This window comes from Xiphias gladius, chromosome 20 (genome assembly GCF_016859285.1).
Source record: "Xiphias gladius isolate SHS-SW01 ecotype Sanya breed wild chromosome 20, ASM1685928v1, whole genome shotgun sequence".
Taxonomy (NCBI): Eukaryota; Metazoa; Chordata; class Actinopteri; order Istiophoriformes; family Xiphiidae; genus Xiphias; species Xiphias gladius.
In genome coordinates this window covers 23,378,350-23,448,702 of record NC_053419.1, presented here as the reverse complement: position 1 = coordinate 23,448,702, position 70,353 = coordinate 23,378,350, and the positions used below count along the sequence as shown (strand labels likewise).

The 70,353-nt window shown below is 45.0% G+C and overlaps 3 protein-coding genes across 6 annotated transcripts in view; 1 reads left to right on the top strand and 2 right to left on the bottom strand.

The window, feature by feature from the left end:
* The window catches only part of zmiz2 (zinc finger, MIZ-type containing 2), a 32,762-nt gene extending 7,842 nt beyond the window's left edge, over positions 1-24,920 (bottom strand). The window contains exons 1-17 of one of the 2 annotated variants that reach the window (XM_040156863.1): positions 24,502-24,920; positions 19,758-19,858; positions 16,589-16,706; positions 12,668-12,870; positions 10,522-10,690; positions 8,044-8,262; positions 6,346-6,558; positions 5,645-5,728; positions 5,305-5,482; positions 5,072-5,213; positions 4,364-4,442; positions 4,059-4,190; positions 3,821-3,926; positions 2,351-2,508; positions 2,194-2,261; positions 2,029-2,097; positions 1,662-1,903 (exon numbers count right to left, since the gene is read on the bottom strand). In XM_040156863.1, the coding sequence (XP_040012797.1) occupies positions 1,662-1,903; positions 2,029-2,097; positions 2,194-2,261; positions 2,351-2,508; positions 3,821-3,926; positions 4,059-4,190; positions 4,364-4,442; positions 5,072-5,213; positions 5,305-5,482; positions 5,645-5,728; positions 6,346-6,558; positions 8,044-8,262; positions 10,522-10,690; positions 12,668-12,870; positions 16,589-16,706; positions 19,758-19,807 (2,230 nt within the window). In that variant the 5' untranslated portion in view covers positions 19,808-19,858; positions 24,502-24,920. Of the gene's footprint in view, positions 1-1,661; positions 1,904-2,028; positions 2,098-2,193; positions 2,262-2,350; positions 2,509-3,820; positions 3,927-4,058; positions 4,191-4,363; positions 4,443-5,071; positions 5,214-5,304; positions 5,483-5,644; positions 5,729-6,345; positions 6,559-8,043; positions 8,263-10,521; positions 10,691-12,667; positions 12,871-16,588; positions 16,707-19,757; positions 19,859-20,551; positions 20,801-24,501 lie in introns of those variants that run through there. The other variant, XM_040156864.1, reaches the window with a different exon arrangement.
* Positions 24,921-30,213: 5,293 nt separating this feature from the next.
* On the top strand, positions 30,214-39,093 carry pargl (poly (ADP-ribose) glycohydrolase, like). Its single transcript, XM_040158364.1, has 16 exons — positions 30,214-30,640; positions 31,779-32,083; positions 32,478-32,603; positions 33,080-33,169; positions 33,289-33,360; positions 33,461-33,547; positions 33,634-33,794; positions 33,900-33,979; positions 34,065-34,137; positions 34,758-34,833; positions 34,922-35,069; positions 36,116-36,194; positions 36,274-36,382; positions 36,559-36,655; positions 36,749-36,877; positions 36,963-39,093. Exons 2-16 carry the CDS (start codon positions 31,781-31,783, stop codon positions 37,079-37,081), a joined length of 1,749 nt encoding a protein of 582 aa, XP_040014298.1. The 5' UTR covers positions 30,214-30,640; positions 31,779-31,780; the 3' UTR covers positions 37,082-39,093.
* Positions 39,094-40,456: 1,363 nt separating this feature from the next.
* ogdhb (oxoglutarate dehydrogenase b) lies at positions 40,457-69,805 on the bottom strand. Of its 3 annotated transcripts, none has more exons than XM_040158359.1 (24): positions 69,696-69,805; positions 67,272-67,705; positions 62,777-62,965; positions 61,150-61,243; positions 57,919-57,963; positions 54,236-54,351; positions 53,754-53,908; positions 53,488-53,634; positions 53,307-53,397; positions 52,347-52,526; positions 52,121-52,249; positions 50,744-50,923; positions 49,943-50,095; positions 47,265-47,367; positions 46,701-46,829; positions 46,452-46,602; positions 46,227-46,354; positions 44,237-44,415; positions 44,010-44,081; positions 42,884-43,009; positions 42,716-42,788; positions 42,234-42,397; positions 40,705-40,859; positions 40,457-40,601 (listed from the first exon to the last, which is right to left on the bottom strand). In XM_040158359.1, the coding sequence occupies exons 2-24, from the start codon at positions 67,503-67,505 to the stop codon at positions 40,481-40,483; spliced, it is 3,114 nt and encodes a 1,037-aa protein (XP_040014293.1). In that variant the 5' UTR covers positions 67,506-67,705; positions 69,696-69,805; the 3' UTR covers positions 40,457-40,480. The 3 variants fall into 3 exon arrangements, with proteins under 3 accessions (XP_040014293.1, XP_040014294.1, XP_040014295.1); XM_040158360.1 differs by lacking the exon at positions 69,696-69,805 and adding an exon at positions 69,089-69,248; XM_040158361.1 differs by lacking the exon at positions 57,919-57,963.
* Positions 69,806-70,353: the final 548 nt, after the last annotated feature.

Sequence of the window (70,353 nt, the reverse complement as noted above, 5' to 3'; positions counted from 1 at the left end):
GGGGGGGGCACTTGCTACTCTTTGCATCATGCTGCTTGACATATTGTTCCGGGTCACCTCCCATCTAAGAGCAGAAAGAGTGATTGTGTACAATAAGTGCATATATATAGATCACGGATATTATATACAGCACCATTCAAAAGTACACGTGCTTTGCAGTAGCTTTATAAAGACCTTCTTTACATTAAAGCCCCTGGAAATATGGTTTTAAATCCAAAGTTTTCCTCTCTTACATTAAATACCCATAACGTAATAAAAAATAATTTGTAACACATTTCCTTTGGCATTTATAAGCATTAAAAAAACGGTTTATTCCACTATAATGTAGTTGTATGCAGATATAAGGGAAGTGTTTTTTTTTGTGTACAGTATTTGTTAACCATTATAACTTCTATAAAGACATATTTTATGTTATGAAATACAATCGTCCGCAGGAAGAGTTACAGCTGTTGACAAATACATCAATAAACACAATTATACCTGCTGGGGGTTTAGAGTAAAGTGTTACCCAATAGTTAAACGTTAACTTTCAAAAAACTGCATGCATGTTGTTTCATCTCATCTGAGCAGCGTGGAACCAAATACTGCTCAAAACTGTTCATGTTCCGTGGTACCGTGGGACCCAATCACTCGTAGTAAGAAGCTGACTGACTCTGTTTTTAGGGCATTAAAATGTCTAAACCGGTCTGTAGTCACACGTCGGGCCTCGTGCGGCGACCCCCTAGAACGAACACAAGTTGCACGCATGAGTGATGTAGGAGAACTTATTGCATTCTCATATTTAAAATGTATTCTGTTATACTGACAATGTTCACAAGTGGTCGAGACCTTGACTTTCGACTGTTCGAATCTCTTGTTATCAAGCCATTCCCTCTTTATTTTAGTCACAGCTCAGTAAAGACAGGCTGCGCGTTCACAGCTGCAGTAACATTATCTCGTGTCGGGTCCTATAACACAACACTGCTGCGTCGGTCATGTGTTTGTCTGCTCGCGTCCGACAACAACACGTAAATCCCTGTAGTGTGAAATTCTTCCTTCTACTCTTGTGTGACTTCATCACTAATGAATGACGCTTGCCCACAGATGGAGCGGAACGGGAAAGCCTAACACTAGTGTGATCAAATCTCGCAAGCAATTTATCACAGCTTTGAGTGGTTCAGCGTTTGGTGAAGCCGACTTTGAAAGACTCACATGAACAAATGTCAAGATGAAAAAATAAGTGAGATTTGGAATAAGAAAATGAAAATGTATTATAATGCTTTTTTTTTTCCTCTGAACTTAGGACAAACCGAAAAGAAAATACAATTTAAAGTGCGATTGTGTGCAGAATAAATAATATCTGACAATTGTTAGGAAGAGTTTAGCCTGAGGCGTCCATGCATTAAATAACATTTTCCGCATAAGTCACAGTGTGCAGACTTGTCAGTTGGTCGTACGGATCTGTTTTGAAGTTGGAGCAGCTGTGCATGACATTTCATACAAGTAGAGGAGAAACGAGGGTGTATCTTTATATTCAATTTCTAAACCTACATTAAAAACATTGGAATTCCTGCACCATACCGGTGCCATAAATAACCAGCAGTTCTAGGTTGTATGTGTTCACTCATAAAAAATAAAGACGCCACCACTAACTCATACGCCCGTGACAGTCTTGAATCTACCTGGCCTGTTGTAGTCGGGTGTGTTCCTGCCTCCTGCCGTCAGACTCTGGTAGGGAGTGGACGCCGGGCCCAGGGCGGCGATCATCTCCATAACGTTTGGCAGGACCATGTGACTCGGGCTGACTGTGCGGCAGCGTTTCAGGACCGGACCGTCAGGCTCCTCCTTTACGTGCAGATCTGGTTTGACGGGAACTGGCCTCCAGCCACACACCGGGTCTATGGTGATCTCCTCGTAGTCAGAACTGGAGGACAGAAGAGATAAGTGGGTTTTCTGGTTAGATAAAAATGTCACGGGACATCAAATGGAGAAAAATACAAACATCCCAAATGTGTTTCATTTACATGAAATTCACATATAAACACTTACTTCTGGATGTAGACAAGAATACCGAGCATGTACTGGTCCACCTCCAGCCCCTCTAGCAAAGCTGTTTTACTGTGAAAGAGAAGAACAAACTGCTGGTTCAATTTTATGCCCAGAGGAGTGGATTTGATTCTAAAGGTGCAATAAAATCTTTGTCAAAGCACGTACTTGCACACAGGACACCTCCAGGTCCCTCTTTCACAATTCAGTTGCAAGTAGGACTCCAGGTCAAAACACTACAAAATAACGACATCCACACGAGTCAACTGATTTGCATGTTTAGGTAGGTGCACGTGTCTGAGTTTCTGTGTGAGAGAGACCTCACCTGTATGTGTCGGCAGTCGTGACCTCTGGCTGGCAGCTGGATTCGTCTGAATGTGATCGGGCATTTGAGAGAAACTTTGATTGCGGTCTGCTCCACGCCATCCTCACCGTTCAGACCGGGGGTCCCGGGGATAGTGCCGCTGCTGAAGTTTCTCTTTACTGAAACAAAGAGACAAAAAGAAGGGAGCACAACTACCTCACTGATCTACGACAAAAACATTTCATCAAAGCCGTTTTTTCCATGTCGGTCAATATCGATCTATATCCCAATATATATTAAGTCAGATTTATGTTTAGCTTAAAGGCTCCCTCACGTTTAAAATACCCTCGAAACTGTCTGAGCTACAAACAGAAAATCTATAAATCTAATCTATGATTACACAAATCCTGCAGCGTGAGATGTTCACAGCCAGCATATCGCGCGTACATCTTGAGTCGATATGTTCATCAGTTTGAATTCCTCATTTTTGACTGTGTGTACTGGCGCCATGTATTTTACCATTAAAGAAGGACCACCGACTTGTGATGTGTCTATTCACTCTGGAAAGAAGGGGGGCTGCGGCTCGGATCACAGGGTGCGACGATTCAATCCCCGTCTCCTCCTGTCTATGTGTCGCAGTGTTCCTGGGCAAGACTCTGAACCCCAACTTGCTCCAAGCCAAGGCCAGCGCCTGGCATAGTAGCTCGCTGCCATTGGTGTGTGAGAGTGTGAGAGTGTGTGTGAGAGTGTGTGTGTGAGAGTGTGTGTGTGTGAGAGTGTGAGAGTTTGAGAGTGTGAGAGTTTGAGAGTGTGTGTGTGTGTGTGTGTGTGTGTGTATGAGAGGCAAAACAGTGCCCAAAAGTAGATACGGTTTGTTCTGGGGCGGTTTCTCTGAATGCCTGGCTATTTGGTCCAGGGAATGGGTCTAATTGAGGGTGTTTCAGACTGTAAGGTGATAAACTGAGTTTGTGATGTTTCTGTCCTTTTTGGTACAGGTTTTCCAGTATACATCTCAGACCAGGCTAGGGTAATTAAAATCTGACATGAGACAGACTTCAAGTAGGCAAAGTCTCTCCACGCCACCAACACCTTGTTTCCTTGTAAACAGCTCCTTCTGTAAAGGTGTTGTGACTGTTGAGCTGCCGCTTTCCTTGCCAGTAAATGAGGATTTCCCTGAATGAGCACTTGTCTCTCCCTGTTCGACTAACTGTCTGACTTTAATACAAAAGCATGTAGCGTGTTTGTCTAACTTAGCCAACCCCACTGTGCTGATTTTGGGAAACAGGCCACCTGTCCCTAAAGACTTCCTGGCTGGTGATGCAGTAGCTTTGTTTCTGTGATGCAGCTGGTTGAAATTCTGTTGCTCACTTTAACTCAGAGCATGTCCTTACTTCAGTATCACATCAGTGGCTCTAAACTACGAAGAAGTAGCTATCGTCAGGTGCCAAAATGTCCTGCTTTCAAATTCAAAGGTGCTGGATTTCAACTCACTCTTAGTGATGCAGTGCTCCGCCGGCAGCAGTCTCTTTTTCATCAAACCCTGCAGGACAGACCTGACGGACGGCCGGTGGACCAGCTGCAACACAAACAGGTGGGACTGGGGGAGAGAGACGGGGGGGAAAAGTGAAATGGCACTTGATCAGTTTAATGTAAGACATAAACGGTTTGCGTTGTTGCAACTGTATGCCCAAACCCCGAGACAGGAGGGCGTCATTTCAGGCCTACTTACACAACAGCAGGCTGTTACGGTGATCTGTACAGTGTTACGTCCCGGCTGACACACTTGCTTTAGGTACAGGGGCTTGTGGGAGGTCTTGTTGTCCCCTCTTTCAATGGACAAAGGGGTGGCATTGACACTGACCTGGTACAGAAGAAAAAAGGGACAGAATTATATGACGAAGTACAAGTAGATCCAGGTTGCAGGTTGGAAAAGCGGGCCATAGAAAGGTTAAATTAACTGTAAGTACCCTTTAAGAAACAGCATCGTCAGAGACTCACGCAGTAGCAACCGGAGAAAAAGGTGATGATGCTTACTTGTACGGAGGCGGGCCAGTTAGTGTTCATCTGTCTGTCCTCGTGGTGGTAACACTTGAACTGCAGCTCCAGATCAGGTCTGCAGGGGGAGACGCAACACAACTATCAGGGAGAGGCTGGGTGGGGTTATCAAACATTCCTCATTTGTTTTTCCTCATCTGGTGTTTTACATTACTCAGGAAGAGAAAGGCAGAGAGGTCTACCGCCCTGAAGCCACACTATGCTACAGATATGGCTATAAAAAGGTCACAGCTAAAGTCCGGCCGCTGCGTTGATGCCGCTCGCCTTTACTACGCAGCAGTAACCAAACATTCATCCTCTCTCCTGTATGTTACTCTCCCAAACCGGTGATTCACCAGAGAGTAAAAGACTAGTTTAGAGTGATGATGTTGGAGAAGAAATGATAAAGGCTGAGTGGAAACTTTTTTTCTCTCCAAGTTTTTATTATTAATACCAGGGTCAAAGTAGTTACTGAGAACTTATTACTCGATGTACGGAACATAAGTTCAACCTAAACATCCCAGGTTGACGCATAAACGCATATTTATTTATTTATTTAAACCATTCAGCCACATTAAAACCAGTGACTGGTTTTAATGTTGTGGCTGAATGGTGTAAATACAATGGTTAAATAACAAAACAAAAAAAGCACACGCGCGCACACGCACCAGCTCCGTATGTGTATGATTGTGAAGTCAGTCTTCCTACCTCAACATCAGCGTTTTATAGACCGAGTCTCGGAGCTGGAAGGCGTGGTTACTGACGGCCAGGTTGTGTTCCAGCCTGAACGGCTCTAACACGACACCGTCCCGGACTGGGAATGTCAGACGCAGGTCGTCACTGGGGTTACCTTGAATGGAAAACAGAGGTAGTATCTTCTGAGTGTACTTGGAACAACTTTCTTTAGTTAATAATGTGCCCACCGCAGGGTTGGGCCTCACCTGTAGAGGGCTGCTGGCTGCCGATGTTGGGTTTGGTGTCTGGCGGAAGGTAGGGGGGTTTCGTGTCCTGGCCTGGGGATTGGTAGGGAGGTATGGAGGTGCCAGGTGTCATTGGGGGGGTGGGATTCCCTCCCATCGGTGAGCTGGGATACCCGGGCATCACTCCGCCCCGACCTGGCTGATATACGGGGATGAGGACGAGTGTTTAAAATCTTCAACGTATCTCATTCATTGTTTACCAAGAAAATCCCATCATCATATAGTATATTTCTGAGTGTTCTTCCCAGACTGGATTCAGTCCTTTGATAAAGGGTCTGTGGTGGTTGCACACACGACTTACCCCGTTCACTGCAGCTTGTGTGAAGGCATTGTACCCTCCGGCTGCTCCTGATGGCAGGCTGCTCTGTCCATTGAAAGGCTCCGACTGGAGAACACAGAGAGCAAACATGACACTCAGCTAATGATCCGAATCAGTTCAACAGCGGTGCAGAAATTAGATCTGTGTGCCCATAATTCTTCAAAAACTTTCAGTAGAAACTGTTGATGACTTGATTTTGTCACGTTTTTCCAAATTCCTTTTCTTTTTTTTTTTCTTCGATCAATATGAAGTTTAATATCAGATATGATTAAGAAAATCCTCACGATTCAGAAGCTGGAACTAGAGCTTATCATATTTTATTTTATTACTATAAGTCTCCCACAGTTTATATCTTTGTCACAACTATACATTTCTGAACTGCTGTGTCCATGTAGTAACTTCGAAGTCCGTTGTTGGCCAACCAGTGACTGGATGTTCCCAGTGGTCGGTTCAAAATGAGAGGAGAGAATTTGCTGTTCCTCTATTAGATCATTCGAATCAATGGATTTTTTTTTTTTTTAGATTCGATGGATAAGACTCACTTACATTCCCCTGCTTTTCTTAACTTACTTAACTTATTTCTCTTTTTTCAATTTTTCAACGCTCAGATATCAATATTAGTATCAGCATCAAACATGCATTATTGATGGGGCTGTAATTTGTAAGGCAGTGGAACTGATTACTTTATAATACTGTGGAGGATTGGGCTGGCCTGCTCCGGGGGGGAACTGTGCTGGGTTGTGTGATCCAGACGTGTACTGTCCCATGAGAGGCATCCGGCTGGAGGGGTATGAGGGTGAGGGGGCACATCTCTGCTGTGGGACCGTGGGGTACTGCAGGGGCTGGTTAGGGTACCCTGACATCCCACCAGAGCCGTACTGCTGCACTGGAAAACCCTGGGGGAGAGAGTTTTTAAAAAAGAAAATAAAAACATACAAAGAAATAGTTACCGAGCTGTTCTGATATTTAAAAGTTTATTGAGAAATACAAACCACAGAGTTGAAGCTGAGGGAATAAATAAAAATGCAAGGATTACAGGCGGAAATGGCACGTTTTAAAATACCACAAACCACTGAGTGACTTCATCTCTTTCTCGACAAATACATATCGTCATTTCCTTTCTCTCTTACGGTGTGTCTGAAGGGAAGGCCACATCATCCTTCCATTGAACTCGTCTGCCCCACGCTCAGACACCAAAACAGGAGTTGATATCACGCTTCCGATGCAGAAAAATGAACGCATGTTGAGCAGAGCAAAGCAAACTGAGCAGAGCAGAGCAAACTGTAGCAGCGCTCGCCCAGACACAAACTGTCTGGGCGAGCGCGGCTACAGTTTGCAATCAGGCAGTGTAATGGGGTACTAAAAACGATAACTTCTTCATTCACAGAAACAGGAAACGCATGCTTGAATTCTTCCGTTATTTGGGCTTCAGCCAGAATCTTCATAGGAGACGGAACAAATATAGACTGGGACGAAGTGAAAATGTGACAGTACCTTGATGATATCATAAGGGGAAGCAAGTAACTATTTTCAGTGTCAAATAACCTGCCGACTATTTTCTTGATGAAAATAGTGACAGATTCCGTCAGTTTCCCGAAGCCCAAAGTGACATCTTCAAAACATATGTATTGCTCCATCAGCAGTCTAAAACTCAAACATTTTCAATTTACAATGACCTAAAATGCGAAAATAATGTGAAATGTGAAACAATGAATCAGTTATCAAAACAGTTATCCGTCTATTTTCTGTTGACTGAAGAATCCATAAATCAACAAACAACTACCTACTTATTTAATACCACCCCTTGTGTACTTGAGTACTAGAGGCTACAAACTGGTACAGCTTGTAGAGTATTTATGTAAAATCAGGAAGAACTAGACAAAACTAGAATATTTATAGAATTATAACTAATACATACACTCAGCTGTCACTTTATTAGGCACACCTGGCTAAAACTAATGTAATCAAGCAGAAGAGTCCTGCAGTAAATCCCCCCTTCATGAAGGTTATGATGTTCAGCTTTTTGTTGAAACTTAAAGGGTCATTCCAGAGGCTGCAGTTTGCGGTGCCGGTGTTTCTGTTATTCTGTTCACCCCACTAATGTCAATGATGATAGGCAAAATTACAGGCATTTATAGATTAGGATTTATCGCGGGACTGTTGTATTAGACTGCATTAGGCCTTAGGTAAATGTATCTAACAAACTGGCAGTTGATTCTATATATTTAATTTCATAAATATGAGCGGGGCCTTTGCTGTTGGGTTAAGGAAACCACACCAGTGAAGGGAATAATAATCAAGCATTAACATGTAACACTGAGTAGGACAAGAGCATTTTGATTGTGTGAGCAAACATCCATCAGGAAACCCTCCGCACTAACCTCTGAATGGAAAGGCCGTTTGAGCCCTTGCTGTCCGCCAGGATAGCCCCCGTGCTGGGCCATCTTCTGCGCCTGTGCAGGGTGAGAGGGATACAAGCCCCCAGTGGAGGGTGGAGGTCCGGGCCTGGAAGGGACCATCCCACCAGGGTTCATCACTGGAGGTCCTCGGGGACCCGAATGAGACAGGAACTGGGTGCTGTAAGAGGATGCTCCACCCATCTGGGAGGGAAAGGGAAGTACGACAGCAGGAGTAAAAACAAAACGTACTTGGTTTTTCACACCAGAGAAAGTTCACAGAGTACACGGGGGGGGGGTTGTAGTGACTGTAAGAAAAGGGGTTTACATCTAGTTTAGAGTTGGTTCATGCCAAGGAGGAAGCTGCAGAATGAGTATATATATGCATAATTGACTGCAAAAAACAAATATGCACATCGAGAGACATGGTGTTGTACAGACTGTATCTACTTTTCATTTGAGCTCTTTAATAAGAACCAACAGAGCCCAGTCTATAGAGTCAATAATTCGGCATGGGAGAGCACTGTCAAATTATGTGATGTCTCCGCATTTAATAAGAAACATGTGTCGCGTGTCTGTGTAAGCAGGAGAAAACCAGAGCCCTGGGACCAAACCTCACAACTCCAAACCAGGGACGGTGTGTGCAAAACTTCAAAGACATGGATTTAAAAACCGTTCTAAACTTTGACGTATGACTCAGTAGTATCTTGATAAAAAGTAGGACTAAGGAATTTTGTAATAAGAAAAAAAAAAGTTTAAGGGATTTTTCGGTGCCGACTGCAGTGACTCCTCAGTGTTGTAAAGTAAAGACTGCATCTCCTCATGGACTAAGGTTTCAATATATTGAGGCATGCATGAAGAACAGCTCAGATATTGCCCCTTTCAGTTATGGTGACAATATCGGTACATGCGATTCAGGATATCAATCATAAAAATTAGTTAAAGAATGATATATTGAATGATATGTCACCATTTTAAGTGATACTCTGCAGAGGTCCTGTAAAATGTTTGTATGGGAACAGATTACAAATTGAACTATTTCTGGTGTTGCGTGGTTTCCTAAAAATAAAACATTTCTTTAAAGAGTTTACTGGTGAGCATGATCAAGAACCACACTAACACGTATACATGTGACTCATACTGAATCCATCACGTCATAAAATTTTTCATGTTGTGTGCATTCATTGGAACAGGCTGTGTAACTTTTAATGAGCTCATCGGACATTTTCCAAAATATGGTAAGAGCTTAGTTGCTGCCTCTGATGGATTTAGGAGACCTCTGGAGCCCTCTTAAATAATTTGGGAGCTGAGAACAAGTCGGTTTATGCATGCTATTTATTCTTTGGAATTTGGCACATTCAGGACGAAGATTTTACTTAAAAAAATAAATTCATAAAAACAGCCCAGATGGAAACTGAAGTTGTGACTGGGAGGGTAAACGGAAGACACCCTGCATAGGAGCACTGGTCCCATTACGCTCAAAAAACTAATAAAAAAAAAAAAAAGTGCCACGATGTGGAAAACTTTCAGCCAAAAAAGACAAATAAAAGTACTCTGGACTGGTTAAAAGACAGATCCCTGGCTTCAGTATAGACAGACACACATTTACCTGGCAAACCTGCACACTCAAAACTCCGAAGCGGTTATTTATTTTGACCTGTAGATGTCAGCGGTTCGGCCAAATGCCTTCTCCAGAATAAAATCCGAAAGTCATCCGACTTGATATTCATTCGGTGTAGGACACGTGTTTCAAATCAGCCAATAGACTTGAAAGAGACAGAAACAGAGTCCAGACATGTCTAGAAAACGACAAGCGCAAACTAGAAAAACGCAGGATGAAAGAAAAAACAAAAAACAAAAAAACATCTTAGTGTTTGTATCCGAAGGGAGAGAAGGAATTCACAAAAAACAAATCTATATCTACACATACAATATTAAAATTCAGTATTTGAGGTCAAATAAAGAGTGGAATTAATTCTGAATATCTTCGGTCAATGTGTGAAAAATAATCAAAAACCACAAGGCAAACATTGCAAAAAGAGAACAACATTGGTACATAGAGAAATAGAAAAGCGTGGAGAAGAAAATACGATGGCGTGTCCTCGTCAACATCACATACAAGTAAAAAATGTCAACTGGGTCTGGAGCAACAGAGCTGGCAAGTTGTACACATGGGAATCCTCCAGTCTCCACCATCATTCCCATTCGATATGAACGCGGCACTAACCTGCACATCCATCTTCCGAGCCGATTGCCCTGACTTGAAACACCTGTTCCTCTCAGTATAAATGTCAGTTTACTGACTCATCGATCTTTATAAGTTGAAATAATTGATTACGTTGGAGTTACGCGTGTGCAGCTTTCCCAGTCTCTTTTTTTTTTTTTTTTTTTTAACGTCAGCCTCACCTCCCTCAAACAAGTGTGTGTTTTCCCTCTCTTTCCCCGTTTTCCAAACACATTTACCTGTCCATAGCTCAGCTCCTGGTTCTGTTTTTCCTGTATTGCGGCGACTGTTGCCGTGGCAGTGGCAGTTGCCGTGGCAGCGGCAGCGGCAACAGCGGCGGCAGCAGCCTGGGTAAAGTCTGAGGGAGGACGAACACCCAGACCGGCACCTCCACTGTTACCAGAGTAACTGCAGGGAGAGGGGAAGACGGGGACATGAGTGGGCAGTGAACTAAGTGAACCGAGCGTGTGAGGTTTCGTCACGAGCATGAGTCAGATCAGTGGGTGAGCGCAGCCACGCTGACACATGTCGATGCAGAAAAATCCCACACCAGCAGTACGCATCATTGCAGCACCTAACAAACACCACAGTGGCACATAAACATGCACAAGACTGTTCAATTATCATAGACCAGGGGTTTTCGTGTTTCATGTTTTTGCATGTTTCTGGCGAAACCCATGTTGTTTTAAAAGCACAGGTGACTCAAAATCGCGAAGATGAGTGTCAATTATGTTTGCGGTCTTTTCATCAGCTCTTAGAAAGTTGTTTTTTCAGTTTAATTTCATCATCTTCATTTCCAAGTTCAGAGGCTGTTCAACAGCCTGGCTGTGGGAACACTTCTCTAACCTGGGCGTCATCGCTTTTACAGATCTTTCACGATAAAGCTTCCAAGTGACAAAGCAGAGGGATATTTGTGGGAGTTTCAGCAGAACTGGATTCAAAAAACAAACTGCAAACTGTTTAGTTCGGGAGCAGGTTTGGGCAACGTGTTACAGCGGTGCCATTACATTACAGTCATTGCATGACAGTAACGCTCCTTTGGTTTGATATTTGGCGGTGAGCTTGCTTCGCCGTCTTACGGGGAGTTTGATGGAGGGTTGATATCAGTTCGGTCTCTGTGTTCAGTGGGCAGACTGGTCTGGGATATGCCTCCGTCAAAAGGGGAGAAACGCCACCGCAGGTAATTTCACAGTTGTCATGTTTCAATTCTGGCCGAACGTGGCGGACGTTTGGCTGTCAAACGTCCGCCACAGGTACGCGCACATTCAGGAGTCACATCCCTTTTAAGAGTTGGGGGTTGTCTAACCACACTTCTGAGGCCGGGACTTCTGGAGAACTATGTGCAGTCAGCGAGACTAGGCTAGCTGCTGGACGGTCACTAAATCCCTGCCAACCGCAGGGCTGCCTGCTTGTTTGTAAAGTAATCCAGCTACTTTGAATAAGTAATGTTTAATGAGTAATCGATTACAGTCACGTGCAGTATGTGATTGGCCATATATTTAATTATATTCCCCACAGTAACTGTGTTTACACTCTTTCATTGACCCTGTGTTATAGAACAACAGGGTGGGTTTCACTCACATCCTCATAGACCTGGAGTTACAACCAGGTAACTTTTCACAGCATTATTTAATCCTGATGCATAGCTTGCCCTAATATACAGTTTATATTATTTATTATATATATATATAAGTAGGTTTTGTGTGAGTCCTAGTTTCCCCGAATCTCTTCAATGGAGGTGGCGAGTGAAAAGTTAGCGTGACCCACATTTACGAATTTTCCTTTTAATAATTGTAACATCATTATCCAGCCTCTCTGTTGTCGTGGTAAATACACAGTGAAATACTGAGCTGGCTTTGTCTTCCTTGCAGTTGCGGAGTTGATTCGATGCATGTGGAGCGTATTCCATCAGCGTTCGGCGTAAACAAAATTTTCCATTTGTTTCTTTGTAGTGTTGAACTTGGTGAAGCTGCTCTGCGGTGTTTTCAGTTGTGGTCGCTGGGGGCTCATCGCAATCAAACAAACTGTTTATGGCTCTGGAAGTCTTCTGTTATTGTACTACACTGTGTGCAATGTTGGTGTGTTAAAAGAGCAACCTACGCCATGTGGCTTTGGTATTTCTATGGACCTCTTGATTTAATTTAACACCCATACCATCCTGACATCCGGACTTCTGTTTAAACTGGTGCTTTTTTTGTTGTTAGGCACAGGACACCACATGTGTTCCTACATACGGATACGGAAGAAACACGTATCTCAGTCAAGTCTCCTGTACCTTTATAACATGACAAGTTATATTTATTTGGAGTCACATTTAAAGCAAAATTTTGTGTTAAATTCGATCTCACCGCAGCTGCGATCTAGTGAACAGAAGTTCAAGTTTACCTCCCACCGTAGGCCGAGGACGGGTTGTAGGCAACGCTGGGACGTCCGTACATGACTGGATGGCCGTAGCCCTTGGATACAGCGTCTCCATACGACTGCTGGCCCATGAACTGGGAGCCCATACCAGCAGCCATCCCGGGGCTGCCGCCAGGCATCATGTGACTGCCAGAGCTCTCACCTGGACCCATGGGTGCACCGAACACCTACATACATGGAAAACAGGGGGGAGAGAGATGTTATCACAGTCATATGAAACATTAGGTGATGAATAAGTGAAATAAAGTCAACCAGAGAGAAGGTGGTGGGAGAGAAATGGAAACACAGAAAGACCACACTTAACAGTAACACTCGGTCCCAAGAGTCACACTGAAAGTTAGACTGGGACTAAAAATTTGAAGATGAAGTAAACGTTTAAATTCGAAAGAAACTAAACATTACTGTTTTATAAAAGTCAGGACCATAAAATGAAATGAACCATGGCGTCCTGTACTTGATCTCAATAGTTGAAATGTGTGAAATAAACACATTTAAAAGACTGACAGACTGATCTGGATGCAGTTACTTCACTTTTTATTCTTGATGACTGACACCTATTGATTTCAATCTTGTTTTTGTTTTTTTGTTGTTTTTTCTTTAGGGGTTCATAATTTCCGAAGTTTCCTGGAAATACCTATGTGATTTAGCACTAACTGCAAGGAAAACAGGGAAGTCCCTGAAAGAAAAGCTCCATTTAAACCCTTGCAGAAATCATTTCAGGGGTGCAACTAACAATTATTTTCATTATTGATTAATCTGCCGATTGCTTTCTCAATTAATGTGAATCAGTGAATCGATATAATTATCCACAGCCCAAGGTGATGTATTTAGACAGCTTGTATTACAAAAATAAATAAATAAATGAGCAAATCCTCACATTTCAGAATCTGGAGGCAGCAACAGTTTTGCACTTTGCTTGAAAAATGACTGCAATGAATCAACGATTAATAACACAAATGTTCATATAGTGGCAGAGAGAACCTGGCCTTTATTTGGGACAGGCTTACATTACAGACAGGCCATCATTTCTAATTTCCCCTGTTCCCCAGTTAATGCAAACTCAAAGCTTTCTCCATGCCTACCTGCTCTGCTCATAAATTCATATGATGTGCATTTCCGCAGCACTAATTCATCAGTACAGAAAGAGTCTCATCAGGCTTTCTACTGCTGGGCAATGTTAAACACTTCCTCCAGAATTTTCACATCACAAGTCTCGCAGCTTTCCTCCGCATGTTGTATTTTGACGCATAAAAAAACATGAGAAACTGTTGAGTTTTGTTGACGTTAGCTTAACGTCAATCAGGAGTACGGCAGAGCAGAAATGGCTGGAGTTAAATAACTAAATTAATTCACCATTTATTATCGGAACATAAATTGTCCATATGTGTTTAACTCTATGTTTACCTGTAGACAAGATTAACATTTTTGCATATTTAATTGACCTGCTGTCTCTCATTTTCCAAGCACAATACTTAGTACCAAATTACATAGTTCTTTTTTAAGAATGTCGTAGGAAATTACTGGAAAATATAGAATCGTAAAACAAAGCGTAACCTTTTTTCTAAGTGTGATTATTATATTTGAAGTACTCTTAAATGTGAATGGGTACAATAATCATTTAGGTGGTGCTTTGGCACTGCTGTTGGTCTGCTATCATGGTCTAGAGCATCTCTGTGTCATGTGTACCAGAACCACTTGGCCTCAATATCGGGGATTATCTATGCGTCACAATTTGTTGGATGTATTATTAATGTTTATTGGTGGAGAAATGTTAGATAATGTATGTTATTAAAGCCTAAATCTGGGGAAAAAAAACCAACCTATTACAGCAGTTGTAGCTGTGCTTCCTTGTTCACAACTCAGCATAACTTGCCTGAACTTGTTTTGTGCGAAATATCTCTCTCTTCTCTCACTTTGAAGTGGTCATGTTCTATATTTCTACACCTCTCTAGAGGCTCGCATATGTTGGTCCTTCACCCGGAAAAAGGCTCTGTAGCTCTCCTCAATCCCGAAAGAGACATTTCCCCCAGGATGAAAAAAGTCGATGAACTGCTTTTATTCCTACACTTACAGAGGCCAACTATGTCATTCACGCTTCACTCAAAGTTGTAAGAATTACACTTAAAAATAAGTAAAAATGTTTTTATGTAAATGAAGAACAAGACACGTTTGTCAAACAGCTCACTCCTACTTAGTGAAGTGTAGGAGTGACCTTTAAATGCAGCTCTCAAGTGTTTATTCACGACTTCGTAAGATCAGTCACATCAAGGCCCTGACAGAAACCAGCCATGCAGATTTAGCCTACGTCTGCCCCATTGATAACTTTGCTGACTTTTTAAAATAAAATTTCTTCATGCCTTCTTTCAAAATTCCCATATCTCCCACAGCATATAACACATGAGAAATTAATCAGCAACCAACAGTAAATTTGGGATTAAATAATTGGAGGCTGAGACAAAAAGAGAAAAGCTGGAGGCTGGAGGCTGGAGGCTGGAGGCTGGAGGCTGGAGGCTGGAGGCTGGAGGCTGGAGGCTCTGCTGGTAGAGGAGGCAGACAGACTCCTGGGAGAGAGTGTGATGATCCTGATTGTGATGAGGTTTTACCACTCTCAGCCACAAAGTACAAGTTATGATGACGTGTCGTTTTCTGACAGCTGTAGCATTAGACAGTGGGAAAATTCAAAGTCCAGAAAACAGCAACCTTTTTTATGTGCAGGCTTTATGTACATAGGCAAATAATAGGATTTCAGATCCTAAATTTCTTATTGTCCAATCATCCATTTGTATTTTAGGTTGTTGAATAAATGCTAGGTAACCACTTACATTGTTGAAAAAATAAACGTAATGAATAAATGTAAAAATTACTCAGTTTTTGTCAATATATTTAAATAAGCTCCATGTTTTTAAGCATTCACAAAACCTCTGGACACGAGAAGAGGTAGGAGTCATTTCCTGACTTTAGAAAGGTGACAAAATGTCTTAAAAGTAGGACCAGAAATGCCTCACTGAGAATTTTTGACCATATCGGATTGATTTCTTCTTAGCTTGATAAATTTGGGCCCGGAGCTCTCTTTGATTGAATTGTGAATTAAACCCACATAATACATTTTTTTTATTGGCCACTTAGGGCGAGCGGAAGTTATGAACACTACATTGATATATATTCAACTTTGAAGTTGATAACGTGAATTCGTTTGCAAACGGCTGCTTATTTACACATCCACCAGTTACAGTGGTGTTTTTCCACCTGATGACTTTAAGTCCAGTGCCCTGTCTCTTTTAGCTCCGTTTTTGGTCTCCACCAGCTTGTGAGGGAAACCTCTGGCTCTTTAGCTGCCAAACGCTCCACTGTGTTCACCAGCTGGTCTCTGACTGTGTCTGTCTGTCGTTTGCTGCCGAGCAGGTGGTGGACAGTGGCTTTTTACAGCTGTTTCTCTGAAAAACATGTGCCTGCTGCGGCCAAAAATGACGCTATGAGAGCGGTGAGAGTGAACCAGATCAGTAAAGCTGTGCTTCAGACAGACAAACAATGAGCTGAATCTCACTGTAAAGCTCTGTAAAGCCGAGGGGAGCTGCAGGTTCAGCTGATAATTCGCTGCAGGTTCATCACTACCAGAGATGCCTTTCACATTGTTTTCTAATGTTGTCATTTCATACATTGGTGTTATAAAAATCTCAGTTACAGCCACTTTAAGTAAACAAAAAAATCTGATTAAGAGAGTCACAGCTTGGATTTCAAGTCCACTTTGATGTGCCTTGATTTCTCACACTCTGAAATAAATACAAGCTTTTTATCTGCTGCTGCCGTTTCTGGTTTTGTATAGTAACAACAGACGAAACAGGAGGAGAAAAAAAAAAAGTCCCAGAGTACTGAATCATGTGTTACCTGGCTGTGTGTGGGATTGGTCACGCCCCACACTGTGGTTACTACAGAGAGAGATCCTGCGTGCTGATTGGTGCCTGGTTGCCAGGAGACTGGGTCATTTAGGAAGGGGCTGTCACTGCTGCGGGAGGATACAGAGCTGAGTTACTGGGATGGTCAGGAAGGTTACGGAGAGGTTTGTAGAGATTTCATTCATTCAGTCATCAGTAACCGTTCAATATCACAACATCACAGTGTTTTATTAAAAACAAAGTGAGTTCAACACCTTATTAGGTCTCAGTTGCACTGTTGAGACAGTGTCGAGTGCGAGGTTGTCAAGTCATCATCTACCTTGGCGAGCTAAAGATTAACCTGAGCATGGTTTATTAATCTGACGGTTAAGGTTAGCCTCTGTTTCCTCCTTTTAACCCATTTCCTCAACAGGAAACTACCTCCTTAGCATTACTGCCATACCACATTACCTTCAGGGTTACTGAAACTGAAACCCGTACCACCATAACTGAGTCTTTTTTTTTTATACATATATATTTCACTGTCTATTTTTCACATTTTTTGTAAAATAATCACAAGCTTAAGCTGACATTAATTGTAATAATAGAAGACTGAATTTAACTACTGGTTTATTCTCTCTCTTTCCCTCTTTCAACAATCAGCCCCATTTTTTCAGCCGCTGTTTGTCATGTAACACATGCAACACATCTCATGCTTTCATGGCTTTCTGGGGAGAAACGGAGCAGTCAACAAGCTTTGTAGCTGCACTCAATTAAAGGCTGTTTTGGCTCGAGTAAACCTAATCAAGATGCTTCCAAAGAGGCTGAACAGAGAACAGTCAACAGTCAATTATCTCAACAGTTTGTAATTAAGGATCTAGAGCTGACTGATTCGGTTTGATGGAATTCATTCATTGATTTTCATTTATTTTCTTTCTCTTGTTTATCTACAGATCAGTTTTCAGGGCACCCATCCCTGCACTTCTGAATTAACGGCATTTTTAATTTATAAAGAGCTGAGGTGTTTATGTGTGTTTACATTTCTGATCAAGCTTTTTTATTTGTCAAGTCAATGTGCAAACAGATGTGCGTTCTTTTAAAGGCTTAAAAAAAAACTGTAATGTAACAGGAAAAGGGAGGGAATTTTTTATTTTTGATGAATGATTAATTTAAAAACAAAAAAAACATTGCGATTTCCGTTTCAGAAAGATCCAAGTAAAGCATAAAGCCAACAACAACATAACACATGTAATGAATGACTATCAGAGCACACTACTACTGTAAATGGGAGAAGTTCAGATAATAATTTTCTCATTTTCTTTTCGGGAATAATCATTTTAAAAAATCTACTGTATAAGCCATTACCTTCATCTCTCTACAAGCTGTTTAGGCTCAAATAAAGTGTCTACAGATAACAAGAGCCTGTTTGTGTTGTGGAAATTGAAAATTAGCCGTCATCCAGCTTTGGCAGAGACGTTTTCATTTACCTGTATTTTATGTTGTTTTTTTCAGAATCATATAATCAGGATTTTATCAGCACCACGGCGCAGCACCGTAAGGATGCCCGCTGGTTCACTTTGTCGTCTAACTTTCTCTGTCATCATTCATTTTAAATGTCAATATAGCAGCTGTAGTGATTAACCTGTATTTATACGGATTTTTGTTTTATTTTCCTGACATATTACTTTTCAACGCCAACACTGTATTTCTACCTCGCGATCATCATCATCATGACAAAGGATAAAATAGTTGTAAAATCCTGTGTGTCAGTGTTACAAACCATTGTGCAGTGTTTTGGCATCCGATGAGCCTTTAGACACATAATCTGTCACTCAAACTGGACTTCCTGGATTTCATTTCATGTCTAACCGATACCTTAAGCACCAGGCCGCACACTAACGCAACCCCCTGCTTTGTTCTGAATTCGCTTTCCATCCGAAAAACAACTTAGGCTCAGCGAAACCCCGTAACACAAAGAGAGAGCCGGACTAAGTTGAACTTGTGCGACACGACCATCCTGGGCCTCATCACGGACAACGATGAGATGGTCTTTACAGAGGAAGTGAAGACACTAGCCAGCTGGTGCCAGGACAACAACCTCTCCCTCAACGTCACTAAAACTAAAGAGATTATCGTGGAGTACGGGAGGCAGCAGGGAGGGTGGACTCCTCCCTATCCACATTGGTGATGCTGAGGTTGAAAGCAGCTACAAGTTCCTCGGTGTGCACATCACCTAGGACCTCTCCTCGTCACTACACACGGACACCGTGGTCGAGAGAGCTCGGCAGCGGCTCCGTTTCCTGAGGAGACTGAGGAAGTCTGGCACGAAACGCCAGCATCCTCACCAACTTCTACAGGTGCACCATCGAGAACTTGCCGACGGGAACTGTGCAAACTGCTCTGCCCACAGCCGCAAATCACTACGGGGAGCGGTGGAGCCGGCACATCACATGGCCGGCCAACAGACTCCCGGCCGTCCAGCATAAGGCCCACGCCATCATCCAGGACCACAGCCACCCAGCACTCCTATACTCCTTGTTACCGTCTGGCAGACGATCCGGGAGCGTGGTCGCACGTAACACCAGACTAAAGGACAGTTTTTACCACTGGGCCTCTCAGGCTTCAACTCATACTCCACATCACATATTTGCTTATCAATCTGCCTGCGCTGTTCACTGCACTGCTTACGTAAAAATGCACCACGACTGCTGCAGTGTAACCAGGACCGCTATATACCCAGTGTGCGATACTGCTGTACACTCACTACTTTTACTTTTATACACAAGTCCTCTTTTTCATGTGTATACTGTATATTGTCCTTTTATTTGTCATTTTTTAATTTGATCTCGTCCTATCTTATATATTTTATTTCATACAACCAGGGCTCTTACTGCTGAGCTGACCTGTTTTCTCGTCCAACACGTTTCACCGTACCGCCGCCTCTGTGTTAACCTACATATGACGACCAGGGCTGAGCTTGTTTTGTGAAACAGGCCCCTGGGGTTCACAACAAAACCCTAATAACAAACCACTGAGCAGGGCAGGTGAGGTGTCACGAGGTTCAACTGAGGACACCGTTGTGATGGGTAAAGTCACAGTAAGGGGACTAGGGAACGCATTATGTCAACGAGTGTCCACACAAAGACAGAAATACAAGTGTGTGTGTGTGTGTGTGTGTGTACCTTTGTGGAGTGGGAGGCAGGGAGGGTTTCATGGAGTTGAGGGGGTTCATCGGATGAACGTGGGGAACATTAGAGAGCCCCCGCTGTCCTCAAGTGGCAGCCTAAGACAGAGAAGGACACACACATAAAAAGACAGTTACTCAAAGCTCATTTGCTGCACAGCAACAATTTATCATCATCACTGTAGCCCACACTGTGTGCACAAAGACATAGTGTCCTCCCACTCAGAGCCACTCGCTTTAATCTGTGTGCCTCTGTGTGTGTGTGTGTGTGTGTGTGTGTGTGTGCGTCTATGGACTGTGCACATCAAAATGTTAGCCTATCACTGACTGCTGTAGCTCTGATACCTCTCATAAGGCGGGGGAGGGGTGCTGGGAGCTAAATTTAGCTTGCTGATTTCAAAAGGAATTTAAGCATTCCTCATCACCACTCCATTGCTGCTCTCCTCCTACCTCCCACTAATGATTTTCTTTATCTGATGGTTACCAACTGACATGCTAATTTTCCAACATCAGAGCCTTGCCTCAACATCCCCTCCCCCTCATTTCTTCTCTCCAGTTCCCTTTTTGCACTTCGCAGATTTGGGTCAGACACCCCACATCTCGTATAGAACGAGGGGAGGGGGGGGTCCAGATCACATGACTGCAATACCTGTATTCCCTCCTATCAAATGCATCGTCAGCCTCCAAACAGCACCTTGTAACTTCCATCACAGCTGAGCAGTTTCACCACACCGGGGGGGGGGGGGCATGTAAAATGTCTGTCTCTATCAGATGTTGCAGGGCAGTCTGTACCTGCAGAGGAACGATTGAGACACACTGTTCTGTCATAGTGTCTTCGCCTCTTTTGACCTCAGCTTTGAGACCCGTTCTTCACCCACAACTCTTCATCGCTCCCGTGCTGCCTGCTCTTTTCTCGTCCTTTTCCCTCTAATCTCTCAGCCGCCGCCGCCATCAAACCGACAGCCGAAACACCGCGAACACTCGATCAACCTTCGACTGAACCTCTGCTCCCACAGCAACTTTTTTTTTTTTTTTTTAGGAAATGATTTCAGCTTTAGAAAGCAGATGGAACAGAAAACAGAAAAGATGTTGCTCAAGTTAGTTTAAAAAGATGGTGCGGTGTTTAAACTGTCACCCACATTTAATTCTAATCTCCCTTTTCAATAAATACCAGGACTGCAACTAGCGCATATTTTCATTGTCGTTTAATCTGCCAATTATATTCTCAATTATTTGTTTGGTCAATAGACCATCAGAAAACAGCTCAATTTAATCATTTACAATGATGTAGAACCAAAATAAGCAGCAATTTCTCTTATCTGACAACCAGGAATCATCAAATGTTCTGCAATTTTCTCTGAAAACTTACATAAACAGCTACTTTTCTGTCAAGCAGCTGATCAATTATTGACTAATCACTGCGGCTCTAGATAATACTATAAAAACAATTGTGCACATTATATGTACCAACTGTTTTACACTTTGAAAAGGCTGCAGTCAGAATATTGATATATTCAGCAGGGATGCATCTAACGATTATTTTCGTTATCGAATAATCTTCCCATGTTTTTTTTTTTAAATGAAAAAAGGGTTTTGTGGCAAAACATAGTTTATATTTCTCAAGTAAGGCATCAAAAAAAGTAAAATTTTTGTATATATATAGATATACTGAAACTCAGGATTATATCAAGAAATTCCCAACCCTACCGAGCAGTAGTCACCATTAGTATTACAACTGGAGCTAGTTTAAATGTTCATGCTCTCATGCAGTCGTCATTTAAGACAGTTATAGTGTAAGTTACACGGTGGCAGCATCAACCTTTTCATCACCATCACTTTGCCTGTACTGCTGTGGTGCAGTCGTGTAAAACAATCTTTACGACCTAATACTTCTACGTGATCATGACACACGCAAAAGTTGCATTTCATAATTAAAAAAAACAAAACAAAACACACAGTTATTAACGCTAATCCAAACATACTGGATATCATATACTGTAATCTCTTTATGTTACTTTAAAGCAGCTGATTACATCTGGAGCCAAAAAGCAATACAATCAAATTCAATTAAAGTGATCATCAATTAAATTGAAGATTAATAGCTATCAATGCTCAATGTATGACTTGGTTGACGGGAGGAAAGGTTGGTCCCTCTGCTATTTCAAATCGAATAAAAACCAAACAAACAGCCCTTTGGATCATTTATTAACTGCCGGTCTTTCTCTTGACCTGAGCCGTCACATGAATGAATCGAGGTTCTTACTTCAGTGCCTCTTTTCGTTTTTGACAGCCGCTCATCAATACTCGAGAGCTCATGCTTTAATCCTTTAGGGCATAATTCACAGCGCGGCTGACATGATTAGTCAAATCAACTGATTAAATGATCTGACAGAAAATCAATCAGCAAAGATTTTGATAGTTGATTAACCTAAACGATTAATCAACTATCAAAAATGGCAAACCTTCACCACTTGCAGCTTGTCCAGTGTGAGGATCTGCTGCTTTGCTCTGTTTTATAATCACTGTAACTTCAATATCTGTAAACTGTCGATCAAGCGAACAAAACAAGACATTCGATTTTTCATAATCAATCGATCATTTTTTAATTAAAAAAAAAACCCTTTTGCTGGTTCAAGCCTCTTAAATCTGAGTCTTTGCTGCTTTTCTTTGTCTAATCAAAGAGTGACATGAACATCTATGGTTTCTAGACATCACCTAATTTGTGACATTTTATTGGCCAAAGTATCAGTCAATTAATCATGTAAACAATTGGCAGGCCAATCAATATTGGAAACAATTGTTTGTCGCAGCCCTAATATTTGTACTGGACATCAAATGATTAGTTAATTATTCGATTAGTTGAATTTTTAAGCAAAAATGCCAATAAAATTCACCAATTCCAGCTTCTCAAATGTGAATATTTGCTGTTTTTCCAAACTAAGCTTATTTTTTTCCAAAATAAGCGGTAGATTAAGCGATAATGAAAATAATCATTAGCTACAGCCTTAATATTTAGTATTTAATATGGCAGCCCACACATTACTGAAAAGAGCTTGGCCTGTAAACTTATTTGACAGAAAACTGACACAAAAAAACCACTTCTCTTGTTTCAGAAAGAACACACCTCTCGACATTGACGACTATGAATGGAAATTGTTAGTTAAGTGCTTGACTGCTATCCTCTACTCATAATACTGTCTGGAAATCTGAATTATGTATACCAGCGAAGAAAGGCCGCTGCCTGATAACTTACAACGCGCAAGTTTAACGGGTGACCTGCAGTGAACCTGTCTTCAATGCAGCACTAATTAAGAGTCTCAATGGGATCTGAGAGATTACAAATTAATAGGCTCATACAGAAGAAGAGCAGCAGCCGTCGCGAGGCAAATGTCAGCTCACAACAATGAAAGACAGGATTACTATTACACCAGGGAATTAAAGACCGTCTTCACGCTAACTACGCAAACACAAACAGAGCACAGCGAGTGCACAGGTCACCAAGTGTGTCCAAAAACTGTAACAAGCCATCAGGGCCAACATACTGTACTAAAAACGCCCTCTTTTACATCACTTTATTGTTTGTGCAGCATGTGTAGAGTAGAGCGGCGATGATTAGTCACATGACAGAAAATGAATTGGCAGTTATTTTGATGATCAGTGTATCGTTTCAGCCATTTTTCTAGCAAAAATACCCGGCGTTTATTACTCCCAGCTTGACAGTAAATCGGTCATTCCTGGGTTTGGTTCTTTTGGGTGGATAAAAAGAAAACTATTCAAAGACGTAAACTTGGGCTTCAGCTATTTGTCAAGCAAAAAGGCCAAATACTCCCCGACTTCAGATTCTCAGATGTGGGGATTTGCTTCTTCCCTTTGTCATTTGTGACAGTAAATTAAAAATCTTTGGCTTTTGAGCAACTGGTTCGGACAAAGCAAGCAAACTGAAGACTTCACAGTCGGCTCCGATTGACTGCGAAGGACAGTTCACAATTTTTAAACTTTTTACAGGCCAAGCGATTAATTAAGAAGATAATCGGCAGATTAATGGACAATGAAAAGAGCTGTTAGCTGCGGCCCAAGTGAGTTTAAAGTATATAAAATACAAGGTGCACAGAACACATCCTAGAGCCAAAACATACTACAAGAGAAAAAAAACACACATCTGGAGGCTTTAAACACCTGCAGCCTAAACACAAACCCTCCACTTCTGCCTCTTTTAATGTAAACGTTGACCCGCACTGACTCAGCCTGGCTTCATGCCAGGACAACATGTTACTGCACCCATGATATACTCAGGAAGTCATGGCCAAGAGGGGAAAAACACTGGCACTGGCAGCCTCACCTCAGAAACACAGTGCAACACAACGGCAGCAGCCCATGCATGGTAAAATAACTGCTGAGAGGCATGCAGCCTGCCAAGGCAGCTCGTGTAAAAGCAGGCTCTGTTTCCCTGACAGGGTCCCTACCACGATGTGATTATTGACCCGCTGATGGATGATCTGGTCTACGGGAAATAAACACGCAGGACTGGGCTCTACCTGCGCCTCTCTCCTCCTGCAAACAACACAAACAAAAACCAAAACAAAACAATGCTGCTCACATTTGCAGCAGATCAGAACAAAGCGTTTCAGCAGTGTGCTCGCTTTCTGTAGAGGAGTACAGCCTCTCTCTCCTGTGTGTGTGTGTGTGTGTGTGTGTGTGTGTGTCACTAAATATGCGAATAGCAGACGTTTTGTTTCACCTACCTGGCTCAGCTGCTCGATAAACGCAGATACGTCGAGGCTAAGGTTCACGGTTGGGAGCAGGAATAATCAGGAAACGGTGATTTTACTCCAGTTTAGGCGAGGTTTTGGTGCGTCGGTGTCTTGGCGTGACGGCGTGAAGTTTGTATTATCTGTCGCTGTCTTGTCGGAGCCTGGTTGTAGGAAACAGAGCCGCGGAGGGTCTTTTAACACGCTGCTGCTGCTGCGCCGCTGGCACCGTTAGCCGCTGAAGGCTACTTTAGCACACGTTAAGTTTGTGTTAACGTTAGCTCGGCTGACGTTACATCAACTGAGCGGCCGGTTATCTACGCGGCGACGGAGGCAGCTGAGACACAGAGCCGACCGGTGTGGCTCGACAGCGACCGCGGTCGTTGTCAAACGGCTTACCTCTTCCTCTCCGCGCCGCCAGACGACGGAGCCGCCTTTGACCGTGGACAGTTGAGTTAGCTAGGCGACATTAGCCGGCTAGTGTCGCAGTCGGGCTAGCGGGCGGGCGGGCAGGCGCTGCTTGGCGCCCGCGTTGTCGAGCGTAGTTGGGCTGTTAATATTATCCTCTAGCTTGTTTTCACATCCCGGGCGTCGGAGGAGTCAGTCCACTGTTCGACACTGTCGATTCAGAGGCTCGTTTGTTGCAAACTTCGCTGCGGTGTCACGCATAAACAGCAAATAATAAAATAAAATAAAAAGAAACAAACTGCTGGGGTTGACCTACAGTCCAGGCGAGTTAATTACAGTCGGCTCGTTGCAGTCTGCGCTTGGACAGGCCGTAACCCGGCGCCTCGCTATACCTCCCTCGCTGCACAGTGACCCGCTATAATATATTCATGAGATCACAGGGCGAACGTCTCGCACCGAGAAAGGCATTTTCCAGTCCCTCCTCCTCCTCCTCCTCCTCCCGCTGCTAGTCAGGTGGCTGGGCGACTGCAGACCAGAGCAGCGTTTCAGGGAAGGAAGAGGGGGGCGGAGGAGGAGAGGGGGGGGCAGAGGAGGAGGGAGAGAGAGAGAGAGAGATAGAGAGGGAGGGGGGGCAAAGGAGGAGAGAGAGGAGTAGGAGGGAGAGAGAGATAAAGAGGGAGGGGGGGAGACAGAGGAGGAGAGAGAGGGGTGGGGGGGCAGAGGAGGAGAGAGAGGGGGGGGGCAGAGGAGAAGAGGGGGGGGGCAGAGGAGGAGAGAGGGGGAGACAGAGGAGGAGAGGGGGGGAGAGGAGAGAGAGAGAGGGGGGGCAGAGGAGAGAGAGGGGTGGGGGGGCAGAGGAGGAGAGAGAGGGGTGGGGGGGCAGAGGAGAAGAGAGGGGGGGGCAGAGAAGAGAGCGAGGGGGGGCAGAGGAGGAGGGGGGAGAGGGAGAGACAGAGGGGGGGGGATAAAGAGGGAGAGGGGGAGACAGGGGGAGAGAGGGGGGGCAGGGGGGGCACAGAGGAGGAGAGAGGGGGGGCAGGGGGGACACAGAGGAGGAGGGGGGGCAGGAGGAGAGAGAGGGAGGGGGGGGGCAGAGGAGGAGAGAGGGGGGAGACAGAGGGGGGTGGGGGGGGGTAATCGACAATGACATCACCTGTAAATGGTCAAGTGTGTGTGGTCAATGCCTCGTGCAACTCGGTGTGTGACCTCCACTCACGGCAAATCATGCACCTGCAGCAGCGACTGTGCAAACGGTTCCTCCATCGTCTGCTCGATGCAAATGTCTCCCTCTCTCTTTTTTTTTCCTTCCTCCTTTTTGTGAATTTCACATCACGAAGCTCAGCAACCCAACATTCCGCTTCTGTCGGTTCAGTTCCGCTTCTATCACGGATTTTGCTTTTCACACCTGGAATTTATCGATTTCATTTTTTTTGACGCGGACCGTCACGACTTCCGAGTCTGAACACAGGGGCCGCGTTGCCTGTAAGTGCCTCGGCATTTATCAGTAAAAGAAAAAGAGAATTTCCAGAAAAGAACTCAGGGGGCAGAACTTCACTGTGCTGCGGTCTAAAAAGAAGAAGAACGTCTAAAAATATCTGAGAACCCGAGGTGATCTGCAGGACGAGCGGGTGAACGTTTCCAAAGAGCTGAAACAAAAAGTGTTTGCAAGCTGTGAAATCTCTTTATTGCTATTGGCTTTTTTCTATTTTCAAGTACATGAAATAAAAAGGAACATGCGATGAAAGTTGTATTTACTTTTCTTCATGTCAGAGATGGGGGGGGGGGCAGTGTCTGTGTCACTTGAGGCCCGGACTCATTAGAGGCGTCTGCGGCGTCTTGCCGGAGGGCAGTGCGGCGTGGAAAATAAAAAGTCCAACCAGCCGGTGTTTCTCAGACCTCTGTTGCCCTGGAAACAGGTGCCGAGATTTCCCATTTCTTCATTTTTCTCTACGCTAACCATATCACCCCCCCACCCCCACCCAACTCCACACGCTGCTACTGCTGCTGCCGCCTTTGCTTCCTCCTCCCCCCGCCTCCCCCACCACGACCTGCCGCATAGTACAGACACACACACACACACACACACGCACAACTCCAGTGTACCGCAGTCATTTCACAATGTCACGGGACAGAGGCACTGACTCCTCCACTACATAACTACACACACACACACACACGCGCGCTCCCGAGAGGGTGCACGCGGCTGAGGCGCGGACCCCGCGAGGCTGAACCGGCCGCGGGCGCCGTAAGAGTCTGCCCCCCCCCCCCGGGGCAGACGGGGAGGGTCGAGGAGACAAAAGAGGCAGCGACTGGAGGCCAGTGGGTGCGGGCGTAGGTTCGAGGATGGGCTCCATCTCGGCGGCCTCGTTTTGACGGGGGCGAGGTTAAAGACGGGGACGGGGAAGGCGCCGTCTCGCCGCCCCGTCTCTAGGAAACCGTCCTCCCGTCGAGCTGGCGGCGCTCGGGGGGCTGTTAGGCAGAGTTCAGGCAGAGGGTCCGCCGGACTGCGCACGCACCTACTTCCACACTGCGGCCGTTATTTATTTTTTTTAAAATATTTTTTAAATGCGCTGAAAAGCGCCGAAGTGACGGGGCGCGCGCGTCGCTCCGCTGTGTCACGCACGCACGGAAACACGGGTCACAGCCGCACGCGGGGGAAGGCACGTTCGCGCCGGGCCGGGCCGGGCCGGTCTCCTCACTCGCAGGCCTTTTTAAGTCATCCTTTTGTTTCTGCGGTGTTGTGTGTGCATTCCTTTGCGGTGACTTCTCTCTGGCGGGAGGCGGGACATTCCAGGGAAAGGGCTGACCCAGAATAAACACGCGCAGGCAGACGCGGGGCGACCGAGGCGGCGAGGTCCCTCCGCCCTCCCGCCGCCTCAGCACGCCCGCGGCGGCCGGACGACTGTCATCACGAGGGCGCGGGACGGCGCTCGCCCTCCGGCTGCTGCGCCGCTCCGCCGTCACGTCCTCAAAGCACGCGGAGTCCCCCCCCTCACGCACACGCACACACACACACACACACACACACACACACACTGTACCACGCTCGTTTAACAGCTCTCTTTACTTTATCCAAATTTGAATATTCCGGGTTTAGGCTGAACTCGTCCGACGCCTCGGGGGGAGAGTCAGTTAACCGACAGCGGAGTCGGTTGTTACCATCAGCGCCACCTCGGTCCAGCTCCGCCGTGAAATAGCCGCTTACACGTCAGTGCGTCAGCAATAATCAAACGATGTATCGATATTGACACATGAGGATACGACACAGGCAGGCGCCATTTTTCTGCACGTCGTGTTCGTGTGACTGATAATGCTCATGTGATCTCACTCAACAAGCATTTTGAAAGCAGCCTATTTTATTTATTTTACTGGTAAAGTGGTGTTTTTATATTTTAATTTATTTTAAATCCGTTCCCTGCCTGGACCTCACCGGGGTCACGGCGGATCGGTCGCACCGGCACCGACCACCGGTCCGCCGGGCTGCAGTGTCCCTTCAGCAGCGCACTGGTTGTGGTTTGTCAAGCGGCCACAGCTGAGACAGGCTCCAGTTGCACGGTAGACCGGAACACAGGGGGCGTCACACGAACTTCCTGACGGACCGCCGAGGGTAGGGGGACGGGCCGAGGTGTGAGAGACGGTCTAAGAAGTTGCTCCCGCGCACAAAACTCTCTGCGCCGGCGGGCAGGCGATCCCCGCACCGGGTTCGGTGGCGGACGACAGACCTGGACCCCCTTAGAGCCTCGTCTTAAGTCAGAGTTCCCGCACAACCGCGTACACATGCCCCGGTCCCTGCACGCAAACTCGTGACCACTGTAGCTATTCCACGGATTCAACGTCCCCCGTGCAACAGTCGGGAAGAGGCCCTGGTGTATCGGGGGTGTGTCCGCTGTGTCGTGCAGTGAGGTACTTCGGCTGGCCCGTCAAGAGGGGACCCGCTGGCACTTTAGTGCGCCAGCGATGACGCCCCAGGGCCGCGGGGGGGGGTTGGCCTTCTGCACTCCGAGCGCCGTTGCTGTTTCATGCGCAGCGCACATTGTTTGTCGTTTGCCCAACTTTGCTTCAGTGAGCTTCTGGGTTCGGGGCTTGTGTTTTTACAGTGTGGCCTGGCTACTTTTACGTCGGCCGAGGGACCTGACCCCACCCCTCCCTCCGCCAGGGTCACCTGGGGGGTATTTTTACGCCCGTTTCACCGGCCGAGAGCAGCCTGTCGCGGGTAGCACGGACTCCGGTCATCCCTCTGCCCTTCGACCTCAGATGTTCACCTTTTTTTGCATCCTACTCCCGCGGCCCTCCGGGGCCACGGACCCCAGAGGGCTCCCGCTTCCGCTCCGATCTCGGCAGGAAACTACACGCGAGCGAAGCTCCGTGTGGGCGCGTCGATCCCAACACCTGGGACAGCTGGGCGCGAGCCGTGCTACTCTGCTTTCGGCCGCGAAGCCCCAGAAAGGCTCCGGCACGCGCTGCTGGGGAGTAACTAGATACATTTACGCGAGTACTCTACTCTCTGCCCGAGCGTCCCCGCGTTTGGCGTCACACCGCCGCACTACACGCCGGCGCGATGGCGCCTTCCCCCTGACTCATCTCCCTCCTCGGAGTCGAGTGTCGCCTCCCTCGGGGACGCGCTGGAGTCGGAGTGTGAAGTAACGCGGGAAGGCCCAGGTCAGGGACCGGCACCCTCGGAGCTGCGGTTCGGGTACGGCACTGGAGTTTTTAGCGACACGGCATCTCCGGTGGTGACTTGGAGGAGAGCAGGCGAAGGGAAACCGGTCGTGGCCGGTTCACTGCTGCCACCTTGTGCCCACGAGGAAGCGTGTCTGGTCTTTATGACACAGTGGTTAAAAAAAGAAAAAGAAATAATAATAATAGTAATAATAATAATCCTGATACTGATAATGATCTTGACGCGTGGATGAAGTGACCTGAAAGCGGCTTCCCGTCTGAATCCGTGGCTGCCGGTTTGTGCCGTGTTCCTTTGCCGGATCCAGGCAGATCTGGCCTGTACTGGCGGTCCTGACTCTGTGTCGCCGCCGCCGCCGCCTGCAGCTCACTTTCGTTTTCGCCTCAAAGTGAAAGTAAACTTTGGTCCGCGTGTTTGGGTGCGTGCGTGCGTGCGTGTGTGCGTGTGTGTGTGTGTGTCTGTGTGTGTGCGTGTGTGTGTGTTTCGCTGCGTTTTCACCCTTGAAACCCGGGACCGACTTTAACTGACTTTAAACCGGGAAACGCAGCCGGCGCAGTCCCTGGCGAAAAGGTGAGTCCGTCGTACTCACGGTGGTTTTTATTAGCGTGCTGCGCAACCACGGGAGCTTCGCCGGCGGCGGACGTTTAGGCCACAGGCCGATCTCTCGGAGTTTCACGCGGGTAGTTCTGGTGGTTCCCGGCTCGTCCCGCCGCCGGTCTAAAGACTGGAAGCTGGCGAACCGAGATCCTTCGGTAAAACCACGGCGGGTCGACACTCTGCTGCGCCGAAGTCCTGCTCCCGAATCCAGCCTGTTTTCGCATTCACCTGCCGACAGGGGACGTGGGCTGGGTGGGGGTGTGGGGGTGGGGGGGTCCTCTCCGCTCAGCCTGAATCCCAGTTCAACACCTGGACGTACCTGCAGGATTCACGAGGTCACAGCCCGTGCGAAACTTCCACCCCGTGATGTGGAAACCAGCGGAAATGGCCCTGGTCCCAACCAGCGGGTGTGGACCTCCCAGTGCGCCAGGAGACATCTTGTGTCCGGCAGTGAGACTTTCAAAATGAACGGTTACTGGCGTCGCTCATAGATTCTGTTTACTTCGCTGGGGGGGAAGGATCAGACGTAGGTTTCAAGAATCATGTCCAAGCAGAATATTTTAACGGGGGTTAAGACTTGTCTGGAACCGGACCAGGAGTATTCACTACGGTCAAAGGCCCCTTTCAGGGTCCTCCAGGTCCTGAAAGCTGATTCCTTTTCCATCTTCTATTTCATCTTTAGTGCATTAGCTATTATCTTGTGCAACAAGATAAAATAATCACGTTTTTTACATATTAAATATCTTTGATGTGGATTGTTATTATTATTATTATCGATGCGTCAGAATGGAAGCTGCAGACCCAGGGGGCCCACAGGTGTCTAAACTTACTTTGCCTGGTTAGACCCCGTTTCCGTGGGGCCCCCCTGTTGATTCCCGGAGCTGCTGTGGAGTTTGTCGACCCCCTGCACGAGCCGCAGCAGAGCCCTGCACGGCCCGTGGGGTGGGTTCATCCGGAGACAGAGACAGACTGGAGTTCGGTAAAGCCTTGGAAGTGAAATTGATTTTCACTGGAGAGAAAACAGGACTCGGAGGGACTCAAGCAAAACTAACTCCGTACTTCGAGGGGGATTTTTGCAGCGATCCTACGACCCCCTCAGATTTATCTTGGATTGGGAGCCACCGGTTCATGGCATGGCTCCAGGTCCGTCCACCACTTTGGTCCAGACTGAAATATGCCGTTAAATTTTGTACAAACATTCTTGGATCCCAGAGGAAGAATCGCTCTGACCTTAGTAACCCTTTGACTTTTGCTCTAGTGCCACCATGAGGTTGACATTTCTTTCTCTTTTTTTTTTTTTTAGTGAAATTTTTGACAAGTGAAGGATGGAAGCGCTGTACACTGGCTGTGGCCTCTCAGTCTTGTTTGTGTTTCTTATCCAGTCATAGTAATATTCCTGGTCACGGGTTTTGCAGTCTGTAAGGTCTGTGGCCTCCAGCAATCCGTATCTGGTTTTCTACGGGAAAACCGGTCCGTCCGGTCCATCCTTCTCCTCCAAGGCGTCACGCAGAATCTGTTTTTAATTTGCTCACGGTGACATGCTTGGTTCGCCTTTCACTCACCCTCGTGTCCTGCCCCCCCCCCCCAGACATGGCCAGGCGGTACGAGCACAGCAACAACAGCTCCCAGATGAGAGAAGTCCTCCAGCAAGGCCAGATCTCTGAAGGGGGCCACAGGGAGAGAGATCACAGCAGCAAAGACCGCTCGAGTCAGGCCAGCTGCTGCTCCTCCTCCTCCTCGCCCTCCTCCTCCTCCTCCTCCTCTGCACAGGGGGGTGCAGGGGACAGGAGAGCTGGACCAGGAGGGAGGGGTGGGCAGAGGGCGCAGGGCACTTCATCATGCAGTCGGTCGGTTCAACTGAACTTCAGCAGGACGCACACCGTCCTCATAGATGTAAGAATCCTCTTCACCTTCTCTCTGTCTCCACTGGCGGGAAGTAATGACGTACATTTAATCAAGTACCGTTCTTCACTTTTAGTTAATTGTGCTCTGCTTTTTTTTTACTCTTATCTGGTGACCCCTTTGAAGGGGCCCGACCCCGAGGTTGGGAACCAGTGGACTGAACCATCTACCTGTCTGTGACGTAGCTAAAAGCAGCTCCACCTGGAGCAGCTCCAGCAGTAAAACGCTGGAGACAGTTTACTTTTATACTTTAAATACATTTTGATGATAATACTTTCACCTAAGTAGTTTTACTCGCAGCGGAGTATTTTTACATTCTTCTACTGCACATCGATTCTCAGCCTTTGCTGGTGAATGTGACTGAACTGTTTTTTTTTTCTCCCAGGTGTCTGTTTTCAACCTTGCGGTGGGAATTATACCCCAGGAAGGGAGAGACATGTGGAACAGTAACTTTGTGAAGATGCCGTGTTCACCGTCGAGTGTCATGACCACCAAGGTCGGACTCATGAAGGTGCGTTTGGGGCAGTTCACCTGACGTACGTCGATCCGATCCAGATCCATGTTTCCTTCTTCACTGATGCACAAAAAAGCTCTTTCAGTGAGAACAATGTGTGTGTTTAGCGTTTGCTGTACCTGCAACCTTTTGTCAAATGTGCCAGTTAAGTAACAAACCCCAAACCTAGAGGACTGATGAGGTCCGGGTGTTCAGGAAGAGCTACCCAGTCCAGCAAGCTGCACCCCGGCATGTTCCAAACGATGCACCAAGAAATAATGGAATATATCGAAACCAATTCCATGGTAATCCATTCAGTAGCTGTTGAAATATTTAAGTCTGGACCAAAGTGGTGGACCGACCCACACTGCCATCCTAGAGGGATGCCGCTAGCGTGGCTAAAAGCGATCAAATCTATATTTTAATTGCATGTTGCGTACCACCTGTATGTCTTTAAAAGTTTTTATCACCCAATTCATCTTCTCTGTCCACAGCAAAACACCCAGGTGTGTAGGTGGGACGTGATCTCCAAGCAGCTGAAAGCTCTGGCCAGTAAGAAAGAAGTGAGCGTCGACGAGGTGGAGGTACGTCGGCAGCCGCGGACGATTCGCCTTTGCACATTTTTACACTGGCGTTGTCCAGTCCGTCTCCAGGGGGACGTGAAACGTTCAACCTCACCCTTTCAAACTCTGCCTATCTTTAGAAAGCCGTCATCAAATATAACCCGAAGTACAAGGGGCAGTGGACGTTCGACGCCCTCTCCGCCTTCGTTAAGGTCAGTGTCCGTTTGTTGACTTCAGATGTTTGAGTCATCAGCTTTGCGACTGAGTGTCCAAGCGCTCCAATGGTTAGAAATGACCCTACTTCCTCTCCAGTGTATCCCGAAAGAAGAAAACTACTTCCCCACACTGTTTCCAAAGATCGCTGCGCTGGCTCTGAGGCTCCCTGAGCAAATGAAGAAGGTACGTAACTTACTGGATCTACCGCCTCTGCCTCAGTCCGCTCGTGTTGGCAGACGATGGTGATGGAGCGTGTCCGTGTTTTTCAGGCCATCCCGCTGCTTCAGACGGGACACACTGCGGCCATCACTCTGTCGCAGGTTCAGATATCCTGCCTGCTCGCTAACGCGTTCTTCTGCACCTTCCCTCATCGCAACACGTCGGCGCCCAACACAGAGTACCACGGCTACCCCACCATTAACTTCAGCAGGTAGCACGGTCCCGCCGCCTCGCGCATCCGATCGCATCCCCTGCATACTATCTCCAGTGCGTGAACTGTGTGTGAGCTAACTGTTCATTCTCATTCTGCACGTAGTCTGTTTGGAAACTGGTCAAAACGGAAGAAAGAAAAGCTGAGGGCCATCATGCATTATTTTAATGTGGTTACAGATGAGAGTAAGTTGCTGCCAAAACCCGCCTCTCCTTCCTGTTTGCGAGACGCTTTGGTGAAAATCCGTGACTGTCGCTTATATCTTTGCAGAAGATAAACCAAAAGGACTGGTGACGTTTGAGAGGCGTTGCTTGAGAGACGAGGACATGCCCCACTGGAGAAGGTGATGATTCCTATTGTTTATTAGGGGAGCACTTTTCAAAACCCGGGTTCCAAAGCGCTTCATAGAAGACAGATAATTGAAATCTAATAACAAATCTAATCAAATGGGTTAGACCAGATGTTTTCATACCAGAGGCTAAAACAGGACCAAGGTCTTGGCTCTCGTTAGAAACCTGGTTCCGCGCAGTCAGTGGCTGATCTATAGACCTGAACGCACAGGCAGTGCATTCAATAGCTGTTGAGATATTTCACCAAAAATACACAAACGTCAAACCTCATGGTGGGAAAATTCAGGAAAAGCCAGAGTTCATTAGGATTCGTCCTCCGGGTACCACGGATGTCTGTACAAAGTTGTGTGCAAATCCATCCAGTAAATGTTGAGGTATTACACTGAACGAGTGGAAACTTTGACCAGCTGGTGGCGCTAGAGGAAAAGTAAAGGGATCACCAAGTTCTTTAGGATTCATCCTCCGAGGACAATGAAGGTTTTCACCTAATTTCATGGCATTCCCCCAAAATTAGGTCCTTGCGTATCTTATAAATCTGGTCCTCTGAAACGAAAACACAACTTTGCTGCAAATCAGTCAAATCACTGAATCTTTTTACTTTTTATTTTTGCAGCTGTAAGGACAAGATGGCTAAACTGCGTGTGGCGTTACATGGCAGCATCGAGACTGACGGTAAAGGGATGCTACAGGTAAAGACTGACGCCAGGCGGCAGCGATCCACAGCTGTTTCAGTCCAGAACCCATTTTCCGATCATTTCTGTGTGTGTGCGTGCGCAGGTGGACTTTGCTTCCAGCTGGATAGGCGGAGGTGTGCTGGGCTCCGGCCTGGTGCAGGAAGAGATCCTGTTCCTTATAAATCCCGAGCTGATTGTCTCCCGCCTCTTCACCGAGAGACTGGCGGACAACGAGTGTCTGATCATTACAGGTAGGAATGAAATGATTGGACGGGCGGCCGATTTGATACAGTTATTATACCCATCGAGCAAAAATGTCAAATGTTCTCCGGCTCCAACTGTTCAAATGGGATGAATTGTTGCTTTTCACTGTTTTCTGTCAACTCAAACTGAAACTCTTTGGGTTTTGGACTACTGGTTGAATAAAAAAAAAACGTAGTTTGAAGGCTTCGCCTTGGGCTTTGGGAAACTGTAGTGAACTCTTTTTTTGAGTGTTTTTGGACTCTCGAGACTGCAGGAGTAAATAAATAAATGAAGGAAAAAAACCCTCCAGATGAATCAACATTGAAATTAATCATCAGTTGCAGCTGTAATTCCAGGATTCAGTGTGTGAATGTGTTTTTTTTCCTGAGCACCTTTTACGCCCTAAATTAAAGGACGCAAGGTCTGGTGATATTCTGTGTTTCTTCCGATTGTCAACAAATGTCATGAAAAGACCAAAACCGACAGTGAACGTCTCCCACTAACGACAACTGTGTGTGAATCTAAAGCCTGATGCATCCGGTTCCTCTGAGCCACGGAGCTCCACCGTTTCCAAAAACCACTGAAAACACACCAGCGAGCCACACTGGTCCTTCATCACCGTGAACGGGCACACACACACACACACACACACACACACACACACACACACACACACACACACACACACCCCGTCCTGCTGCCACAAATACTAGAGCACCAAATGGGGATTAATCCGCCGCTGAAAATAGTCCCCAACAAATGCTCTGTTTCCTCCCCTTTGTGTGATTTAAAAACTACAGTGACCAGCTGTCGTAGGAAAATTACTGAGCCTTTTTTTTTTTTAAATGAAACCACACGTTTTTTTCGAGGTGTTTTTTTGAAGATTTACGTCTCCGGCAGGAAGCAAAGGGCTGGGAGCTGAGAGCCAGAGACAGAGGAGGGACGTCAGAGGGGTGGTGGGGGACGGACTAGCACACTGCTGGTTTTGCTCTTTTCGTGGGATTTGTTGACAATAAGAGAAAAAAAAAAGATGGCTTAATGTCTTTGTCATCAGGTTCTCAGCAGTTCAGCAGTTACTCTGGTTTTGGCGACAGCTTCGAGTGGGCGGGCCCTTATGAAGACTACCTTGAAAGGTAGGAGCAGGTGCTTAAACGCGTCGTCGGGTTCAAACGAATCCGGTTTTTCAACAGATTCGATCTTCCCCCTTCACAGGGATGATTGGGCTCGGCTGAGGAGGCAGATCTTAGCCATCGACGCTCTGAACTTCAAACACGTACGAGAGCAGTACAGTATGGTCAAGGTCACACGGGAACTGAACAAGGTGAGGTTTGCCTTTGGTGTGTATCCTTTCCCTGGTGTTTCTTTATTGGCAGCGCAACTAAGGAAAGGCGGGAAATGTGACGCTTTTACTAGAAAAAAAACCAAAACAGATTCACGTTTTTTCCTATGTTTCCTCTGCGGTTATCATTTTTACATGCTTTGATTGTGTCCTCGAAGGCCTTTTGTGGATTTAAGGGACACGGGCACAACGAGCCGGACATCGCCACGGGGAAGTGGGGCTGTGGAGCCTTCAACGGAGACCCACAACTCAAAGGTACGCTTTACAAACGTCGGTCCGTCCGCCGACTTATCGCTGATGAACGGACGACGCGCGTGACTTGAGCCTTTGAACTCTGTCTGTTGTCAGCTTTGATCCAGCTGATGGCGGCAGCCAGGGCCAGGAGAGCTCTGGCCTACTTCACCTTCGGAGACAGGAAACTGGAGCGCGAGCTGCAGCAGATCTACCAGCTGCTGGTCGACGAAGGGATCACAGTCGGTGGGAGTTCCCTGCACGGTATTTCAAATGCTGCTCGTCTCTCAAGCCTCTCGTCTGTTCATCTTCTCAAATTTCTCCTTCGCAGAGCAACTGTTCAGACATCTGGAGGACTACTGTGCTGTTCAGCAGGCACACGGTTTTACACATGTGGATCTGTTTGAGTTCATCACAAACACCGTCAGACCTTCCAGGAGTCAGCTGTGAGGACGGATTCGTGTCCACACCTGCATCGGAATTTGCACTAAAATGTAGAAGGAACGTTTTTGTCGCAGATATGAAGAAACTTCTTAATCATCTGTTTTCCTTTTTTTTCCTGAAGATTATTGTTATAAAGTGTTTTTGATTATTTTCTTCATTTGATTGTTGAAAGTGCAGCGTGGGGGGGGGTTATGACCTGTAACAAAGGGAGCTGGAATCAACCGGTTAAGTGCTTTTGGTCTGTGCTTTGAGACTTTGAGAGAATTAGCAATGCGGTGTAAACTGTTATTAATGAACTAAACCTACTTAAAATTACACGAGACCAAGAGCCGTGTTCACAAAACATCTTATGGCTAAAAGTAGCTCAGTCTTAACTTTAAGACTCTTAAGATTGCGTTCAAAGAGTGATTCACAAACATTTAAGGGCTTGAAGTAAGTTTGTGAGAAAGTCCAGGAGACTCCTGAGTCAGAGCCAGTCTGCCCCAGCAGGTACTTCGCCTCGTCGCGCCCACGTGTTTGGAAAAATACAGCGATAGACAACTTTTAAAACCCTTATTCTGACGACGGCAAGTTAATAAAGATGCCGTTGGCTCACCAACAAAACAAAGCCAAGCTAATAAAACCAGAGATGATGGTTTGTCGGCCACTGTGACTCCCCAGACCAGACCCCCCCAGTTTCAGCAGGCCATTAAGTTAATAAATGAATCAACCAACTGCATTAAATACAAAGATAAAGGTGATTTCGTGTCAAACTCTGGATTGTCCAGTTAAACCAGTTTGAAATGACCACATCAAAGTCTGATTTGTCAGCTGGAAAAAAAAATCACTTATTGGTATTTGATGCTCGATGAAATAGATAAACTTAACACTTCACTCTGTTTCCTGTATGAAATACACAACTATGACATCTAAAATATTTTTAGTAAAATCTCGCCGTCTATCTGGAGACAGAGATGCAGACTAAACTGCTCTGTTATTAGCGCCTTAAAGCTACTTAAAATGAGGTTTCGGACATTTTGGTGGACCGGCGGGATCTTATCTCACCAGTCGGAGTCGTCCTACATTCTCACGAAGCTGCTGAAGAGACACTCGAAGTGCTGAAGAACATCAGTGCGCAGGGGCCAACAGATGAGGGCCTTTGCCAAGCATTAACAAACTGGGGCCTGAGCAGGAAGTTTTCGGCTTGATGGATATTCACGACAGAGAGCGGCGCTGTTGCAAGTTCATCAGTGCCGCGGACTGTGTTTTTTCCACCGTCTTTGTTTGTTGGTGAGCGAAATGGATCTTTATGAACCCCCCTGCCGTCAAAAATAAGCTTCTAAAAGTTCATCATTCTCGATGGAAGACGTTACCTGCCGCACGTCACTGACTGTGAGCAGCTCTCGGTGGCTTGGGAGTCATGTGAACTTCCTCGAACTTCTCTCTCTCAGACTTGGGACCTAGCTTTAATGTAAAAATGCTTTGTGATTCGCTCTCAGACCAAAGGCTTAGGATTCTCGAAGTTAGGACTGACCCTGAGTTTCCAACTCAGCCACTTCGGAGCCGTTTTTAGCCTTATAGGACGTCTAGAAAATATGGCCCCTGAAACCTAATGATGGATAAAAACGGCATTTCCAGCTTCACCGTCTTTCGCTGCCTTGGCTTTGAATGACGCTCGGTTCTAGCAGTGTCTAACCTGAGAGGCGGATCTCGGGGCTCGACTCGCTGGCGCTCGTGAAGCTCCCCTCTCCCCGGCCGTCTGGATCGTTGCGACGGGACGGTAAAATGACCCCGCTCAAGAGATTTTAGTGATGAACTCAAACTGAAACTGAAACCAAAACGGGATCTGTGGCGGTCTGAAACCAGCTGAGACACGAGTTGCACCACGGTGCTGGTTTACGGAGACTGAAAGCCTGCTCTGCTGCATTGATAAGAACTTTCTAATAATACGAGGTTTTCCTCAAATAGATGACTGAAAAATAAAAAATAAAAACCCCAACCGGCAGCAGTGTTCAACAGAAAGTATAATCTTTATTTGTTGAAAACAATAAAACGTACAACACTATAAGAAAATAAATATGTCCTTCAATTCTGTGAAGCTGAGGAATCTCATCATGTCTTTATATAAGTCACTACCACTGCTGGCATGATTTTTTTAAATTTTGTTTTATTTTTTTTTTAATTAAAACGAAACTTTAATTTCAAGTAATCTGGTACATTAGGCACAAACTGAGACGTGTACAGTGATGTGAGGGGGGGGCGGCGAGTGAACAACGGAGGAGGAAATAAATAGGAATCGGAAAGAATTCAGGCAGAATTTGATGAAAAATGGAAAAAAATGCGGGTAAATAAAAATGCGTTTGAAGGTGCATGTGAAGTCATAAACAGTGGGCCTCCCCTGTTGACGCATGCAGGTAACACCCCAGCACCATTTTAAAGTCACGGCATGAAGTCTGTCAAAATGTCTTCCTTTTTCAAAATGTCAAGCTTTCACTGTTAATATGTGGAAGCTAATTCAAATACATTACAACGTTGCTTAAAAGTAGCCCTACTGTCTGTTCTTCTCGCGTATTTAATGTCAGTTAAAGTACCGGTCGGCCGCCTCGGCTCACGTTATCGCCAATGTCAGGTCATGATGCACCGCAGCGTTGCCAGGTCTCGGGTGGTCACCGTTAAAATCCAGTTGAAAAGGAATAGTTGGACGTTTCTCGGAAACACAGCAGGCTTATTCGGCCGCCCTCTCTGCGGGGAGGTAGAGGACTGATACCGGTCTCGTGTTTACAGGGCAAGCACGAAGCTACTGCCAGCCGCCGGTTAGCTTAGCTTAGCATAAAGACTGGAAAACGGGGGGGGGCAGCCAGCCTGGCTCTGTCCGAAGTGGACAGGAATCTGCCCACCAGCAGCTCGAAAGCTCACAAAAGCCCTGCCAAGAAAAGTCTCACACGAACCCCCTGTAAAATGATACATCGCCATTTTTACACTTTGGTTTTTGTGCAGATTAAAAACAAATCGGGTCAAACTTGTTAATCAGCTTTGGAGGAGTTGTAAGTCTGATTTTAGTCTGAAATATCTGTGATTGCATAGAGATTTTGTGTAGGATTCTGGATGAATTATTTATTAATTAACAAAAAAATTTAAAAATGTGTTTTGTATAAATTCGTACATTCAAAGCAGGTTTTTCTCATATTTTTTTTCCTGACAGCCTCCATCACTGTGACCGTCAGCTCTTCATAATAACAGCGTTAAAAGTCAGTGAGTCATTGTGCGTCTCGTTTGAAGATTGCGCCTGTTAACAGGTCTGATATGTAAATAGTCTGAGGCAAAACGTTGCCGGTAAAGAGAGAAGACGGTCTTTGGAGGAACCGAAGCTGGACCGGCAGGACTGACGGGTGTCGTGGGCGAGCGGAGGGGGCACCTGTCGAGTTGTCACAGTTTTCCTGAGAACGCCTCCAGATCGAACGCTGTGTCCAGCAAACGCTGCAGCTCCATGAGGTGAGTTTGTTTGTTGCCAGTCGCTGGAGCTGCTCCAGGCTCACGACCAGCATACCTGCACACACACACACACACACACGTGAGCACGCATGCTGTACATTCACAGCGGAGTTACCTGAAATCCTTCTTCCCATGTACCAAAACAAAGTAGAGCTTACCAGACGGGGCGGGTGCGGTTGATGGTGGTCCGGATGCGGGGCTTGACATAGTCGTAGTAGCCCTGGTTCTTGTGCTCCTCCTGACACCAGACTAGATCGGCATTGGGGTAGCGATCAGTCTCTGCTTTCACCAGATCGAAGGGGAACGGTGAGAGCTGAAACATCAGGTATTGAGATTTTAAACAAGTCCAGCGAGTGGCTGCGATATTTCTTCACCCCACGAGACGAAGCTGTTGGTTTGAACGAACAACCTGTTGATGACTTTTCTTTTCTTTTCTTTTTTATTAGAGCCTTTGTGCGGCTAAAATTGTGGGTTTATTTTGTCGGCGGAGCTGGAGAAAGAGGTCATGTTGTCATTTGGGATTTAAAAATCAGAAGTAGGACAGCAGTCCCCCTTAAGCACGGGTGAGCTGCACAACACAATCAAGTGCGACGATGCGGCCAATAGGAGGAGTCCTATCGCCGGTAACGCTCACACCAAGAGGAGGCTTGCGACAGAAAACGAACCTCGCTGAGCCAAAATCATGTCACACGGAGCGGGACAACGTGAAGTCTTTATAAACCACATGGACCTGTAACAACAATGTTCCTGCCAGTTGAAGGATGAGTGAACTCTGATCATCACTTACAACAACGTGTTTAAGTTGTTTATTTTTTATTTTACATACAACAGTCATTTGAAATTTAAAAGAGTTTGTTAAGCAAATTTCATAGCAAGTTGATTATTAATGTCTGGGATATCTTTTATTAGAAGTTGAAATTTTGAACCCCTCCACACTAAAACACTAAAACCCTGTCCACTGGTCTTCTTCATGGGAAGATGAAGGAGTGGCTGTGAAAGACTTTGGCCGATCAGTGTGAATGACAGATTCTCTTTCACTCTCATTATCTTCTTTTCCTACAGTTTTATTTCTTGAATCCTTCATTTTATGTGATTTCTGCTTTTCAAAGACTCTGTTGACTGGTCTCTTAATGGCAGAGACTCAGTTCGATGCCCCAGTGGCTGATGAAGAGCCAATCTTGGCTCGAAACGCTGTAATTCTTCTTCTAAATGTAATGAATCAAAGCCTCCCACTGTGTTGCGAGTCTTTGGAAAGCAGGAATCACCACACAATTTTCTGGGAGACTAACTGTTAGTTTCTGAGGTGACACGTCATTGACCGGAGCCTTGGTCAGGAAGCAAATCTGACCCGACTGTGGCCCTAGCAGAAAGGTCAGAGGGTCACCGAAATCTTTATGAATCATCCTTTGGGATCATGAGCATCCCTATCAAATTTCATGGTAATCTGGCCGGTTTATTGAAACATCTTGCTCTGGAGCAGAGTGCGCGACAGGCAACGTTACCATCCTTAAGGGACGGAACGTGCGAAGGACTCATTTCCTTTCCGAAGCCGTAGTTTGTGCCACCAGATTTCCCCTGCGAATAAGCCGACATGTTCAGATTTTGATGAATATTTTCAGACTTTTATTTCCTACGGTATCACTCAAGTTGCAGGTTCCGTTTGCCCAGACTCTGACTCTGACTCTACCTGTTCGACGCGGACAACGGCTACAGCCTCGTCCATGCCTCTGTTCTTGCGTTCCCGGGTCACTTCGTAGTAGATCTTCCCAGTGCAGAATATCACCCTCTTCACCTTTTCCGGGCCGGCAGCGGCAGGCCCGTCGTCCGGGATTATCCGCTGGAAGTGGGTGCCTGCAGGACGGGAAACATACGTACAGACTCCACATACATCTCAACCCTGACAAGACCGAGGACCCTGTGATCGGCCCCGATTGTTTCAGTAAGGAGGTCCGTCTAGATGTGGGCCCCCTTGCCAGCAACATCAAGACCACCCCCGAGAGTCTTGGTGATCTTTTTGGCCAGCAAAATAATAACAACATTAATAATATTATTATAATCATTATTATTACTAGATACCACAGAGAGAAACTACGGTACATTTGAGGTTTACATTTTTGCCCACTCTCTTCTTTTTATCTTGGATCCCACTTTTTTACGTCGGTCACTCACCCAGTAGCATGTCATCGAAGCTGGACTTGGCCTCAGGGTGGCGCAACAACGACTTGGGAGTGAACACTATCAGCTGCAGTTCAAGAGACAAAGAGAGAGCACAGAACATGTGACTGGTACCGCATTATGTTGTGTGCCTGGTCACGGTTCGTAGTGTGCATCTCTTACGGGCTTCCGGAAGGGCTGCAGGATCTGTCTGCGGAGAACATGGAAGTAGTTTGCAGGAGTAGAGCAGTTGACGACGATCCAGTTGCAGTCGTACAGCTGACGCACTGCAAAGTCCTCTGACGGTTTCTGACGAAGAGGTAGAGTTGAAAATCAGAGGCAAGTAAGAAAATGCAAATAACATTACCGGACAAACATGCAGTCGCTTCTATCATTATTTTTTGTCGAACCTCTGTTTGGGGTATAATTGTGCTGTAAGTTTTGGAACTACAGTTCCCATAATGCTCTGGAGGATGTGAAGAGAGCGTATAATGTTGGGCTACATCTTCGTCCTCCTTTTTTTAGCCTGTATTTGTTCACATTTTGGCAAAACCGTTGATGAAAATCTGCTGAATTAGCTGTTAGCAGCTCCCGTTTGCAGTGTAGCCGTGGATGTACAGACAACTGCCACTGGATCCCTGTGATGCTGAGGAAAACTTAAGACGGTGATGACTGAGTCATGTGCAGCGCCGCTTTTCTATGCTTACTAAGTAAATTTATGAAGGTTTATTTTGATGAATTTTGATGCAAACTGACAAATTCGCAGCCAAACTACAATTAAGCAACTTCCCATTGTTTTCTTTGTTTGTTTTTTTACCTACTCTTTAGCTTAGTATCTTTGTCTCATGACAAAGATAAAATGCATATCATTCTACCGCGTCCTCACAGTTTAAAAACCTCTAATACAGAAAGCCTAATTGTTTTTTAACAAAAAAAACTAAATCAAAAAAATAATAAAATAATGACTCAAAACTGACGAAAAGTTATCAGGTTTCCTCACTGACTCTCCACACCTCCGTGTTTTTTTAGCCTATAACCAATATGTTTACTTTCTGGCTAATCTGCATCCTGCTAGTTCCCAGTCACACTGTACCAGTGTCGTCCAGAATCAACTGGACGACTCAGGCACTGAAGAAAAAAGTCTGAATCTGATCTGACGATGAGCCAAATACAGAGGTTATAGGGAGGGGCGAGTAAACTGTGTCAATACTGTCACAGGAAAAGACTAAACAAAAATTGGGATGTTGTTCCGGGGTGTTTGTATTCGTTTACGTGCACAGAATGCAGACTGTTTCTGACACAAACTCACAGGGAAAACATCTGGGTCATCATTGCACATCTGTAGAAACCTCTCAGGACGGGCGGACGAGTGCTCCGGACCCTGAAAGACAGGGAGAGAGAGAAACAAGAAATCCGTTCAAGAACTGACAGCGGTCTGGTGAGAATTCGGCTGAGCGCTGATTGCAAGGTGGCATCGCAGCACAGTGAGACTGAGATAAATGCAGAACGTGGCAGATGGAGTTCTTCAGTTCCTACCATTCCCTCCATGCCGTGAGGAAGCAGCAGCACAATGCCGTTCTGTCTGACCCACTTGGCCTGGCCTGAGCTGATGAACTGGTCGATGATGCACTGGGCTGTGTTATGAAAGTCTCCGAACTGGGCCTCCCACAGAACCAGCGCGTTGGGACTGGCCATGGCGAAGCCTAATTCAAAACCTGCACACAGGAGTGAAAAACGGGTGCGTGTTTCAGATGCCATCCGTTTGTCTCCACACAGATCTCAATTCACGCAGCACACACAATATGATCATGTGTGTCCTTTAAAACGACGCTCTAGTACGCGCTCTGACGACGGCTTCGCGCTAAAACGCCTCAGCAGATTTGTCTGCCCAATGACTGTGAATCAATTTACCCAAAAGACCAACACAGGAGGTGGTTTTTTTTTTTTTGTTGTTGCTACCTTTTTTCCCTGACTTTGTCCTTTGGGAAATACAGACATTCCAACTCAGGGCACCAATCTGAACTTCAGTGCAGGAGAAGTGCACCTGTTTCCTCCCAACGGACTGCGTTTACATGCACCTAAGTAGGCTGGAGTTGGCTTTCTCCAGTAAGCTGATTTCTTACTGCAGGTGTCCTTAATCAGGGTAGGGGACTAGATAAGCCCGGTTTCTCCGGGTATATTTCTCCTGGAGAACGTAGATTTCGGGTTTTTAATGTGCAAAACAAAAGACAGGGAAAGTAATTGCAGAGTGGCTGAATGAAAGGAGAGATCATTGCACGGAGCAATGCGTCCTTGTATTTAAAGTCAGTCCGTCCAAAAGCCGACAAAAACTTAGACTAGCACAAAGTTGCTGTAGAAAGTCTGAATAATTCGGTTTCCCCTGATGAACATTTTACTATTTGTTAATTTCAGGCCCTTTTTGCTGTTAAATGCAGCTCTATTCAGGAAGTCAGTGAGCAGCACCTTCTGTCTCTCTACAGTTGAATTCAGTGAGCCATGCTTCCAAAATAAGTCGGGGACAGAGGAGAAATCTGGTTACTGGTCTGCGGATTCACAGTAAGCAGGTTAATACAGTGCTCGTAAACGCATTTGCCAGTTACCCGTGTAACCCGATTTCTCTGAGTAACCTGATGACCTAAGTGCAAGTAAACGCACGGATGGTATAAATCTACACCTCTCGAGCTTAAATGCGGGACCAGCTCCGTCGTTTACACTCAGAGTCAGCGTTTTAGCTGCACTGGCTCCGGGGACGTCTTTGTGTGGTCTCCCCACCACTTTGGTCCTGACAGAAGTATTTCAACAATGTCGTGCTTGATTTCCATGAAATGTCGCACAGATATTCGTGTTCCCCTCAGGACTGATCCTCATAACTTTGGTGATCCTTTCACTTTTACTTGCAGAGCCATCATCAGATCCAAATTTCAATTTGTCCTATACTTTTAACTTCTAAAAGTTGGGTTTTCTGTGGCTTGCATGCCCGGGGAAGCACAGTGCCCCATAGGCAGCCGCTGAAATCCCATAAATCTTCTGCTGTCTACAGGTGCATGTTGAGAACATGTGAACTATGTCTGTGACGATCATTCAAGGTCCCCAGATTCACTATGAACTGTTGGTTTTTACTTTGGGCATATAAAGCAAGAGTAGGATGGCGGATATAAAGTAAATGATTCAATAAATAACAATGCTAAGAGTCTCTGTGGTATTAGCTCCACTTAGGCACAGTGGTGCTTTGAGCTAAATGCTAATATCCGCATGCTAACATGCTCATGTTTACCAATGTTTATACAATGTTCACCAATCTCAGTCTAGTACGTTAACATGCTAATATTTGCGGATTAGCGCCAAACCAAAGCCTGGTTAAAAACTGTCATTTTCTTCCTGTAAGCATCTGTTTCTGTCCACTGAATTCCTCCTGTCAGTCAGTTCCGGTAAAGACAGTTTGTCTGTCGTCGTCCTTCAAGCTCCCCAGGCTCTGTGCTGCTGAGAGAGAGTATCTGCCGAGAGTCTGTGTGTGCCAGCCACTCACCCAGTACTCCGTACTCAGACAGGGAACTGTTGCAGACAGTGTATGGAGCCTGATCAGGGGAGATGTAGTTCATGGGGATGCAGATCCTCTTATCGACGTTCTGGTCATGAAGAACGTGGTGTCGATGGCTGTGAAGCAAATGGGAGAAAAGATAGTAAAACCTCGAAAGGATCAGCATGTAGCGGAAGACATCTGGTATAAGTGAATGCCCCTTTTCCGTTGTACCTGAACGTGCCCCTCTCCGCATCCTGTCCACTGAGACGTACATGGATCCCATCTTTGAGCAAAGAGCCAAAGGCCATGTACTCCCCGAGAGCCCAGTCACACACTCGCTGACTCACCATGTTTGCGCGACCCTTTAAGATGCGACTCAAACCTAAAACACGAACACACGGACGGGAACAAATGGATTTAAAAGAGCCGGACAGCATGTTCAGAGAATGTTCATTAAGACGGGAGGAGGACCGACAGTACCTCCATGTATGGTGAAGTCTTCCTCCGGGACAGAGGAGGCGATGTTTCCAATGCGGCCGAGCTCCTCTTCACTGATGCCTGTCGAAGGGCAGCTCATACTTTTAGGCTGACCCTCCAGCGTGAAAAAACCTTAACACACACACACACAAAGACACCCCAGTTCAGTGCATGCAAGAAATGTCCAGACTGTGATGAACATTAGGGCTGCACCTAATGACTATTTTTAGTGTCAATTCTTGATTACTTATTTAATGGACATAATATCAGGAGGTTGTGAAAAATTTCCGTCATAATTTGCCGCAGCCAAAGAAGAATGTCAGTTTAATATCATTAATAATAAGAAGAAGAAGAAGAAGAAGAGGAAGAAGAACAATAATTCTCACATTTGAAAAACTGGACCCAACAAATGTTTTGGCCTTTTTCTTGAAAAATGCTAAAATGATTAATCAATTATCAAAAAGGTTTTCCGTCGATCGACGAAACGATTAGTCGACTAATCAATTCAGCATCAGTAAATACAAATAATTTATTAAAAGCACATGAGTAAAAGACCAAGGCTTATACCAGGCCATGGTGAATCTAGCCAGTGTTTGATGTGAAGGATCTTCTCGTCTTTGGAGCGAGTGTACGCCTCCTCACAAATTTTGTCGTACCTCACTACTTCCTCCTGAAAGAGATGGAGAGGGGTTGAGCGTGTGCTTGAGAACAGGAGTCTCCAGCCATGCTAGCAGCTCTGGGAGGCTGTGCCTGGGCTAGATGCTAAACAGCAGCATGCTAACATGTTCATGTTTTTAGCAGGTACAGTGTTTACCATGGTCACCATCTTAGTTCACTTTGCTGAGCAGCACTTAACACAAAGTCCAGCTGAGGCTGATGGGAACGTTGTTAGCTTTGCAGTTATTTTGGTCATGAACCCAAGTGTTTTTTGACCTGATGGTGGCGCTAGATGGAAAGTAAGGTGATCACCAAAGTTCTTACAGTTCATCCTGAGGAGAACACGAATGTCTGAACTAAATTTCATCACAATCCATCCAATAGTTGCTGAGACATTTCACCCAGCGGCCAGAAATGTGAACCTGCTGGTGGTGTTTAAGGAAAGGTCAAAAGGATTCAGCCTTCAGGAGCAGTGACTGTCTCTACCAAATTTCACCCAGGCAACACCGACAGGCCGAATGACCGACAGCGCGACTCCTCAGAGCCATGACACTGGCCTGGCTAAGTGTGGCATGGGTGCATCGGTCGTCCAGTAGCTGTTGCTGCGAGGACCGAAGTGCTTGTTCTCCTAAATTCAATTTTTCAATCCTAATCTTAATCGAGCCCCACACTACGAAGACAAATGACATTTCATTATAGACACCTTGTACAATGCAAAATAAAATACAGAGTCATTTATTACCCATCTTGTCCATGTTTTAAGTCCTGTGCGATGAAACACTTGTGTAACAGGCCTATATTCTGTCTGGCAAATATTAAAAGCCCTTATGGACCATACAGTTCGGGATCAAAACTACAGTAGAAACTTTAGAGGATGGGTTACAATTTGTAAGTCTCTATTAAAACAACAGTCAGGTGCCCATTTGAACACTGACAGTGGTTTTGATTGCAGCAGTCGGCCGCTAAAATATCCCTTTCTACTGTGATTACGATGTAAGCGATGCGGGATAAAATTCTCGTTTTTTCCAAAAAGTGTATTCCAAAGTTTATCTGAACTTAATATAAGGCTTCAGAAGCCTGAGGTAGTCAAGCTGTGCGGGTGTCTTCCAAAGCTACAGCCCTTTTAATGCAAAACTCCCCCTTTGTGTTACTGTCCCTCCACTGCAGCTCAACGAGTAAACACTGTCTGGGGAAACACGAAGAGAAAGTTTCACACAAAAAACACTGTAACTATGGAAGATACGAACTGGGTCCGATTAACGCAGACCACTAAAGCCTCATGTGAGCTTTAGATAAACTCTGGAATAAACTTGCGCAGGACAAGGACGGTGGATTTTGTCTTCCGTAAGCTTAGGAAAAGATCTTTTAATGGCCGCTGCGAACAGAAGGAGTCATTAGAGCAAACAAAACCTGTTTCAGTGTACCTACGGGCACCTGACTATTGTTTTAAGATGCAGTTGAACAATTGGGCAACGATCCGTTAGGTCCCCTTCGCACAATCCTGTTTGCATTTCCACCGCATCTGAGGAACGGTGAAGATGAGGCGAATTATTCTGACAACAGACTCAAACGATAGAGGCATTAAACACACAGTTTTCACGCACAAGGAAACATCGACATCTCGCTGTTCTTTGCATTTACTGTTGTGTGACTCTGAAGGTTGAATTGATGTAATCAATGAATGCAAAGGAGAGACGCAGAGCCGGAAAAGGAACCGAAAACTCCAGACCACCTGCGTCCAAAGTGGCAACAGTCTGCAGAGTGTATGGCAGCTCATTACCATAAAGCTGGCCTGATCTATTCACCTCCTCCAGACAGTGAAAGCCTTCAAGTTTTAGCCACGTTCAGGTCTGAGCGGAGGGCTCTTTCCCACTTAGGACCCCATTCATCACTCTACTTGACAGGATTAACTGCTTCCACGTGTCCCGTCCTCAGTCCTACTGTCATTCATTAACCTCTCCCTTACGTGTCTACCTCCTCGAAGCAGTTGCAGAAATGCATAAACTACATTTCTGAGCCTTAAAGTGATCAAATATTCGATCTCGTTCCCGCAGCGATCAAAAAGGAGAGCGTCGTCCGCAGACTGAAAACTGAGCAACCTTTTCTTGTACTTCACTCTCTCAAAAGCACAAAAGCCCAGTTTTCACAGTTGTCATTGGGTCAGACTTTTAAGTCCCCCCTGTTCTTTTCTTTCAGCTGAACATTCAGGTTGCTGAGACGCTCCATTATGTCCCGCAGAGCAGAGCCGTCTGCCAGTGACAGAAACGTCGGTTTTTTCTCACTCATCTTGCAGGATCACTAATGCTTTTTTTCCCCTTTTGTATAAAATGCTGCCTCTGTGTAGAAAAAAGCATCTTCAGGTTGAGAATGGTCTCAAGGACCATTCTCAATCTATTCACCTATAAAACTGTCACGCTATTCGTGACTGTGACAGCAGGAGACAACCACACTCATATGTAGCTCGGCACAAAATTCGTGACACAATGAATCCAGACCAAGGGACATGAATTTCACAAATGCCTGTTACATCTTTTGCTGCAACTCACACGTTCAATAAGCCGCATCTGCAGCGGTGCAGGTCGCTTTACCTCGTACTCTTGTGTTGTGACGACTCCATCGCCGATGAGTTTCTCGGCAAACTTCTGCAGGACCCCTTTCTGCTTCTTGATCTGCTTGTACATCAGGGGCTGGGTGAACATGGGCTCATCCATCTCGTTGTGGCCGTTACGTCTGTAACACACCTAATTTTGACGAGTCAAAAGTTCAGGAGTGCTTTTCTGGTGGCGTACCGTGCACACATGAAATCAAATATGCTCAACTTCCTAGACCTTCCTAGACCTGGCCAGGAGGCTGCACCTGCCACATTAATGCCTGGTTTCAGTGATCAATATTTTTATGTTGTCAATGGATCCAATAACTGTGATGTGACAGGGGGTCTCCTCTTTCAGCGTATCCTTTTGGTTTTCCAGCCCGCAGCTTTACTTTTGTCGGTTTCGGTCTCATACATTTCGGCTTTTTCGGAGAAAAAGCCCTGATAAACACACTGTACGCCACCAGCTCAGCACCAAACAGCAGACGGACACAGTTAAGAGACTAAAAGAGAGTGAATACTGGACTTCTATTCGTCAGGGGGACACAAACCCAAATCCCAATGCACGATCATGTTGCTCTGTGTCTGCTGGATGTGGAAATAGACAACTGTTTGCTAATATATCCACTGTATCAACTATGTAAGGTGATAATACATCAGTGTTGTGTTTACAGCCTGTATCCGCTGCCCCCAAGTGGCCAAAAAACTAAATTAAACATTTAAATTAACTGTTGTCAACAAAATGTCAGACAGAACATAAAATGCACGATTTTTCGCAGCCTTTTCTCTCCACACTCACCAGGTCTACGACCACGTCTTTATGGAAGGTGTTCCTCCACTCGGCTGCCACATTACACACATACATCACAGCCTCTGGGTCATCTGCATTGACGTGAAAGATGGGAGCATTCACGACCCGAGCTACATCGGTAGGGTACGGGGATGAACGAGCCATCCTGGGATCTGTGGTGAAGCCAATCTGCGGGGACGAGAGGATTAGGTTCAAGTGAAAGAAATTAGAGTTTCAGTATCTTCTATTTCCGTCTCCTGACAAAGGAGCTGATATAACTCGATGAGCAAGAGGACCAGGAATGTAGTTACCTCCGCCAAGGAGGTTATGTTTTCGCCCGTGTCTGTTTGTTGGTTCGCTTGTCGGTTTGTTTGTTTGTCAGCAGGATTATGCTAAAAGTACTGAATCGATTTGCACCAGACCAGGTGGAGGGACGGGCCACGGGCCAGGGAAGAACCCGTTAAACTTTGTGTCAGATCCAGTTAAAGGGGTGGATCCAGGAATTTTTTTGAAATTACTTTCTGTAACACTGGATCCATATGTGGGTTGTATCTAAAAAACTACCCTCTTCCATTGTCATGTCAGGCTGTGCATTCAGGAAAATCCAAAACAAAGTGATGATGTGTTGAGAACTGGGATCTGGGGAAAAGGTTGTCGTTTTTATCGATTTAGCAGGCATTCAGTACTTCAAGAAAATTACGTTTCTTGAAGCCAAACTGGTTTTATTTTCAATATATTCATATTATTTTCAATATACTCAATTTAGGTCAAATTTTCAGACTCAAACCAACAGCACACGTGTAGTAGACTTAGCACCATGTAACACTCTGGAAAATATGATTATAAGAAACGCTCCAAGAGTTGAGTGAATCAAAGTTGGTTTTGAACCAGCTTTTCAGAGCTAAACTTGATCATTGGTCCCAGGCTGTTACATTTACCAGGTCTTCAGGCATCTCATTTCTCCCATATCCTTGTGTGATTGGATTTTCTGAGATCTGACCTGAATACATAGTCGCTCACAAAAAAAACAAAAAATCATAGCACATGGTATTGAAATTAAATAGCATGAAAACACGGGTTTATATGAAAAAACAATATAATGATGTAGGTCTGTGCCACATACTGATTGATAAGCGTCTCTAAGGTACAGTAACTGTAAATGTGGCACAGTGTCTCCCCCGTTTGGCCTAAATCATTTTCTCAAAGATGTTTCCCTTAACGACAACGACTGCTGAGAGCACCAGCCTGCAGAAACTTAAATAGACTTTGTGACCCAGCGGCTTAATTCCCCCCCTGCACAGTTTCAAACCCGAGCTGCGTGCCTGCCGAAAGACATGTGGGCACGACAATACGATAAGTCTCCATCCGAGACTTATCAGTGCGTACCTGGTTGTTGACCACCACGTGTATGGTGCCGCCGGTGGTGTAGGAGGGCAGGTCAGACAGGTGGAACGTCTCGTACACGATGCCCTGGCCTGCAAATGCAGCATCACCATGAAGCAGAACAGACATCACCTGCAAAGTCATTTCATCGGCTTAAAAACATGTTTGGAAAACAACCGCAGATGCTTTAACCATATAATATAGAATATACTGTGTGATGGGAGTATACCCTCTTGCCCTCAGTGTCCCCACGGTAGAACTGCTCAGCTTTGGTCTTCCCCTGCACCACCGGGTCCACTGCCTCAAGGTGGGACGGGTTCGCCATGAGTGACATCGTGATGTACCTGTCGCTGACCCGGTTCATCCTCTTGTGATACATCCCCAAATGATACTTCACGTCGCCCGATCCCTGAGATCCGAAAATAAAGAAAGAGGTATTTACGCGACGAAGCCGGGATATTTCTGGGCCAGGCGCTCGTCAGCTGTTGGGCCTTAATTATCCAGGTAAAGCCTGGAGTTAGAGTGGAAGATTAATACCACTCTCATGTCTGTGTGCTAAAACCGAAGCTGGAGCCAGGGGATGGTTAGCTTAGCATGAAGACCGGAAACGGGGGGAAACAACAACCAGCTGGTGCCTTTCCGAAGGTGGGAAGAAAAAAAAAAATCTGCCAACCAGCATCTATAAAGCTCGGTAATTAACACAACGTGTCTCGTGTTTTTAATCCACACGTAAATATAATGAAATAAGAATTCCTTAGCCAAGAGCGGTGGCTTCCTTCACTTTGTTTATCTTACGGGTTGAACAAATGAGAGATGAGGTTTTAAATTACAGAGCTTTAGAGGTGTCGGTGGGCTAACGGTTTCCCATCTGCTTCCAGTACTTATGCTAAGCTAACCATTTCCTGGCTGTAGCTTCATATTTAGCGCACAGAGATGAGACTAGAACCTACCTCCTTCTCATTCAAGGAAGCGAAAAGGACTAAATCGTAAAAAATCGAACTGTTCTTTTAAAGTTGTCACCTTGGTGTCTGGGAGATGGCGATGGATATTTTACCTTGGTTTCTGACATTTTCCAGGCTAAAACATTAATAGATTTATCCAAAAAAAACAAAAAAAAATCGACTGATGACAAGAAACAAGAAATCACTTTAATAAAAACTGCTCTTGTCTCTTAAGGTAATGTTCAAACCTCATCTGCAGCCTCTAGTTTAGAGTCAAACTGGCAGAAGATCTGATCCAGCTCCTTGCGGATCACATTAGCCAGCACATTCAGCCGACCCCTGAGGAGAGGGAGAAAAACGTGCATCAGGAGTTCACCTTCAGGCAAAGGGCTGTTTGTCTTTAGGTTAGCATAAACGGTGTATGCACACCTGTGAGGCATTCCCATGATCACACTCTCCACTCCGCTCTGACTGGACTTGTCGATGATGGTCTTGAGGGCCGGGATGAGCGACTCGCAGCCCTCCAGACCGAAGCGTTTCTCTGATGACCACTTCCTCTGGAGAAACTCCTCAAACCTGTGAACAGGTGGTGGTGCTGCTGCTTCACACTGCGGCTCAGAACATCTACCCCACCCCCACCCCCACGTGTCGGGCTGCGCCGAGGAATGTGAAGGAACACAGACAGACAGACAGACCTGGTGGATCGGATCATTCTGGCCAACAGAGTCCTCTTCTCCTCCGGGCTGAACCGCATGATTCCCGGCGTCTCAAACTTTTGTCTGATCCACTGGCATTGCTCCACGTCATTGATGAACATAAACTCCACCCCAATATGCTGACAGTAGGCCATCTAGAAGAGAGAGAGGTTTGAGTGGCCAAACTGAAAGTGGAATGAGTCTGATCTTATCGTATGTCCTGTTAAATCAAATAAGTATCAACTTTAAATTTCTCCTGTAAAAAAACATAGTTTTTTCCTCATAATCTAGAATCTAGCTTATTTGATTAGATTTTACATTTGATTTTATAATTTTTTGATTGGATCTCACCTTGTCAGCTCTTTCCTATTAGTTTTATTTTGTTATCTTTGTTTTTATTTTTCATGGTATTGATATCAAACATTTAACTTATTGTTATTGTTATTTTTTTTACACCATCGACCCATTTAAAAGTGATGTACCTCAAGGCGCCGTATAATCTCTCTGAGTGGCAAAGCGCTCTCGTTTCCGCCGATGAAGGTGGTGGTGGGAAGGCGGAACACCTTGTCCAAGTCGGATTCAGCCAGCTCGTAAAAACCTGTTGTGAACACATTGATGTGGAGGGGAAAAAAAAGCCAACCAAACAAGCACAGGCAGGCAAACCAGACCAATTTGGGGAGGGGGGGGGTCGAACAGAGAAAGATGAGACCACGAGACTGACATAGAACCATTACCAAGAAAGAGGAAAGATAAAGGAAGAGTTGGGGAAACACCGCGGAATTCCTGGATGTGCGGGATGTGCGATCCCGGCGTTTATTTTCACCTTCACTATTTTAACTCCCTTCTGCAGCCGTCTAATCTGGCAGATTACATTTAGTGCAAAATAATTTACATTTAGACTCCTGACGGGAACAGAAACATTTTATCACAGCCCTCTGAACTTCCATCTATTTGATTTTATTGATAGGCCTAAAGGAATTAGGGATGAAACTAATGATTATTTTCATACGTTATTTTTTGCATTAATCGAGTAATAATTTGGTTTAATAAATTGTGAAAAAAAATGCTCATCACATTTTACTCAGAGCTTAAAGGAAGAATGGATAAAACTGATGCAGTTGGTTGTTTTGTCCAACCAACAGTCCAAAACCCAAAGACTTTTCATTCACTATCATAAATGACTAAGAAGTGCAACATATTCTCGTGTTTGAGAAGCTGGAACCATCAGATGCTTGACATTTTTAAAATGAAATCGGTCAAATGCACCTTCAAAGTATTTGCCAAATGACTTCTTTTGATCAACGAGCTGATGAATCAAATAATCGCTGGAAGCTCTGACAGGAACACCACTGATTTTATTGGTACACATGGGGGGGGTTTACTCATCTTGTGTGAGCGCAGTGGGATTCGAACTCCTCACTGTTTTAGTGTTACTAAGCTACACGAGACCACGTGGCAAAAAAAGCACATTTTTGGACTCATTATTAGATTATTAAGCCAGATGCTGTGGTCTTTGTTTTGTGCTGTTTTATTAAATATCTGGCATGTCACATTTTCGCATGTTCATCCGATCTGCTGTGCACTAACTAAATAACTGACCGAGCAAAAAAAGCGACATTGGATCAAGCTCTGAAATCGCTGGATCCTACATTTAACTTGCATGTTGCATATTATTTGCGCCCTGCACATATTATTTACACTGTGAACATCTACAAGTTCTTCATTCAATGGTTTGTTTTAAACATGTGCAAATGCACCTTCAGGATATACATTTCCATTTTGAATATAAGATTCGTGACATTGTCCTTTAAGTAAGAAAACATTGTCCTTTATAAAGAAATAAAAATTAAATTATAAAGAAATTAAAAACCTGTAAAATAAAGTGTCACCCTTTTTCCTTTTTTTTTTTTTTTTTTTTTAATTTTTTTTTTTTAATTTGTTACAGACAGTGAACAAAGTTCAAGAACTTCAAAATCTGAAAACAAAATACAGTGTAGGGCTGCAACTGATAGTTATTTTCATCGTTGTCTAATCTGCTGATTATCTGATCAGTTAATCAATTAATCACTTGGTCTGTAAACTGCTAGGAAAGAGAGAAAAATGCCTGCCGCAAATTCCTTTAGCGTCTGTAAATTGCCGAGACCCCAAAAATATTTAGTTCACTGTGACACACGATAAAGAAAAGCAGGAAATTCTCACGATGGAGCAGCTGGACCCGGTAAATGTTTGGCTGTTTCTACCATAAAAATTACTTAATTAATTGATTATTACGGTAGTAAGTGATTCATTTGCTGTCAATTGACTTATCAGTTAATCGGTTAGTTGTTTCAGCTTTATGGGAAGGTAATAATAAACTTAGGCGAGCTGGGACACGACTGAAGTACGATGTTCTGCTTTTGGTTCGCACATTTTTAAAATAAAAAAAATGGGACTAAAAACTCTTTTACGGGGGAGCACACAGTATATTAGAGGAGACAGAGAGAGAAGCAGTCGATTTGCTTCCGGCTGAAAGCAAACGAGAAACAAGGCACGGAACAGGGCTGATGGGTTACATTTTCTCGGTCAAACAGAGCGTCTACATCTCTGAGGAGGAGCTGTCTGAGACATTACGGGGCAGATAGTGTTTTTCTCAAGCATGTGATGTCCTGGTTGCACCAAGCAGAGATAAGACAATATGGAACAGAGGAGGGGAGGGAGCAGGGCTGGATCTATGTCTGTGTTTGTACATCTCTGTCAGCAAATTAGTGCAGGTTGCTGCACTGAGGACAGGGGGTTTTCAATCCGAAATGCCAGAGTCAGCTCTCTCTCTCTCTCTGTTACATAAGGGATCTTTAGACCCCCCCCACCCCCGTGGTCCGCCCCACACATAAAAACACAGAATTTGCTTTCTGTGATGGTTCAAAGAGAAGAGGCCGAATGATCCGTAATCCTTTAGTGTCTGTTTTCAATCTTATCGCAGGGACATTTTTAATGAAGCAGGCACAGATAAGCATGGACGAGTCCTGTTCGACCCCAACAGCTGCTGAGCAAAGGTTAGCCGGAGCCAGCACGCGCACACACACGCACACACACACACACACACACAAACACGCACACACACACACACACACACACACACACACACCTCCTTTCCAAGCATTACCACCCTGCAGGTTACTTACAGGAAACCACACACATCATTTGTAAAGGCTTTTTAAACTGTAATTAATGACTTTATTAATGGCTATTGAATAATTTACTCATGCTTTACAGGTCAGTAATGAGCCATTAATAGAAAAACTATTGGGTTGTCAGGTCCTGCTCAGGCGTGACACTTTTCTTGCCTTTTTAGCTTCTTATTTCATCAGGGAGACCTCTCCAATGAACTGTTTGACTACTTATCTTCTGGAGAAGAGCTGCAGGACATCTGGAATGGAAAATCCATTTATATACTGCTTATTTACATTTACAACTGGAGACTTACCATCTAAAAATAATAGAAATGTAGAGAGAACAATATAGTAAATGTGAAATGTTGAGGTGAAGGTTATTATAAATGCAATTAAATCACGGGTTCTACAGTCCACCAAGTCTGTACCTGTAAATGTTAATAAGCAGTTTATTTTTACTCAAGATGTCCTGCAGCTCTTCTCCAGAAGATAAGTGGTCAAACAGTTCATTGGAGAGGTCTCCCTGATGTATTAAAGAGCTAAAAAGACAAGAAAAGAGTTGTGCGGTGGGAGGATTTTTCAAACTCTGGCAAACCCAAAAAAAAGCTGTTATTAATGGCGTACAAGTGATCTATAAAACAATAGTAAATGCTATATAAACCATTAATAAAGCCATTCACTGCAGCTTGTGAACCCTTTATAAGCGGTGTATTATCACACACTGGTACTGAAATGGAATATTCTGCGCCAGCTCTGACGTTTTCCCCAGGAAGAAATGAGAACCAACCAACGCAGAGGACACCAGGAACCACTCCAACACCGTCCTAGTCAATAAGCTGATAAGCAAGCACAGGAAGCGGGATTCAAATGGAACTCTACCGGCAACCCCACAAACCAAAAGCAGCCTATCGAAGCGTTTAATATTAATGCGCTGTATGCCACTGGATGTAGGCCGAGGGTTAGATCCCACTAAGAGAGCAGAGAGCCAGGCTTGGGGTTTGAGGGTCTCGTCCTACCTTCGGCATTCAGATTACAAAGATGTTCTTTATAATGAGAGATCTCTGGAGGCATGGAGAGACACAAACACACATACTGTAGGTTAAGTATCGCACAGAGCTTCTCACATATTCTTTTAGGCCGATTTGAACCCGACACCGACCTATTGTTTGACCTCTGTGAACCTCAGCGCCACCAGGACAAAGCAGAACTCGGTGAAACTGAACAATACCACTATTAACTGTGGAAACATCCTATTACAACTCATGACAATCACCTGTTTTTGAACTCAGAGGCCCAACCTTTTCATTAGGCACAATGACAGTTTGCTGCAGGCATGCATCACACACAACAAACACACACACCTCACAGTTTGTTTTAACTCTTTGCGCTATTGCAACAAAGCTGACAAGTCCATGCTTAGTTAAGACAGTAATGGAAGTGAAACCGTGTGCTGCATGTGTCCAAATCAGAGAAGTGAATACCCCGTCAAACTGAATTAAGTCAACTGAGGAGAGCATAATAATTATACTCATTTGAAAAATAAAAATTGGCCAGATTATTTCCTAAATGTCCCACGTGATGATTATAAAAAGCGGTGTGTTAAGAACCATATAGCAGGGTTATCTTATCTCCTCAGAAACCATAACTTCCTATACAGTATGTACTGATGAGGACGACAGGATACACGTGTCTAAGACCAAACACGACTTATCGGGGCAACAGTGAAATAACCTTTGAACAATAAACTGGTAAAATACACTAGGACATAAATAAAAAGTGAACAATACTAGGAGTCCACACCCATGCTAGCTGGCCTGTGAGACTGTACTTGGGACACCGCAGTCCTCTGGGCAAAATGCTAACATCATAACGCTAACGCGCTCACAGTCTCTCCACCTACCTAGAGCCACAACAGCCCTGAAACTAACAACCATAAGGTATGCTGTCTTATCTGGTTTCCTCAGAGACTGCGACTCGCTACACAGTACGTGCTGATAAGAACAACGGGGCACACCAGCGCGAGACCAAACGTGACTCGTTAGCGCCCGAATAAACCCCCTGACAGTAAGTACATCTGAGACATAAATAAAATGACAAAAACGTAAATAAATTGCTTCCATTTCTAATAAGGCTTATGTTACAACGACTTTGTAATTGTTCTACCTAATGGGTTTATTAGTGGGTAATTAATTGTTTATTAATAAGTTAGAGATAGGTAATATGGGTCAATAAAAACAATAAAAGCTTTTGGGTTGCCAGGTTGTGAAAAATCCCTTTAGCTGGTGTGTACCCCTCTGGAACTTGGTGTCCTCTTAGAAGGTCAAAAACCAAGGACCTTTTATTAATGACTTACACTCTCCCTGAGAAGTGATCAAATCTGCAGTTACTAAGGTTTTCAAATCATTAACAAAACCACTCCTCCACTGCATTATCCTATAGAGCCTGTAGTTGAATAACTTTTGGTCAGAACTGGCCTCTGGGCAGGGCACAGCAGAGGTCAAATCAGTCAGAGTAGTTGAAAACACCTGCAGCTGTTCGCGTCTGCCAGTGGTCAGACTGCAAGAAGGTAAAAGCTCCCCCTCCGCAACACTGTAAAGGTTGACCATAACTACAGGGCTTTAACTAACGGTTATTTTCATGAATGATTAATGTACTTTTATTTTACTACAATTTTTTTTTTTTCTAATTGTTTAGTCCATAAAACGTCAGCCAAGGTACATTACAAGGTAACGTCTTCAATCTGCTTTTATGGGCGTTCAACAGTCCAGATTACAAGAATATTCAGTTTACTATAAAGCAAGATTTGAAAAAAAAGCAACAAATGCTCAAATTTCAGAAGCTGGAACCAGAGAGTGTTTTGCATATTTGCTTGAAAAATTAACCAAACTGTTTCAGCTCTGCGTTAACGTCAAAGTTCCACTGTTGATTTAAAACTGCACCTCGACACCGGTATTTTGTTTATTTCTGCTCATTGCCGAGACGAAGACAAACTGTCTTCACTGCTTTCCAAAGATATCCCGTAACGACACAGCCATACTAACACTCCCCTCCACAGATGTCACACAAAAATACCGTAGGATACTAAACAGAAAATTCACAGGAAAGTGTCGAGTGACACCTGTGGTACAGGTTAGATTTTCTTAAATCTTCCCGCTGTCAAAAATATTCAAATTGCTCAGTTATTTTTAACTTAAATTCACTTTGGCCAAACTGCTCACTGTGCAGCTACAGTGCATTACACTGAACCAGACTAGGTATCAGTATATACTCAATATTAAGAGAATATTGAATAAAAAAAGATAAGGACATCTTTAACTTTACAACAAGAGCTATCACATCATACAGAAGCTCTGGCTTTGGGTCCCCCTGGACCACTTCGGCGGCTGGGCTTGTGCCCGGGGGGGGGGGGCCGATCTGGTAATCCATCCATGAAGTTACAGCAGAGGAGGATAAACACCAGCCCAAAGAATGTGTTCACAACCGGGGCAACCAAAATGTTAGCTTTAAGGGCTCCTCACTGATCTAAAAACACGAACGATGTGTTTATTAACATGAATAAAACCATTGTTACAACTTTTCAACCCTTAAAGAAAGAAATTAAACCTGAAACATCAACGATTAAACCAATAAGTAGATTTTTAAAAATGTTCAATCATTTATTTTCGACTGACGTAATCATTCATATATTTATTTTGGATACGTTCGTACTATAACGCCACATGCACACATCAAATCCTTGGAGAGTGAGAGTGATGAGAGTATTTTAATGGGATGTGTGATGAAAGCATTTTTCAAGTTTATGAGCAGCTGCTCTCCTGCACATCTCTTCCTCCGGTTTATTGGGGGAGGTGATGATATCGGAACGTGTGGGCTTCAGGTCGGCAGCCACGATGCCCAGAGGGTCCAGCTGAGCCGCCTAGTGACCCCGGGCCTATAAAGGTAGGGTGGGAGGCCGGTGGTGGAGGGGAGACCACTCAAGATAAGGATGTGTGAATTTATGGGTGTGTCACATGGACAAACAAAATTAGAAAAAAAGGGAGTAAAGACAGCGGGGTAGAAAGTAAAGGAGACCCAGTTAAAGGTGGGGGAGTGAGTGTGGGTCCAGTAGTACAAAACAAAACCGGTGGGACAAACCAGAGAACCAATGGACATCAAAAGATCCAAAAACAGGGAGGCACAGAAAGAGGGAAGGATGGGGACAGAGAGGAAAACATTAGCAAACGTGTAAGCGGGTCTGTGTTTCTCACCAACGTTCTGGAAACCAACGGTACAGGGGGCATCGTCAAAGTCTACACAGCTGATGTCCAGGGGGTCCAGCTTCGCTATGTGATGCCCTCGTACCTACGCAAAGGGAAACACAGCTCAGCGGGGGATTGTGGATGCGTGTGAATGCCTTAACTGGTCAGTCTTTGTCGACCCAGCTCAGCAGATTATTGTGTCGTCTGTCCCTTTCTAAACCGCTGATCACTTCCTGCGAGATTTCCTGTCATGTGTCCGTGTATGTTAGCAGAGTCCTAGACGCAGACGTGGGTCACAGGCCGTAGACAAGCTGCCAAAAAGGAAACGCTGTGGTACAGATTTAGAACGCAGTTGAGTCAATTATGAACCAGCTGTTATAAAAATCCAATCACGAGAATCCATTCTGTTTAATCCTGTTTTACAGGTCGGGTCTCGAACGGAAGTAATTTTCTCTAGATTGCTTCTGAAATCTGCCGTCAGTTCAAAATCAGGTTTATGAGCAGTTCTCATAAAAAGTTTCATAAAAGTCAATAGGTATCACTGCGATTTTAAAAAATGTTTTCCAGGACCCTAAACAAAAGATGAGGCAGGGTTAAGTACATTTAGCTTATTCTTCTGTACTTTTACTTTTTTAATTTCTGATTGCTGGACGTACACTTGTAATGGAACATATTTTACATGGTACTTTTTCTACTTTTACTTCAATTATTAAAGCACGTTTTTATTAAAAGTATAGCACTGCAATAAATTTCTACAAATTCTGTGACAAAGGCCGTGCATTTCCTGTAGCTGCTTCACAATAAAAGCCTTGGCTGCCAGTGGAAAAAACTGTAAATGTGAAGTGCTGCTGCAACAACCGAATCTGAAATTTGGTTTGCACCGTCAGTAACTTAACACAGCTCAGGTTCGGCTAAGCGCGGTCGGTCAACCAAACCACAGAGAGTCAGTTTGAAGCTAAAACGGTATGAAGTAGGAACGAACACGGCACGGCACGGCACAGCTCGGCATGGCATATGTTCGTGGCTTGGCGCAGCTCAGTGCCATTAAAGCAGGTTAAACTGGGCCCATGGAAAAACAACAATATAACAACAATGAGTTCATTTACAAAGCAAGGTTTTTAAATGACTACGTCATTGCGGCCCTCTGTGTAACTGATTGCTTAAGACAAACTTACATCACAAGTCTGTTGTTAAGTCTGTCTTTGAACAGCATCGGCCTTTTCGATTTTCGATCCCCTAAAAATCACCTAATCCTTCTAATGAATGTAAGAGAATTACGTTCTCTACACACAAACAGGCAACTCGATCCAGCCTCAAAAATGAGTCATTATTTAGACTGATGGGGCCTGTAAAATCCAGTTGTTTTTTTCCCCACCAGCAAACTGAGAAGACAGCGTACCGTCAGTTTGCTGTTTGTTCTTCCTTATCTTTTAACTGTAGGATATCTCGTACTGATAGCAGAGTCCCGGAGATAAATGTCATGTGGTCACACTACAGTCCCGCTGATACGATTTGTTTTGGATCATTTCATCACCGTCAGAGTACAGCTACATAAATATCAAACCTAGCCCTGTAACGATGGGGCAACAAGCATTTTCTCCGTCGCGTAAATAGCAAACGTGTGTTTGTAGTTTACCTGGTATGCTCGTATGAGTGACTGTACGGCTAGATGATCCTTCACCAGCTTCTCCACATTGGGCTGAGCCCCCACCAGTGCCTGGACACCGGCCAGTCCCTGAGACGTCCCGGTGAGGGGCGGGGGGCTCTGGTAGGCCACACCAGGGGGAGCCCCTGCATTAGCGTTACGGAAAAATATATCCCAGGACTGCGTGGAGGACAGAGGAGGGAAGATGGGGGAGGACAAATTACTCAGAGGGTTTTAACACGTAGTACAATGCTGTACATCTTCAGCGCGTCCCCACAGCTCCATCCACAGTAATCCTGTGTCAAGCCGGGTCAAAGGTTAATTCACTTAAATGTGCACAACAGGAATGCACGAACAGATACGGTGACATTAACAAGACTAAGAGACTCTGGCCGCGCTAGCAGCTCTGTGAGGCTGCACCGACGCGCAGGGTGATTTGAGCCGAATTCTACCGGCAGGGCTGCGGCTAACGATTATTTTCGTTTACCATTAAACAGCCAATTCTTTTCTCAGTTGTATCAATTTGTCTATAAAATGGGACAAAATTTAGAAGTAAATCCCCATTACAATTTCCCAGAGTTCAAGTTGTCTTGACCCCGAAGACATTTAGTTTACGGTGTGATAAAACAAAGATTAATTTCCTGTCGATCGACTAATCGATTAATCCACTAATTGTTTTAGCTCTGATTACCCATGCATTAACATGCCCACAGTAATAGCAATGCTAACATTCTGACGTATAGCAGCTATACTGTTACTATGGTCAACATCTTAGTTTAGCCTGTTAGCGTGGTAACACTTTCTAAATGGCACCAAGGACAGCTGAGGCTGGTGGGAAAGTCACTAACGTCGGTGTTCTGTCATAAACAAAAGACGAACTGCAGCGATTAGTCGTCAAATCAATAAGTCGATCCACAGCAAATTAATCAGCAACTATTATGATTATTGAATAATCTTTTCTTGTCATTTTTTTAAGCAAAAATTACAAACATTTGGCAGTTTTAGCTTAGCATATGTAAGGATTTACTGCTAAACTTTATTTTACATGACGGTAAACTGAATATCTTTGGTTTTGTAGTGTTGGTCGCGCAGAACAGACATTTGAAGATGGGAAATTTTCCACTATTTTTTGACATTTCATAAACAAAGCGGTGAATCAGTTAATTGAGAAAATAATCAGCAGATTAATAAACAATAAAAATAGTCATTAGTTGTAGCCCTAAACCAAAGTATTGGAATAATCAAATATATTTGACCTGAAGATGGCGATGGATAGAAAGTTAAGGGTTCGGGGTTAAGACATTTAGTCAAGATGTTACACTCAAAAACAAAAATGTGAACCTCATGGTGGCGCCACAGGAAAAGTCAGAGGATCACTGAAGTCATTAGGATTCTGGACCAAAGCAGCTCGGTTGGCTAAAAACACACTCATGCACGCGTGTTTGACCGTGCATCTGAGTTTCTAAGCAGAGAGCAGAGTAGCTGGCTCATCGCTGTGAGAGGCTTTTAAGATCAGTGTTGGCACAGCGTAAATAAAGCCTCTTCTCATCCGCCTCTGTAGTTGACTATCAGCTTACAGGTTGGGTGTGACATAACATTTTCACCACGGCACTGTGACAGTTAAGGACATTAACGTTTGGCAGCAATAAAACTCACTGCCAAACAGACAGTGACGGCAGGGTGTCTGCTACAAAAAGCCCCTTTCTACTTGCTAAAATCCTACAGAAGATAAACAGTCTTTAAACTGGGCAGTGGTTTCACATTAATGTCTCGCATCAGTAACAACATCCCAACCTTCAATCTTTGAAATACACGGAACATTTTTATGACATGCCTCCAGTGCGAGAGCCTGCGTTTAAGGGTTTCAGGATAATCCACTCAATGATGTTTATCAGCTTACTGATTGTAAATCTGAGCCTGTTCTAGCTTGGCCCACCAAGAGCAAAGTTTAAAGTTCGATGATAATCTTGGCGGCCTGGCTTTTATTCAGCCTTTCTAGTAATTTGGGAGATTTGTTTGCAAATGCGAGTCGTAAATATGAGGTCGAATTCAAAAGAGCTATTCAGTGTTGTTTCGACTGTCTAGAGCAATTAGGTCATTTCTGATCAATCAGTCGATAGGACAACACGGACTTCGCCAACCCAGGCGACACAAAGTTCGCTCTTGCAGTTAGTTGAAACATTTAGCTAATTAATCGATTAGTCGATCCTCAGGATGTTAATCTGCGACGATTTCCACGCAAAAATACCAAACAATCCCTAGTTTGATCTTCTCAATTTTGAGTAATTTCTGTTTTTCTTTGTCCTAAATAATAGTAAATCAATAATTCATTTTGAGGGGGCTTTTTTTGGGACAAAAACAGCTTTTTGAAGACACTAATTTGAGCTTTAGGAAATTGTAACAGCATTTTCAAGTATTTTCTGGCATTAAATAGATCAAAGGACCAAAACTGCAGACCTTGTGAGAAATGACCAGCGCGTGTCCCAAACCGTCGACAGCCACAGATTGAAAGCACAGACGCCGACCTCAGCAGTATTATTTTTCAGCTGCAGGGGATCATGAAAAGGGACTCTGCAGACCTTTTTGTTTTTCTCTGAAAGGTTACTGCATGATGTATTTTCCATCCAAAGCCATCGATTTTCACCTATTTCAAGTGTTAGTTTTTGCCCTTAAAACTATCATTTTCTCCTCATCATCATTAGAATCCAGAGCTCTGACTAATAATTCTTGACTCTGAGTTAACATGGAGGTGTACTTGGGATATTAAACATTTTCCACCCACTGCCTGTGCGACTCAACGAGAAGCTACAAAAACCATAACGGAGTCGGCTCGGCTAATCTGGTTTATTCTCTAACCTGCACCACAAAGACATCGGAAGCCCAACTGAAGTCCGAGCAGTAGAAAATGTAGTTAAAGATAATCTGTTGAACTCCCCTATCAGGCAGGCAATCTCAGTGTCCTCTTTTGGTGCGTATACGTAGGTATACGGCGTATATCCACCTGTGGGCCGGGGTAATTTTCCATATACCTACCCTAAAAATAGCTACAGATACGGATCAGTGCACAACTTGCACCTACTGAGACACCACTACACCACTTACCCAACTTCAGTGTGTTGAATTTGTTTTCGTTATCTCATTTTATTTGTTTATCTTTTTTTATCTTTCTGTTAGTGTTTTATTCTCGTTTTACTGCGAAGAACTCTGAACACTGTCTTTGAAAATTAAAGGTCCTGAACAGCAAATCGACTTTTACTTAAAGGGTAGAACAGGCTCAGATTTATTCAAGTCCCTGAATGCTTTGATGCTTTTATTTGTAATTCCTCCCGTTCATGCTGGCTGTTAAGAGATCCCTTCCCAACAGGTTTCCAGTGGCAATGATGGGGGACAAAATCCACAGTCCTCGCTCTGTGCAAAAATACAATCCAAAGTTCAGCCAAAGCTAATATGAGACTCCAGCAGTCTGAGTTAGAGAAATCGAGTGGGTTTCTTCCAAAGTTACCGTCTTTTCAGTACAAAATTCCCTCATTGTTTCCATGGTCATTGTTTCCTTACCAAGCCACGGTAGAGGGATAGAAACACAAAGCATGAATTTTGTACACAGTGAGGTGTGTTAATTATCCAGAGTAACGGGGACACCGTGTCTGAAAAGAGACGCTGAACTTGAGTGTTTTAAATATAATTTTTTTTCAAATCTTTGAGCATCACCTGGACAAAGTAATCGAAACCTATTTGCACGGCAGAGATACCACTAGAAGTCATTTTTGGTGAGCCTACCCTTTAACATGTGTTTTGACGTATGAAGGCATTGCTCTCGCTGTAGATCCCCGTCCTGTTAGCAGCCTAGAACTGGTTTAAAAGGGCAGCTGTCAGTTTGGACATTTAAATGTCAATGAGGTTTCTTGCACTTAACAGCCCTGTTGACAGGTTAACTTTCCGTATTTTACATTCGTATCTCTTTACACAAATAACTTGTTTCCCGTGCGCAGCTGGGTTCAACATCTTTAAGTTTTAAATAACTGGTCCAACTTTGTTCTTGAGGAGAGAACATTCGCAGTGTCAGTCACTCCTTACGCCTTGCTATCTGCCATTCACTGCTCGCTGCCGTGGTGCTCTACTATTCAAACATGCACACGCAAGCACACTAACAAACACACACAGTGACGATAGTGTCCATTTGTGTAACCTTTGCCTTACTGAATTTCGTACATGTAACTGTTATCTTTACAGGGCCCTCAGGAAGAAGTTGAGGTGGAACTCAGAGCAAAAGGAAAAACATTCAGTGCAGAGGTTGTGGGACCGGACCTCAGTGGGGTAACACTGAACCTGTTCTGCACATGTGTATGACGATGCCCCTGAAAACAAAATCACGATTTCAAGCAGAAATAATGCAGAAATGACACACACACACACACACACACACACACACACACACACACACACACACACACACACACACACACACACACACACACACGTACGATACCTTGTGCACATTCCTGGGATTCTCCAGCCACGCAAAGTACATCTCCTCCACATAGTTAGAGCTGGTGCCATTGAGAAAGGGCTCGGCAGCCACAGATGAGTTCAAGCGTCTCGCGGGCTGCAACGTCCTTAAACCCCCTTCGAGCGCCAACAACCTGGGCTGTGATAGGCTCTGGGCTGTCTGTGCAGCCGTTAAAGGCCCGAGCCTTGCAACTGTAGTCCTTAAGCGGTGCATGGCTTCTGTTCAGCCACAGCTTCTCTCCCCCCTCCCTTCCCGAAAGAAGAATGCAGCAGCACTGCCCCGGACAAGGAGTCCCTCCAGACTCCTCGGCAGCTTCCGCCTCGTTCCTTCTGTCTGGCCGGACTGGTGAGGCGGGCTTCTCAAGAGATTCCGATCCCTCTCTTCTGTCGATTGTCCACTGGATCCTGTTGAGTCTGCATGTAAATGTCGTCCATCAGAAACACTCAAAAAAACGCAAATCTAAAAAAAAAAGGCTAAATCTTTGTTATTGTAAACAAAGACCACGATGAAACCACAAACCAACAATGTGTTAGTCTGTCTCTCTGTATTCCCTACCCTGTGAGTGGCCCTAAAAGCCCAACAGTTCCTAATGAAGGCGTAAATCTTTAAAAACAGGTCACAAACACTTGCTTTCACTTTTCAAAAAGGCCCTGCAACTTCCTAAAACAGCTGGGCACCGTAATTTTCCTCAAACGGGAGGGAACAGTGCATTTGTTGGGGACTATTTTCAGCCCCAGATGAATCCACATTTGGTGCTCTAATGAGTATTTTGGGCGGCGGGACAGATTACGTGGGACCGAATGACAATAAAACCACGGCGTGTGTTCGGGGGGTGATGAAGGAGCATGTCGCCCAGAGCAACAGAGTGACTCACCGGTGTATTTTTACCAGTTTTTGGAAAACAATGGAGCTCTGTGGCACAGGGCAATAAGCTAGTTTAAGGTGCGGAGACAGTACTTGTTAGCAGAATCAATTCACTGTTGGTCTGAGTCTTCTCGTGGGATTTTCTCGACAGAAGAATATGCGACATCAGCAGACTTGTCCTTCCATGATAGCGAATGACACGAACACTCTGTGCTGTAGCGCTATCTGAGTTCTCAGTATGTCCGGGTCTGATAATACGCCGCAGCAACGTAAGTTCTGCGCATCCTAAATATAGCTAAACCACCACTGGGGAGCATGTATCTTCAAGGGGTCCCTCTCGTAACCTGGTTAAAGACCTGGTTACAGCAGGCCCCAAACCCAACCCCCCCAACCCCCCATAAACCGGCAAGCAGTTTCCTTCACTTAAGAGGACATTTCATTGACTGGCATTCACTCCCTGGAGACTAACCCTAATCAGGCTGCAATGATGAGTCGATTGATCGATTTGTCGGTCAACAGAAAACTAATCAGCATTATCGATTACTCGTTTCAGTCGTTTATCATGCAAAAATGCCAAACGTTCTTTGGTTCACAATTTTCAAACGTGGGGCTTCAATTTTTTTTTTCCTGTGTGTTTAGTGATTAACACACGTAAAACCTACAGCAAGACAGCATTTAATCCTCAATAGAAAATACTGTAAAGCTGCCACCAACAATTATGATTGTTAAGTGTATAAAATGTCAGACAATAGTGAAACATGCACATCATTATTTTCCAGAAGCCCAAATTAAGTTATTCAGATTGAGCGTTTTTGTCTCAGTAACGGCGAACAAACACAAAGATGGTGAAATTACAATCAAAACTATCAAATATTCGTATGTTCGCTAAGTTGCTAGCGGTGAATCCAACACCAGTAAATGAATCAACCAACCGTTTAGACCGTAGAGTACCAGTCGGTTTCCGGGCGCCTGGGGTGGAAATGATGAAACGGTCGGTAGGGGCCCTACAAACCGGTGTTTGACCCGGGGCCCCGCTCAAGAGCTAGATCCGGCCGTGCCCATGACCGCTACACGCCCGCCCCCAGCCCGAGTGCTACCCTGAACCCCAGAACCACGAAGAAGACCCCGACATTTTGCGTCTCGCGCTGCGGGGATCTGCGCCTGTTTTTTTTCTGAACGCGTGCACCGCGAGTCCCCACAACGGCAGCGTTCCGCGTTCAGACACACACACACACACACACACACACACACACACACACACACAGAGAGAGACACACACACACACACACACAGAGACACACACACAGAGACACACACACACACACGCGAGCCACTCGTCGCTCGAGCGCTCGAGCGCATTCGAGCTGTGTTTTTGTTTTTGTTTTTAAAAAAAAAAAACCTGTCACGTGGGGGTCGGGGAGGGGGCGCGCGAGCGTTCGGTCCAGTTAGCAGTAAAATTCCCCCCTCCTTCCCAGTTAGCCGCTCGGTTAGCCGCTCGCCCGAGACCGTGACCGACTTTTCTTTCAACGGCTTCGTTACCTTTTCTTTTTTTTCTTTTTTGTCTTTCCTCCCCCGCAGACTCAGTCAACGTTTCCCGACCTCTCGCCGCAGCCTCCCGGGGTTCGCGAGCGCGGGGCAGCGAGTCGCGCGCTCCCCGAGGCACTGTCTAATCACCCCGGGTGCTGATCTGCGTCACGCCGCCGGTGACGTCGGCACAGAAGCGGCCCGCCCGCGTCAGAACACCGCGAAAACCGCGCTCGCAGTATCGCCGCACCGGGGCCGGGTGTCACCTGTAAAAGGTGCTCCGCGGTGTCCGGGCGGGAAATACGTTAATATTCGGTCGTTTCGGGTGGAGAAATAATGAAACGCAGACATTAATCGTGGGGTCAAAACTAAAAAGTGGAGTGAAAGTCGCATAATATTTCCCTCTGAAAGTAGAATTAAAGTGTAAAAGTCTCATAAATTTCGAAACAGACCAAGTTCAGTTAAATAAATTACTTTGAAACTGTCCATAAGTAATAATCCTTGAGCAACACCTCTCAGTGACTGCTTTCACATTTTATTTTGAAAAATTTGTTCCCAAAGAGGCTTCTCTACCTCCATATCCTGCTGGCAGTTATTTTTGTTATGTTAATGTACCTCAGTGTTTCGACAGCACACAGTCTGCCGGTGATGCTGATGAACTCTTTGTGAGACT

Excerpts from the sequence above, each read along its gene's own strand:
- pargl (XM_040158364.1), top strand. The coding sequence starts at position 31,781 with ATGGCCAGGCGGTACGAGCACAGCAACAACAGCTCCCAGATGAGAGAA. Across the intron at positions 33,980-34,064 it reads TAATGTGGTTACAGATGAGA|AAGATAAACCAAAAGGACTG; the intron begins GTAAGTTGCTGC and ends ATATCTTTGCAG. Across the intron at positions 36,878-36,962 it reads CGACGAAGGGATCACAGTCG|AGCAACTGTTCAGACATCTG; the intron begins GTGGGAGTTCCC and ends TCTCCTTCGCAG.
- ogdhb (XM_040158359.1), bottom strand. The coding sequence starts at position 67,505 with ATGCACCGCTTAAGGACTACAGTTGCAAGGCTCGGGCCTTTAACGGCT. Across the intron at positions 52,527-53,306 it reads AACTAGAGGCTGCAGATGAG|GGATCGGGCGACGTGAAGTA; the intron begins GTTTGAACATTA and ends TTCGGATCTCAG. Across the intron at positions 43,010-44,009 it reads ATGACCCAGATGTTTTCCCT|AAACCGTCAGAGGACTTTGC; the intron begins GTGAGTTTGTGT and ends CCTCTTCGTCAG.